General features: G+C 42.0%; 1 protein-coding gene across 1 annotated transcript; it reads right to left on the bottom strand.

Annotated features, from left to right (window-relative positions):
• Positions 1–13,172: 13,172 nt before the first annotated feature.
• On the bottom strand, positions 13,173–49,125 carry LOC126266762 (clavesin-1-like). The gene is made up of 7 exons (XM_049971282.1): positions 49,069–49,125; positions 34,299–34,451; positions 33,137–33,296; positions 29,755–30,004; positions 20,670–20,780; positions 17,149–17,254; positions 13,173–13,434 (listed from the first exon to the last, which is right to left on the bottom strand). Exons 2-7 carry the CDS (start codon positions 34,447–34,449, stop codon positions 13,292–13,294), a joined length of 921 nt encoding a protein of 306 aa, XP_049827239.1. The 5' UTR covers positions 34,450–34,451; positions 49,069–49,125; the 3' UTR covers positions 13,173–13,291.
• Between the last annotated feature and the right edge of the window lie 22,964 nt (positions 49,126–72,089).

Raw genomic sequence — 72,089 nt, 5'->3', positions numbered from 1 at the left:
AGAAACTACGCCCAGTGGGCATGGCTTCACATTGGTGATTCTCTACTTTATGGTCTAGTAATTATCTAACGCTACAGTGCACTTTCTGGATTGGATGGTGGATCTTTTGCTATATTTTACACTTCGACTCTCATACCCATCATCACGAAAATTTACTCCAGACCGAGCGGTACAAAAAGGAACATGCATAATCCACTGTCTCTGAACCTATCTTGCTACTCTCCCATGCAGATCACACATACTTAAATTACATGAAATACATCAAATTGACAACGTAGAATACATCACAAAGAATAGTCACAATGTTAGAATCACTTCACTTTCAGCTTTCCCACTTCAATTAGTATTCATCCATGTTTCACACGACTGCCCCAATTTGTAACTTTTCATTCCCACTATGAGCTCTGGAGGATGTATGCACGTCTTCCTGTGCAATGCAAGCCAAGTGGCGTTGCTGGATAGACGGCTGACTCACCTTGCTTCTCTCTCAGAGTATTAGAGTTCGAATCTAGTGTCACACGGAAACATAACACGCAAAGTAATATTAAGATCATATTCGTCATATACGCGATTCCTCAACTGATGCCTTGGACGAGTACTTCTCTTTATCCTTGGTCTCATACACAGATTGAGAATCACACAGTGCTCACCACATGGAAGTGCTCATCTCTAACTTCAAGTCTTGCACACGCCATTTCTTAAATATTTCCAAATTATAGTACACACGCCAGTAATTCAGCTTAACTTTAGCATTCGGAAGTATTTCAACTTAGTACTAGCACTCACAAGTATTTCAACTTAGTACTAGCACTCGCAGGTATTTCAACTTATTGCTACACATGGCTTGATTGTCACGGTTGGTCACATCCGAAGATTACTACGATCCCCTTAATATTACCTGCCTGTCATTTAATTCTCCCACCAGAAGTTCCTGAAATAGATAAATAATTATTCCAAACTACTCTTAAGTATTTCACATGCATACCATTCTCTCCACTCTTTTGTCTTTACGAAGCACACCTAAGGCAGTTCTTACCAACACAAGATCCAGCACCAGAGTCCTGAAACATGGCTGTTCTTCAGGTCATCTTGCACCTCTGCCAAGGTGGGCGAGCATGATGCTACTGTATTAGTCAGCTACATTTCAGGCATTCAAAGATCAGGTAAATTTCACCTCTTTGGTTCCACCAAAGGTGACCAAAGGACCGTCTCAAAGATGATCATGTATTGCACATTCACTGTCTAGCAGACTACCATACGTTCATTCATTTCACAGATCTCACCAAATTAGATGTAGGGATTTATTTTGTGGGAGTGCACATGTGATCAATTAAATAAACAAATTGTCCTTCTTTCCTACACTGGTATCCAGCTTCGATGTATTAAGTGAAATTGAGTTGTTATTACAAAAAATATGTTGTTCTGACAAGAATAACGAAGAATATTGTACCTATTTTCAATGTCAGGCGATACTGTACCCTTTCAACATAATTAACCTAAAAACTGTGGACACCATAACAGAGGAAGTGAAGGACTTCAACCATACCTGAAGCACAATTACATGTGGCACATAAAGCAAGGAGTATAAGAGAGACTACAAGAGGTGAGATCAATATTGTTAACCAACAGAGACTATCAAACATAGGCCATGATTTGTGTGGTGTCACCGCCAGACACCACACTTGCTAGGTGGTAGCCTTTAAATAGGCCGCGGTCGCCTGTCGCCTCTATCAGTGGTTGCAGACCGAGCGCCGCCACACGGCAGGTCTAGTCTAGAGAGACTTCCTAGCACTCGCCCAGTTGTACAGCCGACTTCGCTAGCGATGGTTCACTGCCTGCATACGCTCTGTTTTGCAGAGACGACAGTTTAGCATAGCCTTCAGTTACTTCATTTGCTACGACCTAGCAAGGCGCCATATTCAGTAATAAGAATAAATTCTGAACAGACAATATTGTGAATCATGTACCGTCAAGAGTGACGTTCATCGTTAATGGCTTAAAGTTAAGTATCAAACTAATTACTTCCGCTTTCTGAATTCTAATTCCTTGTCATGTTCCAGACCTCACGTCGGTAAAGTCCTTCCCCCCTCACGCCAGCCTGCGTGAGCTAAAACGCGTGCATTTCGGCCTCCACTAGTAACACTGCGTTGGCTCTTCTGCCAACACAACAATTTGAAAACTTGGTTTCGGAGAATCTGTGGCTAGACCAAAAAATGATGTGTAATTGGAAATCCCAAGCAGAGGAAAATTTAAGATTTGACGTGTTTTACAAAAGTAATGGATTGATAAAATAAATAGAGAGTTTCTTGAAAGAACAAGCAATGAAAAAAATACTTGAAAGACACTTATCTGCAGGAACTGGCAGTACTTTACTAGGTACTACATGGGTGCAAGATATAACTTATTTATTTGAAAAGACACAGATTCAGATTATGCAGAAATTGGATGCAAGTGATAATCTGAGATTAAGAGATCCACTGGATACTGGGTAGAGCAGGTCCAAATCGTATTCCGAAACAGACTGGTCTTTGTGTGAGCTCGGAGCAGCCGGCGCATTTGTCCTTAATGCTAAAAAGTGACCACCGAGACCTTAGTATAAACAGAATATCGAACTGCTGCTGTCTGGGCGTGCCGGCCAAAGATACGTCTATTTCATTTCTTAACTGACTGAAGCACTACAGTCAATAAGTGTGGTTAGGTCCGAAAAGAAAGTTATTACCCAATATTCAGTCAGGTGAGGAACTGAACTGTTTCAAGCCAGTATAAGAACGAGTGATATTTCTCCTTTTCATCTTAACACTCTGACCGCTGTAAGGCAACATTATATGATGCGTCCAGAAGATACGGGATGCAGCCTACATAGACGAGCACAGAGTAGCCAATAGCCGACTACTCAGGCGCTGCGTAGTTGGACACCAGCAAAGGCACACACGACACTGATTACGTTTCATGTCGGTCTTACTCACACAAATGGTTCTCATTTGGACATAAATACTATAAACTTAAATATAGTCTAATAAGCCAAAATATTATGATCACTGCCCATGGCAACGGTTGATGCACTGTGCCTCTAAAATCATATACCATGAGTGCACATATTGAAATCCTCTTACCAAAATGCTGTTGTTATCACTGCTCGCAAAAGCAGCTTTAACGGGGACAGCAGCTGTACTGACGGTGGCGCATGGAAACGGGAACTCGATGCTGAACGATTACGAAGAAAGCTAAGGTACTTGGTATCTATCGCTACCAATAGGTCCCCATTACAGACATAATAATCTCTACGCATATGTCATCTCTCCATGACAAAATTCGGACAGTCAGATGTATCGGAGTACCACAAAACCTATTAGTACGACAGTTAACCGATGATGATGACAAAAGAGGAAGGCATGGAGGGCTTGAATTTACAAACATATCCGACACGTAGTAAGAAAACTGAGAATCAAACATACAAGAATATCGCCGTAAAAAACTTCGTTATCCTTCTTGGTTCCATTCTCTTGCTTCACGTAATATGGAGAAGAAATATCACAAGAATGCAGCATTAGTATGAAATCTCTAACGAACACGATGTAAGGATTGACAACCAATGAGGAAACTACTGAGCTCATCCAAAAATTTAGTGACAGAATTAACATAAAAACGGTGGACACCATAATAGAGGAAGTGAAGAGCTTCAACCATACCTGAAGCACAATTACACTTGGCGGATAAAGCAAGGAGTATATGAGAAACACACCAGAAGAAGTGGAATCAATATTGTTAACCAACAGAGATTGTCATACATAGGCCATGATTTGAAGAAATGGCTTCTGAGAATGTTTGGCTAGACCTAAAAATGATGTGTAATTGGAAATCCCAAAGAGAAGAAAATTTGAGCTTTGCCGTGTTTTACAGCAGGAATGCATTGATAAAATAAGTGTAGAGTTTCTTGAAAGAACAAGCGATGCAAACAATACGTGAAAGATACTTACCTTCAGAGGATGGGCAGTACTCTACAAGGTAGTACAGGAAGGCAAGAGAGTAAGACAGTCATTGGAAAAGGTACAGATTCAGATAATGCAGAAGTTGGATGGAAATGTTAATCTGAGATGAAGAGATCCACTGGGTACTAGGTAGAGCTGGTGCAAATCATACTCCGAAACAGCCTGGTCTTTGTGGGAGCTCGGAGCAGCCAACACATTTGTCCTTGATGCTAAAAAGTGACACCCGTGACCTTAATATAAACAGACTGCTGAACTGCTGCTGTCTGTGCGTGCCGGCCCAAGATACTTGTACTTCATTTCTTACGTAACTTGAGCACTACAGTCAATAAGTGTGGTTAGGACCGAAAAGAAAGTTATTACCCAATATTCAATCACGCGAGGAACGGAAACGTTTCAAGCCAGTATAAGAACCAATGACATTTCTCCTTTTCATTTCAGAACTCTGTTCTGGACGCTGTAAGACAACATTATCTGCTGCGTTCTCGAGAGGATGCGGGATGCAGCCTACATAGACGAGCACAGAGTAGCCGATAGCCGACTACTCAGGAGCTGCGTAGTTGGACTCCAGGGAGGGCACACATGACAATAATTAAATTACATATCCTTCTTACTCACACAAATGGTTCTCAAGTAGACATAAATATGTTAAACGTAAATACAGACAAATAAGCCAAAATATTATGATCGCAGCCCGTGGCTGCGGTAGATGCCGCCTAGTGGCGTTGCAAGCAAGTTTGGCACTAACAAAGGTATGTAAGTGGGACAGACATGGATGGGAGTCACTCTAGCGAAGATATGGGCTGCAAGTGGGGAAAACAATTGGGATAAGCGACATAGATAATGGACAGATCACTTTTTACGCAGATGCTGGGAAGTAATGTCTCCAAAATGGCGAAACAGGTCGATTTTTCAATGGCTACTATAGTGTGCATCTACAGAAACAGGTAGAAGGACAATGAAATTAACACTAGGCGCGTAATGGTTGGACGTTCACTACTCTTCGGAGAACATGATATTCGGAGGCTTGTCTGCTCTGTTAAGTACGACAGGTGGTTTCTATGGCATCACTACTGAAAGAGCTCAATGCTTGTGAGCGCACAACTGTTTCTGAGATCATACATGGTTGAAAATGGAGCTCAGCAGCAGACCACTCCTACGTGTTCACTTGTTGACGCGACGACTCATCAGTTACGATTGCACTGGATACGGACCCATCTGGATTCGACCGTTGACCAGTGAGAAGCTGTCGGCTCTTCGGGTCCACATTTTAGCTACACTAGATCTGTGGTCATCTCCACAAACACCGCTATCGAGGTGAACAGCGGCCAGAAACATGAGGGACATTCTGCTGCACTGGCATATGACCTGCAATAGTAGTCGAAAACACTCTGCCAGCTGTGAAACACCTGCCTCCCTTCATACATAATGTCTTCGCCCACGGCGATGTCATCCTTCAGCAGTATAATTGTCCGTGTCTCGGAGCCAGAACCGTGCTACAACGGTTTCAGGAGCTGATGCCTTGCGGACGAAATTCGCCTCATGTGAATCCCAAAGAACTCATCTGGGTCTCTAACTGGTGCCACCACTAAGTACGTATTTCAATGGCCTTCTACATACGCGAATTACATGACCTGTGCGTAGGTATCTAATGCCACATTCCTTCACAAATCTACCAACAAACTGTCAGATCCCTGATACACAACCGTGACCCATTTCATTACAAGGATGGAAACAATGTATTACTCAGGTGATCATAATGTTTTGGCTCACCATTGTAACCAGATACATGGTTACATCTACCGATTACTGTATCTATACCGTCGTCAAAAAGTGTCAGAATAGGTCTCAGTGAGCGTCTCAACACTCTTTCTGCAGCCGCCATCAAAGAGGGCGAAACTAGGGATAATACAAGTGATGTGATTCGTCGTTCACCATACCAGTGCTTAATGACAAACCAATACAGCAAACATCACAGTTCTAAGATTGCAGTTAAGTATTACAAAACTTCTATCAATAAATCATCGTAAACTGTTGCAAATCTTTTCGTGCCTATTTTTTTTTCCTTAGGTAATGGTGCTTTAACTATCAGCATATTTGCTGCGTGCAACTAACAGTAATTCTAGTAGCAGTGCAAGGAAGTTCTCTTCGTTCCATATTTATACTTTTACGCCAAGCGCATTTCGTGAATAAACCATTACCCAAAACATTTAATTGTTTGGTATTCCAGTGCCATAAAGAATGCGGATTCGCCTTGAGTTAAGCTGATGTTGTTTGAACGAGATGCCACAACTGACAACGAAATGACACTTGAACGAAGGAATTACTCTTTTCTTTAAATTATCTGTGAGTTTGGCCAGCCATGAACCGAATACAAATTAAGGCTTATGGTGTTTCTTTTTCTTCCTTTCTTCCCAGCACTTCATTTTCCTTCCAACTGCTCGTCTCTGCTCATCTGCCCACACTCCCTTGGTTCGAGGTTTTGGCACATCCTCTTCATAGTTTCCGATTTCTATCAGTAGCCTCAAGCTATTCCTGTCACGTATTATTTCTCCTGTAGCACATATTTCGAAGGCACCTTTCTTTACTGCTACTATCCATCCCACAGTTTTCTTCAGTTTACTAACGTTACTAAAAATTTTCTTTGTAGTCCGTGTTTTTTTCATTCTTTGTAAATGTCCATAAAATTTGAACCGTCTTTTCCTCATTGTACCTCTGATGTTTTCTGTATTTTTGTATAAATCTTCATTTCTCCTTCAGTCCACCTATTTTTACTGTTTTTCTAAGAACCTAGAATTTTTTTTAGTATTTCTCTCTCTCTCTTTTTTCTAGTTATCTTAATTCGCCTTTCTTATCCAATGTTAGGCACTCTGATCCATATGTTGCTTGTGCCCTAATAACTGAATCACAATGTCTAATCTTCGCTTGTATTAATTTTGATTTCTTACTGCAGTAGTTTTGTGTTAATTTATATGTAATTTCTAACTCCTTTATTCTTTCTTTATTTGTTGTGTTATCCAGTCTATTGGCTGGTATCCACTCTCCAAGGTATTTGAATTTATAAACTATGCTTATAGCCTTTGTGCCTCTGTTTTAATGTGCTTTCCCATGTTTTTACTACTTTATTTAAAACCAAGTTAAAGAGAATTGGGGACAGTCCATCTCCTAGTCGAACTACTGTTTTGACTTTGAATGGTTCAGAAATTTCGACTTGAAACTTAATCCTTAATGCTGTATCTGTGAGCGTTTGTTCAGCAATGCTCCTGGTGTTTTCGTCTATCCCTGATTCATAAAGTATCTAAAGTAGTGTTTGTCTGTTAATTGAGTGGTAGGCCTTCTAGAAATCTACGAAAGTAACAACTGTAGTTTTGTTTTGTATTTTTAAATTAAGAATCTGTTCGGCACATGATGTACCTATTCTAAATAGTTCTTGATAATCTCCCATATTAGATCCTGCTTGTTCCTCTATTCTATTTGAAAGTGCTTTAGACAGTATTTTCTATGTTATGTGTAACAATAATATACCTCTGTAGTGGTTGTGGTCGGTCTTACCTCCTTTTTTATGGAAATTGGCAGTTTTCTTTATTGCTTAAAACCATTTTTGCTTTTTTATCTTTAAAATGTAAACTCAGCGACTGTAATCCTGTTAAAACGTCTTTGAAAGTCTTATAGAAGTATCTAGTGTTGGTCCTTTTAATGTGTGGATCCATTTCTTAAAATCTGTCATTGTCATATTTTCTTTTCACTGATCAGACGCATTTTCCTGTCTTTTCCCTTTCTTCTCAAACTATTCCCAGTATTCATGTTTCTTCCCACTGTTCCATTTTTTCCATTACTTTAGTCGATGGTCAATTGCTTCATCACACAGATCGTTCCACCATATGTGTCTTGGCATTCTCCATGGCTGTCCCATTTATTTAACTGACCCTAGCACTGTTTCTTTAATTTCTTCCCAATCATCCATTTTTCTTGTGTTTAATATATCTCAGAATTCGTCCTGATTTTGCGTGATAAATTTAATGTTTACTCTTGAAAATACTTTTGGTTTTAGTTTAGGTTTGTTCGGTTGAAACATGGTCTGTATTTCAGTCAGATAATGTTTTGAGTCTATGTTTAGAGTAATCCTCACTCTGGCATTCAAGATTTCCTTATAGTTACGACTCGGTATCGCCAGATGGTCTAAGTGATATTCACCTTGATATGAATAAGGTGGTACCCACGTTTTTTTTTCCCTTTCTTGCAAGTTTCATGAACAATGTCGACATTAGTTTTAGGTTAAATTGTTTACAAAAGTCTATGTGTCTTCCCCATTTTTGTTGGTTCTTTCATGTGCTGGATAATCTGCAACTACTGATTTAAATTTTATTTATTTGCCATTTTGTGCATTAAATTCGCCCACTAAAATTTTGATACGTTCTCTTGGTAAATTGGATGTTCCGTATTCTAGCAATTCCCAAAAATCCTCCACTTTTTCCATATCTTTTATGTTGGTTCATAGGTGCATGTGCATTTATTGTGGTGTCACCACCAGACAACATACTTGTAAGGTGGTAGCCTTTAAATCGGCCAGTATACGTCGGACCCGCGTGTCGCCACTATCAGTGATTGCAGACCGAACGCCGCCACTCAGCAGGTCTAGTCTAGAGAGACTCCCTAGCACTCGCCGAGTTGAACAGCCGACTTTGCTAGCAATGGTTCACTGTCCACATACGCTCTCATCTGCAGAGACGACAGTTTAGCACAGCCTTTAGCTACGTCACTTGCTACGACCTAGCAAGGCGCCATATTCAGTTACTAGAAGTACTATCTTCAAGAACGTATTCTGAACAGATAATATTGTGACTCATGTACCGTCAAGAGTGACGTTCATCATAAATGGGTTAAAGTTAAGTATCAAACCAATTACGTCCGCGTTCTGAATTCTCATTCCTTCTCATGTTCCACACTTTACGTCAGTAAAGTTCTTCCCTCCTCACGCTAGCCTGCTTGCGCTAAAACGTGTGCATTTCGGCCTCCACTTGTAACACGGTGTTGGCTCTTCTGCTAACACAAAATTTATAATGGTGTGTCATTTGTTGCCTTACTTCAATGTCAAGGCTCGGGATTAGCGGAGCTGTTTAAGGCGCTGCACTCTAGGACTGTGCGGCTGGTTCCGACTGAGGTTCGAGTCCTCCCTCTGGCATGGGTGTGTGTGTTTGTCCTTAGGATAATGTAGGTTAAGTAGTGTGTAGGCTTAGGGACTGTTGACCTTAGCAGTTAAGTTCCATGAGATTTCACATACATTTGAATACTTTTTGAACATCAGGAATGAAATTCGTTCTGAAGGGGAGCTAAAATTAGTTATTGATTACGTAAGTTGCTGCTTGACCATAAATTCTGTCCCTAATATATTCCTATTATGGGAGATTTTAATGGCTGGTTTTCCTATATCCACCTGACTCAAATGCATTTTCATCCAGATACCTTGTTTCTTGAAGTGCTAATATAAGTATCTTGCGTTGATTGAGTGTGTCAGTTAAGTGTTTTAGTTTTCCAACTTACATAAGTGTGTTGTTGTTCAGAGGCCCAATTAGGTGTTTTTTCTTGGGTCTTATCTTTGAAGAGGTGCTAGGAAGCTCCGACTATTCCTTGCATGATGTTCTAGGCTCTCCAGAATCCAAGGGCATAGTTCCTCCGCCATAAATAGTGATGGAAGATTGGTTACTTCCTGGAATAGCTTTCCTTTTGAAATTTGCCGTGACGCCATAGGTTAAAGTTTAGTTTGGGGAAAGGCAGTCGAACCTTTCCGTGATAAAAATTCAAGCATTTAGCGTTGAATTATAAGTGAGAGGCAGCCACTAACATGTGGGACAGATGCCTTTTATAGCCTTCCACAGAGGGAGCAGACGCTACCGTCTTGTGCTTTCATACAACACGTGAGTCAATACTGACCCTACGACTTATCTTAGAAGAAAGCTTAAGGAAAGGCAAACCTACTTTTTTTGCATTTGTAGACTTAGAGAAAGATTTGAGAATGTTGACTGGAATACCCTCTTTCAAATACAGAGACCGAAGGGCTGTTAACAATTTGTACAGAAAGCAGATGGCAGTTATAAGAGTCGAAGGACATGAAAGGGAAGGAGTTGTTGAGAAGGGAGTGAGACAGGCTTGTAGCCTATCCCCGATGCCATTCAATCTGTATATTGAGCAAGAAGTAAAGGAAACAAAAGAAAAGTTCGGAGTAGGTATTAAATTCCATGGAGAAGAAATAAAAACTTTGAGGTTCGCCGATGATATTGTAATTCTGTCAGAGACAGCAAAGGACTTGGGAGAGCAGCTCAACGGAATTGACAGTGTCTTGAAAGGAGGATATAAGATGAACATCAACAAAAGCAAAACGAGGATAATGGAATGTAGTCGAATTAAGTAGGATGATGCTGAGGGAATTAGATTAGGAAATGAGATACTTAAAGTAGTAAAGGAGTTTTAATATTCGGGTAGCAAAATAACTAATGATGGTCGAAGTAAAAAAGATATAAAATGTAGACTGGCAATGGCAAGGAAAGCGTTTCTGAAGGAGAGAAATTTGTTAACATCGAGTATTGATTTAAGTGTCAGGAAGACATTTCTGAAAGTATTGGAGCGTAGCCATCTCTGGAAGTGAAACATGGACGATAAATAATTTAGACATGAAGAGAATAGAAGCTTTCGATATGTCGTGCTACAGAAGAATGCTTAAGATTATATGGGTAGATCACATAACTAATGAGGAGGTATTGAATATAATTGGGGAGGAGTTTGTGGCACAACTTGACTAGAAGAAGGGATCGGTTGGTAGGACAGGTTCTGATGCATCAAGGGATCACGAATTTAGTATTGGAGGATAGCGTGGAGGGTAAAAATCGTAGAGGGAGACCAAGAGATTAATACACTAAGCAGACTGAGACGGATGTAGGTTGCAGTAGGTACTGGGAGATGACGAGGATTGCACAGGATAGAGAAGCATGGAGAGCTGCATCAAGCCAGTGTCAGGACTGAAGACCACAAAAGCAACAACAACTATGCTACTGACGTTCCTTTGCAGTTGGCGGACATGTGTTGGATTGTCTCTGAAAACTGTTGCCGTATCAACAGTTGCATTTTAATGCCAAAGTGTCTGCTATGTCGGGCTCCATTTAGTTCATTGGCCCGATCATTTAGTTTCACGATGCTTGCAGAGCTTTCTCAATAAGCATTCAGACTTTTTGTTGTGGTTCGGCAAGAGTAATTCTCTAAATAAATAAATTTAATGAACATCCCTATACAGAGAGATCGTGAGTATTAATGTCTATGATCATTCTCTTGATTTCAAACAGATATTACATTTCTCTTGGAGTTCTGGCTTCATCTGAGTGTGGTTTATCTGAAGGAGGGGGAGCAGAGTCCATGAAATCAAGCTTGTTTTCTTACAGCTTCTGAGTTAAAGTTCTTTTTAATTTTTTTAATAATTAAGATCCACGAGTGTTACCTTGTAAATAACCAAAGTTCAGTTGTACACTTTCAGTGCACAGATTTTCACTAGCGTTACAGTGGTGTTAATTTTTAATTATCAGCTAATATAATAGTGAACGGCCTGATGGCGTCGTAACGGCAGTCCGCATACCGTGTGTATGTTTTATGTGATTCTTCCACTATCTTATGATATGCCGCATGTCTAACATACACGTTAAGAGGAATTACTGTCATTTTGATGATCAAATGAATATCGTTATATCAACTGAAGTAGCGTTAACATCGCCTTCCAAAGAGCAGCGATCGATTAGCAGCTGTCAACAACTAACTACAAGACATCATGAATCTCTTTACCATGTCCCCTTGTAAGTTTGTTTATGTGTTTGTGTGTGTGTGTGTGTGTGTGTGTGTGTGTGTGTGTATGTATGTCTGTGTGTGTTTAAGGCCAGTTCCAAGTCTGTGTGTTTGGAAGCGCAACTTAGAACTTCGAATATGGTGCAATGGAAGAAAGTAATTTGTTGGGATGATTATTATTTCACATGTTTCCAAATTCTTACCAAGTTTACGTCCTAAGAATGAAACATAGTACAGGTTCTGTGATGATGTGGCTGGCCATATAGTGGTATTCCATGAGCCATATGGTTACTCAGAAAGGGTACACATTTGTCATTGATTATTTGGCCAGTTTTGGTGATCACTCCAATCCCATGGCACAATGTATGCTCATCAATGGCGATGCTGCATTCCAAGACGACAGTGCACCTGTGCATACAGCTTACAGTGTCCAGGACTGGGTTGGTGAATATGAGGATGAGTTATTGCGGTTCTAGGCGCTGCAGTCTGGAACCGAGCGTCCGCTCTGGTCGCAGGTTCGAATCCTACCTCGGGCATGGATGTGTGTGATGTCCTTAGGTTAGTTAGGTTTAATCAGTTCTACGTTCTAGGCTACTAATGACCTCAGAAGTTAAGTCGTATAGTGCTCAGAGTCATTTGAACCATTTGATGAGTTATTGCTTCATCCCGGGCTGCCATAGCCACCAGTTCTCGACATTACCATGCGTTTGTGTTCGGCTGTGAGGAGAAGTCTGCGTGGTCGCCCTCAACCTCTGTCATAGTTACCCGAAATTGTCAATACTTTCCAGGAAGAATGGTACAGGATTATCTTGAAAACCATAGAGGAACTGATTATATTCTTTCAAAGACGACTGCTTTGAAGACCAATGGGTTTCCCATATCGTACTAGCTGTGGTAATGCGGTGTTCGTTCTGTGTTTCCAAAGTTTTGTCCACCCCTACAGTAGTCCATACAGAACTGTGATACTGGAAAAGAGAGAAGCAGGAAATTCTTGACAATCTGAAAATAAAAGTGAAAATACTTTTGCTTCGCATTTGGTAAATCAGACACTTTCACACTGTTATAATGTACCGCTGTACATGAAAAATAATAATGATACAAGCAAATGTATACACAAGTCTGTACACATAGTTCTTGAGGTAATATCGGACTTTAGCAATACGCCAGAACGTAATGTAAAGGTCTACAGAAACTAAAACTGTATCCTTCCAACTGTTGGCAACTCCAGAAAGGCAGTTGTGCTGAACACCTGTAGAAAAGCTCGTTGTAGTCTCGAAGAAGATGATTAACTTAGTGATGAGTCTTTGTATTGATACAAACAATATGTTAAAAACAGTAAACTAAAAAATAATAAAATGAAACTAGTATTAAGAGATTTAGTAGATAACGGTGTATTTCAGAATTGGCTACATGTAATCCTGTACAATTTGTACACGTGTATAAAAATCTCGTCTCTCTATCTTGAAAAGAAGAGTTGTGTTTCAGTCAACGGACAATTTTTTAAACGAGCCTGCGATGCCGTAGATGTCACCATAGCTGTTCTCGGCGGGGCGTTTGCTTTCGTCTGACATGTACTTGTCCTTCTCCAGCAGCCACTCACGGTTGGTCGTCTTCGTAACAACGTCTGAAACACAGGGAACAGTTTAGCATTCAAAATTACGCTAGCACTCTGGTTTCCAGTAGCTTTCCTGTATGTAGGTAAGGAATAAATTGAGACATTGTTATTATCAAAGTCGTTGCGTAGTACTGTTCGTATTTGCTCGAGGAAACAAGCAATTTCTTCCGTAAATTGTGCAAAGAAGTTTTTGCTCTGGATCTTAGTACGAAATGAACAATGTGAATTTTGTAAGTCTAACTAACATCGTAATCTATTTGTCAGAAGTATCTTTCCTAACAATCAAGAACATACTGATTAACAAAAATCGTGGTGTTTAAAAGTGGCATAACGGCTGTATGTTCACGAGAATTACCCTGAAGATGAACTTTACACCTGTTAGAAGCAGTGCTTGCCAATTCTTATACAGTTATTAAGTCCTTGTTGCAGTAAATTGGATCAATAATTCTTCTTCTAGACCTTACCTGTGATGTCGGAAGAATGACAAATACTGAAGAACACAATTTTAGAAGAAAAGGCTCTCTAACACTGAGTCACAGTAATTGCATTTGAATAGTTAATTCATTTTGCATTTTGCAGTCTTCGAGTAAATGGTGAACTCAAGTGCAACAGATATGTGTTACATCGCTTTGGAGGAGTGTTCACAGATCTAGCACCATTCTAATGGCCTATCTAGGCAAAATTTTTATTATACATTAAAATATTCATTTCAAATTAAAAAATACTACTTTCAAATAAAAAATGGAATAATGACTATTAAAGAGTTGTGAGTGGGACAAATTCATTTTATTGAAAATTTTTAAAAAAATATTTTTTTCCTGAACCGCCAGTGATATGATGGCATTGGAGAAGCACTTCATGCATTTCCGCGGTTGTGAAACAAAGAAAAGGAAAAATGGACATACCAGTTAGTCCTTGAATTGTATTCATTCTGGATTGACTGATCCCTAATAGAGTCAGGGCGGTTGCAGTTATCATTAATAAGACTTAATGACAGTTAAGCAATTATGTCTAAGAGGTGCAGCGCCGGCAATATTAGTTTAACAAGATATTTGGCTTGTAATTCAGTGATGAAATAAGCTTGACAGTGTCAGTATTTAACTTTAATATCTCTGTGTAGGCTGTGATTATTAATTCACCATGTGAAGCTGAGTCATAATGTCTTTTAAAAAAAATACATTGCTACGATTTTTAGTGTCATTTAAAGGGGGTGCATTTAAAAAGAAAATCTCGGTGCTCAAAGGACAAAGTGAGAATAACGAGGTCCACTTCCCCAAGTTTACTAACTTGAGGATTGAAGAATTTATTACGGCCTTGTTATAATTACCAGTGCAGTTTCCCAAACGTTTTGAGGACACTGCCAACCTCAACTCTATTTTCGAGACCGTTTGCCAATTCAGTCGAAAGTGCCCCTGTGCATCTGCAGTGTAGTCCATTAATCTCCAAACAGATTCCCGATTTAAAGACAAATCCGTTTACGTAAAAACTGTCCAAGGCGCCTACATTCTTTTCCTCAGGCATGGTTCCACGTTTCCATAATGAGTTTGCAAAAGTGCTATAATATACACTTCAAAAAATGTCTTTCATCATCTCGTACAGAAAATTGGAATAGCGATCAACATAAACATCATTTCCGCCTTTTTTATTGCTCACGGAAGCCACACATTGCTTGTTGTACCATCATACAGCGAGACCTTCAGAGGTGGTGGTCCAGATTGCTATACACACCGGTACCTCTAACACCCAGTAGCACATCCTATAGCATTGATGCATGCCTGTATTGGTCTTGGCATGCTGTCCACAAGTTCATCAAGGCAGTGTTGATCCACATTGTCCCCTTCCTCAACGGCGATTTGGCGTAGATCCCTCAGAGTGGTTGGTGGGTCACGTCGTCCATACTGACAGCCCTATTCAATCTATCCCAGGCATGTTCGACAGGGTTCATGTTTGGAGAATATGCTGGTCACTCAAGTCGAGCGATGTCGTTATCCTGAAGGAAATCATTCACAAGATGTGCACGATGGGGGTGCGAGTTGTCGTCCTTGAAGACGAATGCGTCGCCAATATGCTGCCGATATGGTTGAACTATCGGTCGGAGGATGGCATTCACCTATCTTACAGCCCTTACCGCGCCATCCATGACCACCAGCGGCATACGTCGGACCCACACAATGCCACCACAAAATAGCAAGAACCTCCACCCTGTTGCACCCGCCGGACAGTGTCTATAAGGCGTTCAGCCTGACCGGGTTGCCTCCAAACACGTCTCCGACGATTGTCTGGTTGAAGTAATATGCAACACTCATCGGTGAAGATAAGGTGACGCCAAATCTGATCTGTCCATTCGGCATGTCGTTGGGCCCACCTGTACCGCGCTGCATGGTGAGGTGGTTGCAAAGATGAACCTCGCCGTGGTCGTCGGGAGTGGATTAGCGCATCACGCAGTCTATTACACACAGTTTGAGTCGTGACTATAAGTTCTGTGGCTGCACGAAAAGCATTATTCAACATGGTGACGTTGCTGTGAAAGTTCCTCCGAGCCATAATCCGTAGGTAGCGGTCACCCACTGTAGTAGTAGCCCTTGGGCGGCCAGAGCGAGACACGTCATCGTCAGTTCCTGTCTCTCTGTATCTCCTCAGTGTCCGAACAAGATCGCTTTGGTTCACCTCGAGACGCTTGGACACTTCCCTTGTTGAGAGCCCATCCTGGCTCAAAGTAACATGGGGACGCAATCGAACCGCGGTACTAACAGTCTAGGTATGGACGAACTACAGATAACACTAGCCGTTTACGTCCTTCCTGGTGGAATGACTGGAACTGATCGGCCTTCAGACCCCCGCCGTCTAACAGGTGCTGTTCATGCAAGGTTGTTTACATCTTTAGGCGTATTCAGTGGTGTCTGTGAACATTGAAAGGGACTGTATCTGTGAAACAATATCCAGAGTCAACGTCTATCTTCAGGAGTTCTGGGAACCGGGGTGATGAAAAGCTTCTTTTGATGTGTGTATTTCGATCAGCATATATGTGTGAAACACGTTTCTTCGATTACGATACTAAATAGTTGGCGATTACGTGGAGACCTGAGCTCGAAAATCAGTAAAATTGTTCTCATCAGTTTGTATCCCGCAGTTTGTACAAGAAAAATATTGTATCACTTCTTCATAGCGTCGAAATCCATTAGTTCTGGATATCTGTTTTCTTTTTAATCTTGGTTGTTGAGAACTATGTAATAGGAATCCAAACCATATGCAATGTGACTGCATTGCCATTTAAATATGGAACGTTCGTTGTTTACCCCTCTTCCCCTTCCCCACACTCAGACATGGTGTCGTGGATGTGTGAGAAGTGTGGATCCACGCTAACCTCTATGGCTTGCGAGCCAAGGCATGGCTTGCGAGGTGAATTCTTGGCTGCCCTGATGTAGACGTTCCATGAGATGAAGAAAGGTATAAAGATGTTTATACAATGCGAGGAAATAAAAGTGATGCTTTTTGTACATTTAAATACATTGCTTTGTGTATTGCGAAGTAATTCTTTTTCCTAAATATATGAAAGCAGTGGTGGCAAAGATTTTGTTGCATAAGGAATGAGAAAACTGTACGTCATCTCTTTCGCACTCTGAAACTGAAATAATTCAGGCAAGGAGCGGGATGGCCTTTAAATACGGGTGCTAGGCTGTCACTGATGAATTTGTTCGGTGAACTTTTAGAGGAGCTGCTTACAGGAAAAGTTATCAACAGGTCCGGCAGTGCCTCCCAGCTCGTCTGGTACGCAGTCACGCTCCACGTAGTCGAACAGAGTTGTCGATCCTGGAAGGTGCGCGAACACCTGCAACAGATAGGCGGTATGACACGAAACAGTCCGAACAGAGCAAAAAGTGCCTGACATTAACCTCGAAACATCTGGAGAACCTGATGTTATATGTCGAGATCAGTTAAAAAGTCCAGCTGTTCGTTAGAAAAACACTATTTTCCTATTCGCTGCACTCGTAACATGCCCAAATAATTCGACCTGAAAGTACCGTGTTATGTGAAAGGATGTCATTAGCACTCACGAATGCGCAGATTTATTCAAGTGCCAGTGTTATCGATAATGCAATAAGCTAACAATCCGGACAAAGAATTAGTCATCCCACTAAACATAACGCTAACACAGTCCACCACTGCCAGTGGTCTCTGTCAAGGTTGCAATTCGATGAGTAACAGAGTCCACAAGTTTCTTCACGTATGCTTACCCAGCTCCAGCTGGGCATTGATGATCACATCCCGCTGAGCAGCCAAATTGTGGGTGTGATGTTTGCTTCATTTCATCCAGTCTTCCAAATAATAATGAATTTGTTATGTGAATGAGGTCGCATGATATAGTTCCGCAGTCAGTGAGCGATACGGTGCCTGAGTGTTCGTCAAATGTACAACGTGTGCGTGCACTCAGCGAACAGGGCGATGGGGATGTAAAGAGCAATAATTACAGTGACACAAAATAAAGGGCCCTACTTGGTTAAGGAGAATGTTCAAGTGACCATCCTGGCCATATTGACGATACACTGAATGAGTGGGCCCAAGCACTGACAACACCCTGAAAACATCACAAAGCATCTTCAACCCTGTAATACAACCTCCAGAGACAGTGGGCTGAAGGTGCGCAATACGCAGTGCATCAACTGAAAAGAGAAAAACATCAGCTCGTTTGATCATAACATGAGCGTCTTGAGAACTACTGTCTAAAAATTAAATTACTACTCTGTAGCGGAGTGTGCGCTGGTATGAAATTTCCTGGCAGATTAGAACTGTGTGCTCTATGCGGGACCTTTGCACAGTTGTGAAAAATTGAATGTAAACTGAAGATGACTGCAGCTGACAGCAGTAATACCCTTCGATTTAGAGACTTAATTGACAGGTGTAGCAGTTGTCTCTGGTCCGTATCGGTTAGATTCTTTTTACAGCAACTGCTCTTGCGCTGCTTTACGTTGCGGCGAGTGAACAACATTATTTATGGACACACTGGCCTGCCTGGGTTTCTAGACCAAAATTTACTCGTAGTGTGGTCACGTGGACGCCCAAGCTCGATTGCGTCAGTCTGTCACACTTCCGATTTGATACAACCGCTGGCACACATAGCACTAAACTGCCATGTCATACAACGGCATCGGAGGTTCTGACGACCGCTACGTATCGGTTGTACGACATTTACAGTGCTACGAAGCGATCAGAGTGCTAATGGGGAGACTAATCGTAGGCCCCATGCCCTTACTATCTTTGAAGTGTGTTGTATGCCTTCTCACTACTGCACCTACCACCATCCTAGAATGTCACAGCATTCCGCAACGGCTCTCGCTCCTCTGCATACAAAAAAATATATATAGTTCGGCCAATCACAGCCACAACAAATCATGTTAAGAAATAAATCTGATTCAGACGTAAAATCAGTTTATTCTTAGGCACTACCAGTTCCGCAGCACTCACGGCTGCATCTTCAGGCGCAAATTGGTGTCAAGCCATGATATAAGAACAGAATAACATATTATTACAAGAGCCAAAGAACCACTGTTGACAGTCACTAATATGGAATAGATTATCCGCAAAAAAAGTCTGTGTCACAAAAGTAGTAATATATGACGGAGAATGGTTCCGTAAAACCGAAAGCCATCCATGTAAAGGTGAACGGCCACTAACACGCTATCGAGGTGACAGCCCACCTGGCAAATATGATCAAAAGTATTCGGACGCATGGCTGAAAATGACTTACAAGTTCGTGGCCCCCTTCATCGGTAATGCTGGAATTCAGTATGGTATTGGCCCACCAGTAACCTTGATGACAGCTTCCACTTTCGCAGGCATACGTTCGATGAGGAGCTGGAAGGTTTCTTGGGGAATGACAGACCATTCTTCAGGTGTGCTGTACTGAGGACAGGTATCCATATCGGTAGGTGAGGCCCGGCACGAAGTCAGTGTTTCAAAACCTCCCAAAGGGGTTCTATAGGATTCAGGTCAGGACTTTGTGCAGGCCAGTCCATTGCAGGGATGTTATTGTCGTGTAACCACTCCGCCACAGGGCGTGCGTTATGAACAGGAGCTCGATCGTGTAGAAAGATGTAATCGCCGTCCTCGAATTTCTCTTCAACAGCGGGAAGCAAGAAGGTCCTTAAAACATCAGTGTAGGCCTGTGCTGTGATAGTGCCAAGCCAAACAACAAAGGGTGCAAGCTCTTCCATGAAAAACGCGAATACGCCATACATCACCGCCTCCGAATTTTACTGTTGGCATTACACATGCTGAAGATGACGTTGACCGGGCATTCGACATACCCTGACATCGCATCACCACATTGTGTACCGTGATTCGTCACTCCACACCACGATTTTCCAGTGGTCAGTCGTCCAATGTTTACGCTCCTTACACCATGGGGGCCGTCATTTGACGTTTACGGTGTGATGTGTGGCTTATGTGCAGCCACTCCACAATGAAATCCAAGTTTTCTCACCTCCCGCCCAACTTAGTACTTGCAGTCGATACTGGTGCAATTTGGAATTCCTTTGTGATGGTCTCAATAGATGTCTGACTGTTACACATTACGACCCTCTTCAACCGTTGGTGCTCTCGGTCAGTCAACAGATGAGGTCGGCCTGTACGCTTTCCTGCTCTACGTTCTCTTCACGTTTCCACTTCACTATCACATCGGAAACAATGGACCTAACACATAAGAGTATCGTAATGAAGGCAGACACTTACAGGAGTGTACCCGACAATAGTGATGTGTAGAACAAATCTCATGTACACTCGGGAAGCATGTCTGATACACAGCACATACAAATAAGACAGTGTCCTGGCTGGTCAGGTGAAGACGTCCAGAGGGCCGAACGGCTGTAAAACGATGTCAAAGTTCTTTTATGGCGACGTTTATATTAGAAATGTTGTTCGATAAGGAAAACATTTTACAGTCCCAAACCGTGTGCCAAATCCAAACTCGTATCTGACATAATTTGGAAAGTATAAGTAAACACAAGTAAATCGTGACAGGTGATAATGTGAAGAAGCTTTTACGCAGTCATAATGCGTAGCTATTTATACTGTTTACGTGGAGTTTGTACTGTGCCGTGCAGCATGTGAGTGAGGAGGCTAAACATAGCGAGAGGCTGTACATTGTCCGATGTGTAAAACGTATAGCGCGTATGGGTTTACATTCAAGCAGATTTCATTTGATAGATAAGAAGGAGAAAAAACAGTGAATGATATGCATAACTTACCCTCTTTTGCAACTTTTCAGATAGCGCCAGCTTCACTATTTTCATAGCTGAATGTAGAATCTTCGATGCATTCACCAAGTGAAGTCCTTTCAACCTCCGGCGGTAAGCAGTCTATAAATATAAAATTAATTAATTAGATGAGCGCTAAGTCCTTTTAAAGCCTGAACACTTAAGTGCAATATGATATGAAAGAATTTTATTCAATTATAAACAACTAAACTGGGTTTAAACGTTAACATAAGTGGAACAAAAATCGAAATTTCTCATTCCTTTAATGTTTTAATAAGTAAACCATCATAATTATCATCATCAACATTTAAGACTGATTATGCCTTTCAGCGTTCAGTCTGGAGCATAGTCCCCCTTATAAAATTCCTCCATGATCCCCTATTCAGTGCTAAAATTTGTGCCTCTTCTGATGTTAAACCCATTACTTCAAAATCACTCTTAACCATATCCAGGTACCTTCTCCATGGTCTGCCCCGACTCCTCCTACCCTCAACTGCTGAACCCATGAGTCTCAGGTAACCTTGCTTCTCCCATTTGTGTAACATGACCCCACCATCTAAGCCTGTTCGCCCTGACTGCTACATCTATAGAGATGATTCCCAGTTTTTCTTTGATTTCCTCATTGTGGACACACTCCTGCCATTGTTCCCATATACTAGTGCGTGCAATCATCCTAGTTACTTTCATATCCGTAACCTCAACCTTATTGATAAGGTAACCTGAATCCACCCAGCTTTCGCTTCCATACAACAAAGTTGGTCGAAAGATTGAACGGTACACAGATAACTTAGTCTTGGTACTGACTTCCTTCTTGAAGAAGAGAGTAGATCGTAGCTGAGCGCTCACTGCATAGGCTTTGCTACACCTCGCTTCCAGATGTGCCATCCTATGAAAATATGCATCCTAAGTACTTGAAACCATCCACCTGTTCCAACTTTGTTCCTCCTATTTGGCACTCAATCCGTTTATATTTCTTTCCCACTGAGATTACTTTCGTTTTGGAGATGCTAATCTTCATACCATAGTCCTTACATTTCTGATCTGGCTCTGAAATATTACTTTGCAAACTTTCAATCGAATCTGCCATCACAACTCAGTCATCTGCATATGCGTTTTATGGATCATATGTTTTCAACATATGATCCATAAATAATATGAACAACAGTGGAGACAGGTTGCAGCCTAGTCTTACCCCTGAAACTACTCTGAACCATGAACTCAATTTACTATCAACTTTAACTGCTGCCTGACTATCCATGTAAGGACCTTTAATTGCAAACGTTTGCCTCCTATTCCATAATCTCGTATTACAGACAATAACTTCCTCCTAGGAACCCGGTGATATGCCTTTTCTAGATCTATAAAGCATAGATACAAATCCCTCTTCCGCTCATAACACTTCTCCATCATTTGCCATAAGCTAAAGTTCTGGCCCTGACAACCTCTAAGAGGCCTAAACCCACACCGATTTTCATCCAATTGGTCCTCAACTATTTCTCTCACTTTCCTTTCAACAATATCTGAGACGATTTTTCCCACGACGCTAATTAAAAAGATACCTCTGTAGTTGTTACAACCTTTTCTGTTTTCATGTTTAAAGATAGGTGTGATTACTGCTTTTGTCCAGTCTGATGGAACCTGCCCCGACTCCCAGGCCATTTCAATTATCCTATGAAGCCATTTAAGACCTGACATTCCACTGTATTTGATGAGTTCCCACTTAATTTCATCCACTCCAGCTGCTTTATTGCACTTCAATCTATTGACCATTTTCTCCACTTCCTCAAATGTGATCCTATTTCCATCATCATTCCTATCCCATTCTACCTCGAAATCTGAAACATTGCTGATCGTGTTTTCACCTATATTGAGCAACTCTTCAAAATATTGCCTCCATCTGCCCAAGGCATCTACAGGTAAAGTAAAGTAACGTAAGTAAACTACTAACGAAAATCCAAATACCGTGATGGAGACTTCTTCAGAATTCATTACAGCTATCAACGACAAACTATATGCACTATACTGCATGAAACGAAGGTAGCAGCAAATCTATGAGTAGTAATATCACATTCATTAAAGGTAAAACGAGAACAAGGCAACTTGTATTTTATTGTATTGTATTGATGTCTTCAGTCCTGAGACTGGTTTGATGCAGCTCTCCATGCTGCTCTATCCTGTGGAGGCTTCTTCATCTCCCAGTACTTACTGCAACCTACATCCTTCTGAATCTGCTTAGTGTATTCATCTCTTGATCTCCCTCTACGATTTTTACCCTCCACGCTGCACTCCAATGCTAAATTTGTGATCCCTTGATGCCTCAGAACATGTCCTGCCAATTGGTCCCTTCTTCTAGTCAAGGTGTGCCACAAAAACCTCTTCTCCAAAATTCTTTGCAATATCTCCTCATTAGTTACGTGATCTACCATTCTAATCTTCATCATTCTTCTGTAACACCACATTTCGAAAGCTTCTGTTCTCTTCTTGTCCAAACTATTTATCGTCCATGTTTCACTTCCATACATGGCTGTACTCCATATAAACACTTTCAGAAACGACTTCCTGACACTTAAAGCTATACTCGATGTTAAGAAGTTTCTCTTCTTCAGAAACGCTTTCCTTGCCATTTCCAGTCTACATTTTACATCCTCTCTACTTCGACCATCATCAGTTATTTTGCTCCCCAAATAGCAAAACTACTTTATTACTTAAAGTGTCTCATTTCCTAATCTAATTCCCTCAGCATCACCCGAATTAATTCGACTACATTCCATTATTCTTGGTTTTGCTTTTGTTGATGTTCATCTTATATCCTCCTTTCAAGACACTGTCCATTCCGTTCAACTGCTCTTCCAAGTTCTTTCCTGTCTCTGACAGAATTACAATGTCACCGGCGAACCTCACTCTTTCTATTTCTTCTGCATGGATATTAATACCTACTCCGAATTTTTCTTTTCTTTCCTTTACTGCTTGCTATGTATACAGATTGAATAACATCGGGGACAGACTACAATCCTGTCTCACTCGCTTCCCAACCGCTGCTACCCTTTCATGCCCCTCGACTGTTATAATTGCCATCTGGTTTCTGTACAAATTGTACATAGCCTTTCGCTCTCTGTATTTTACCCGTGTCACCTTCAGAATTTGAAAGAGAGTATTCCAGTCAATATTGTCGAAAGCTTTCTCTAAGTCTACAAATGCTAGAAATGTAGGTTTGCCTTTCCTTAATGTATTTTCTAAGAGAAGTCGTAGGGTCTGTATTGCCTCACGTATTCCAATATTTCTGCGGAATCCAAACTGATCTTCCCCGAGGTCGGCTACTACCAGCTTTTCCCATCGTCTGTAAAGAATTCGCGTTAGTATTTTGCAGCTGTGACTTATTAAACTGATAGTTCGGTAATTTTCACATCTGTCAACACTTGCTTTCTTTGGGATTGGTATTATTATATTCTTCTTGATGTCTGAGGGTATTTCGCCTGTCTCATACATCTTGCTCACCAGGAGCAACAGTGTCCCTAATTTGCTGGGAAGTGGCGGTGTGGTCCCCTACGGCACTGCGTAGGATCCTACGGTCTTGGCGTGCATCCGTGCGTCGCTGCGGTCCGGTGCCAGGTCGACGGGCACGTGCACCTTCCACCGACCACTGGCGACAACATCGATGTACTGTGGAGACCTCACGCCCCACGTGTTGAGCAATTCGGCGGTACGTCCACCCGGCCTCCCGCATGCCCACTATACGCCCTCGCTCAAAGTCCGTCAACTGCACATACGGTTCACGTCCACGCTGTCGCGGCATGCTACCAGTGTTAAAGACTGCGATGGAGCTCCGTATGCCACGGCAAACTGGCTGACACTGACGGCGGCGGTGCACAAATGCTGCGCAGCTAGCTCCATTCGACGGCCAACACCGCGGTTCCTGGTGTGTCCTCTGTGCCATGCGTGTGATCATTGCTTGTACAGCCCTCTCGCAGTGTCCGGAGCAAGTATGGTGGGTCTGACACACCGGTGTCAATGTGTTCTTTTTTCCATTTCCAGGAGTGTATTTCACGTAAGAACTTCGGTATTTAAAAAAAATATTCTTTGGAGTTTTAAGTCTTCGGCCTCCAGCCAATTTGAATTTAACGTTTTTGCTTCAGCCTAACTAAAGAACTGTTTTAAGATAAGACTTGCCTTTTAAATTTCTGATTAAGCATGAGTTTTTAAGTTATTGGCCTTCAGCCGTTTTGAAAGTTAAGTGGCTTCAGCCGGTAATTATGTGCTAAAGATTAAAGCTGTGTGTTTCAATTTTTTTTGGGCTCTTGCATGTTTCATCAAATAATAAAGTTGTATGTTCGAGTGTAACTGACAGCCTCTTATTTTGCCCCCTTTCCACAATTTATTCTATCTGTCCTGCCCTGCGGTGTACCAGGAGCCCTATGACATGTGATGTTTATTGCCTTCGTGTAGAACCGCCATTCAGAAATCACACAGCCTGTGGAATGTCGTGCCCTGCATCGTGTCCTTGCCACGGAGGCGCCGTGTGACCTGGTACCTGGTTGTCCATGAGAGACACATGATGCGGCTCCAGTTATTTGCCATTGATATGGTATATTTTCTGCTTTTCCCTCAGTGTGAAACTCTTGACATGGATGAACATTTACGGATTTGTGGAACTTCTGCAGAGGTGTGGTTGTTAATAAGGAAAACAATTGCTTCTTCATGTTTCTTCACGCCCTGTTATGCCACTGCCGATTCTGTTCCTGGACGAGACTTTTCTCCCAAGGACGAACAGAAACGCATTTAATTGTATCTGTTCAAGTTGGCAGCAAGAGCGTCCTTGATTTTTTGGGCATTTTTCGAAGATCGTCATACCTCTTCAATTCACCATTCGAGGTATCCTCAATATTATGCCGATTTTTTGGGGAGACTTTTCCTGGATCCTCCTCATAGCTGCAGTGTGCTGGGTATGAGAAGGAGAATATTTACACTACTGGCCATTAAAATTCTACACCAAGAAGATGACGTGCTACAGACGCGAACTTTAACCGACCGAAAGAAGATGCTGTGATATGCCAATGATTAGCTTTTCAGAGCATTCACCCAATGTTGGCGCCGGTGGCGACACCTACAACGTGCTGACATGAGGCAAGTTTCCAACCTATTTCTCCTACACAAACAGCAGTTGACCGGCGTTGCCTGGTGAAACGTTGTTGTGATGCCTTGTGTAACGAGGAGAAATGCGTACTATCACCTTTCCAACTTTTATAAAGGTCGGATTGTAGCCTATAGCAGTTGCGGTTTATCGTATCTTGACATTGCTGCTCGCGTTGGTCGAGATCCAATGACTGTTAGCAGAATATGGAATCGGTGGGTTCAGGAGGGTAATACGGACCGCCTTGCTGGATGCCAACGGCCTCGTATCACTAGCAGTCAAGATGACAGGCATCTTATCCGCATGGCTGTATCGGATCGTGCAGCCACGTCTCGATTCCTCAGTCAACAGATGGGGACGTGTGCAAGACAACAACGATCTGCACGAACAGTTTGACGACGTTTGCAGCAGCATGGACTATCAGCTCGGAGAGCATGGCTGTGGTTACCCTTGACGCTGCTTCACAGACAGGAGCGCCTGCGATGAGATACCCACCGACTAACCTGACTGCACGAATGGCAAAACGGCATTTCTTCGGATGAATCCAGGTTCTGTTTACACTATCATGATGGTTGCATCCGTGTTTAGCGACATCGCGGTGAACGCACATTGGAAGCGTGTATTCGTCATCACCATACTAGCGTATCACCAGGCATGATTTTATGGGGTGCCATTGGTTACACGTGTCGGTCACCTCTTGTTCTCATTGACGGCACTTTGAACAGTGGACGCCACACTTCACATGTGTTACGACCCGTTGCTCTACCCTTTATTCGATCCCTGCGAAACCCTACATATCAGCAGGATAATGCACGACTGCTTGTTGCAGGTCCTGTATGGGCGTTTCCGGATACTGTTTTACTGCTGCAATGGCCAGAAAATTCTGCAGATCTCGCACTAATTGAAAACGTCTGGTCAATGGTGGCCGAGCAACTGGCTCGTCACAATACGCCAGTCACTGTTCTTGATGAACTGTGTGGTATCGTGTTGATGCTCCATGGGCAGCTGTACCTGCACACGCCTTCCAAGCTCTGTTTCACTCAATGCCCAGTCGTATCAAGGCCGTTACTATGGCCGGAGGTGGTTGTTCTTTGTACTGATTTCTCAGGATCTATGCACCCAAATTGCGTGAAAATGTAGTCACATGTCAGTTCTAGTATAATATATTTGACCAATGAATGCCCGTTTACCATCCGCATTTCTTCTTGGTGTAGCAGTTTTATTGGCCAGTAGTGTATGTAAGTTCAAAAACTGGCCCTGAGCACTATGGGACTTAACAGCTGAGGTCACGAGTCATCTAGACTTTAGATGTACTTAAACCACACACATCCATACCCGAGGCAGGATTCGAAGCTTCAACCGTAGCGGTCGCGCGGTTCCAAGAACCGCTCAACCACTCCGGCCGATTTGTTTGGCGTTTGTTCCGGAACTTGACCTGTTTGAGTTATATGATGAGACTTTGGAACGTTTTTCGAGAAGAAACGCCCGTGTCACCCGTGCTGTGGCTTGGGGATCAATGTGAATCTACTACCTCTCGCTGGCGTGTGGTTGCTGTTTTGTTTCGTTCCGCCAGGAAGTCGTCCTATATTAACTTTTGTTGTTGTTATGTTGATCATGTGCCCAGATCTTAAATGAAGCTCCTGCGTTTTCGTACCCTGATTAAGGCACTGCTAGCGATAAGCGGGAAATCCGGTTTCGAGTCCCGCAAAGATTTTGTATGTCGCCAGTGAATTGCAGAATGGACATCACACTGAATAGCTTCCAATGGCTTAAACTGTTGCTGTAAGGTACAAGTATATCATAAAAAAGTCATATACAGTTCTGACTATTAATTCCTTATATCAAAGTACTCAGTTCAGGTATCTTTATCACTATCACCTGCTCGATTTTTAGTTTATAATTTTTGGGAATGTAATGAAAGTAATGAGATTTATTATGAACCAATGAAATTAATTTCTATTACAAAATAAGTAGATAGCACGTGGCAAACACGTAAGTGCGTAATATTTTTTCCCTATATTTGTGAAAGTGAACCTAGGAAACTAATGCAGCAATTTTGGAACTAGCATTTGCCGTTGGGCAGTTAAGCTGCTATGACACTCAGCAAATCGGGAGTCGAACTGGGCCTTGTACACCATCGTTGAATACCGTACACAGCAATGCACACAGAGGGCGTCACACGGCAGTGGGTCTCTAGCATGGGATCACATCGGATCACTGATCAAGGAAATGGTGTACAGAACAGAAACCACATTATGTTTCCATCACGTGGTATTAAAATAGTCAGACTCATCTATCAAAAGCTGTGTATGCCGCTATAGAATGCAGTGAAAGCAGGCCATTCGTCCTGCTTTCGAATGATGTCATACAAATGGTTCTCTTATCCGCAGTTATAACTGGCCGCACGGCTTCACTCGGGCAGCTATTTTTCCGGTTGCCAACAATTCTAGTTCCTGGTATCAGCAAGCTACCACAAGTCGCTGACGTCATCCCTGAGTGTCGTAAAATTTTTGCAGTAATTGGGTGTGCTGCCCAAGCAGTAAACGGGATTGAACTACAATTATACTAGCTAGTCTTTGTTAACTGAGTTAGATATAGTCTACATTTCAGAACTTTGATTTCATCCCAATTCTCTACAGGTGAATATTTGTGTTCATATTACCAACAGTGGTATTCCACCGCCCACTGAAGCTACACAATATCCTCATCCATCGCCACACAACTCCTGCTTCCAACCTCTTGCCATGTTGTTCACATCACTGTAACAGACCTATGTGCAAGACTTGTCTCATACTGGCTGCCCTCACCATCTACTCCCGTCTGGTCACAAGCACCATTTATCCCACCAAAGGCAGGGGTACCTTTGAAACCAGTCATGTGATCTGGAAGCTAAGCTGCAGCTACGGTGCTGCATTCTACGTGAGCATGATAAACAACAAACCGTCTGTCCACATGAATCGCCTCTGAAAAACTGTGGCCAAGAAGCAGCTTGACGACCCCATTGCTGAGCACGCTGCCCAAGACGATGATCTCCATTTCAATGACTGCTTCACAGACTGTGTGATCTGGATCATTCCCCCAACACCAGCTTTCCTGAATTGCACAGACAACAACTCTCTATGCATTGTACCCTACGTTCCCGTATCCCTCCTGGCATCAATCTTCGTTGGTCATTGTTGTTATCCGTCTAGCTCTTTTCCTGTCCCCATTCCAGCACTACACAGTCCTCTATTCCTACAATACACTGTCTTGTTACCTCTCTCCTTTTCCCTAACCCCTCCCCCTCCCACACACAAACTTCATCTAACCACTAAACTTCACCTAGCTTCCTTACCCTCTCTCTATCTCGTCCCTTTATGCTCAAACAAACAGCACTTTACCGCCCCCCATCCCTGCACTATTATGCCTCCACCTCCGTGCCCCAGCCTTCTTTCCCCCATCATCCAGCTGCCACTCTCATGATGGGCTGTTGCTCGCAGTGTTGCTTCAGCTGCCAGAGACCTTGGTGATGTGTGCGAAAGTTGCATTTGTGTGAGTGTGTGTCGGTATGTTGGCCGAAATCTCATTTTCTAACAGTGTTTTTTGTTGTGCCTATCAGCGACTCAGTATCTACCCTATATGACGAGTTGCTACTATGTTTTTCATAATACTGTTAATGATTGTAATTTGTTGTTCTTCATGTTGTCCACATTCTTTTTTATTTAGTAATATGCTGCCTTGTGATCAGACAGTTAGAGTCTCCAAGCACGCCACCTCAATACAGCAACTGATATCTGTGGCAGGGGGTTGCTTCCTGTCACTTTTATGTTGGGCGCGAGAACTATTTGGAGAAAACATCAGGTCACTTTCTACCCATGTTTGATTCCCACTCTGGTAAATAGTTTTCATGGCCATACATGTTATAATTTTAATCGACTAGACCAGAATGGAGTAGTTTTGCTAAATTACCTTATAGCAGAGTTCAAGATTGCGGATGAGGTTGATATCTGCACGCACGATGTGTCCGGCATTCACGTTGGCCAAGTCGAAGATGATGACATCTCCAAGAGAGTAGTCTTCGGCCAACATAACTTCCAGTGCACCGGTCACTATCTTACCATACAGGGGCCAAATTACATTGGTCGAGTCTTCGTCCACTGCGGTCCAGACGTGCACGCGATATGCGTCCTTTGTGAGTCGTGGCATAATCATCATTTTGCTGTAGGAGACATTATACTCTTGTCAATACATGCTTATGAGACAGAGGATAATATATGCGGTCTGTCAACGTGAAGTTACAATTTACGAAATACAAGAGCAAAAAATAATATATGCATCCAGAATGAACCCTTCAACCTAATGCGGTGTGTGCACTCTTTGAAAAAATCCTGGTAGGTTAAATCTTTGACTGGTATCGTGATACAAACTCCGAACTTTGCTGGCGGCTCTCTCCTAAGGTATCTAGGTATCAATCATTACCCGCCCTCACATCTTCTACTTCCTCTGTACGCGAGTCTAGGAATTACATCTGTAGTAGCAGACCTGAAAACTACGCAGGAGAGCTTCTATGTAATCAACAACTGTAAAATACCCGTGAGTAGAAGTCAATGTTGTACCATGTAACAATTTAACCAGCCATGGAACAGAAGTTAACTAAATTTTCTGATTTCACTTTCAAATGATGGCATACACTTTATGTGGTTTGCACTCGGTAGTGGTTTTCTGAAATTGCAAATATTACTCCGCAGCAGTAGGGTTCATTCCAAATGTGAAGAACTGTTACAGGGAATTTACATTCTAGTGTCATTAAAAGAATCTTCGAATTCGAGAGAAACTTGCCAATACTTTATTTAATGGTCCAAGTGTTACAGTATTACTCTACTACACGAATACCAGCTGGAGGTTACAAAACTTAATATCAGAATTGGTGATCTAGAAGTAGAGGAACTTAAGGAAATCTGCTACGTCGGCAGCAAAATAACACATGACGAACGGAGCATCGAGGGCATATTAAACAGTCTAGCACTGGCAAAAATGGCGTTCCTGACCAAGAATAGTATATAGTGTCAAAAATTGGCCTTACGGTCAGGAAAAATTTATGAGGATGTACGTTTGGACCAACAAATCGTGTGTTAGTGAAACACGGACTGTGAGAAAATCAGAACAGAAGAGAATCGAAGCATTTGAAGAGTGGTGCTACAGAAGAATGTTGAAAATTAGGTGGACTGATAAAGTAATGAATGTGGAGATTCTCTGCACAATCAGCGAGGAAATGAATACATCGAAAATACTGATACGAAGAATGGACAGTAAGGTAGCACGTACTAGAGGGCGTTGTAAGGGAAAAACTGAGGAAGAAGGCAGAAATTGGGATACATCCAGAAAATAGTTGAGGATATCGGTAGCAAGTGCCATTCTGATGTGAGTTGTGCATAGGAGAGAAATTTGTGGTGGGACGCCTCTGCGTGGTGGTAAATTTTGTATACGTTACATTGTTTCAAATACACCTTAGCCTTATTATTATAATGTATTACCACATAAGGCTTAACGTTAAACGTATAGAGGGCAACATGGGCTACTGCAGTGTTTCAAGTAAGCGAAGATCCACCTTGAGAGATATGAAGAAGCTGATGATGTAGGATATCTATGAATTCTCGGAAAAAGATGAGAATGTGCCGAGTCAAACAGCACACTATTGCAACGAGTTTGTTTTGTAGGAGACATTTTGAAGATGATCGATTAAAACTATGAGAACTGCGCCCTACATCACTTTGAAGCTTGATTTTAGAGTTCCAAGAAATTGACTCAGAACGCATTGGATTACATTTTCTGCCACTCTTTCGTCTCACTAGATTAGTAGGTATTTTGCAGGGCATATTACATTCGATTTTTTGAGTCATAGGTTTGTTCATGATGTATGGAAGAGAAACTGGAAACTTCGAAAAAGAGATCGTATTGCGCTCCTCCAACCGCGTGGCTTAAAGCAACAATAACGTCTACAACAGGAAAGTTTGTTTGTCTAGTTAAGTGCTTACCTGCAATGAGCTAAGAAGAGGGCACTGTGTCACTTTGCGTGTTGTCGCCATTGCTGAAGAATAAATATACAAACAAAAGAGGTGCTGGACATGATGTTCAGTTATTTATTGCCGGCACAGCTGTTGAAAATCTAGAGCACAGGAATAAAGCCTTCTGCGTTGAAATAATAACACGACTGTACGTTTATAAAGGTGCATTGCTGTCAACGAGTTTTTAAAGAGGCATACCATTTCAAGCAGCCTAACGAAACAGACCAACGCCGTGATATCGAAACTCTCATTACAACAACTGTAGAATTATAGGGCAAAACGACTGACAAAACACCAAAACACATAACTGATTTTTCCAGGACACAATAAATTTGCATAACCAGTTACGCTGCTATGACTAGTATTTCTTTTGTTATAACTACAGCTCTATTCCTGGTATACAGACGTCATAATATCTTAAATATTACATTTTGGTAAATTTTGTTGAATAACATGTGAGTTACGAAAAATAAGGTTTTAGATGCGTTTTCAAGTCCTGACTTCCATGCAACCTCGTTTTTGTTGTTGTCTATTTGTTTCTGATTATATTTTATGTTAGTGTACCAGTAATAATCATTTTCGTGGTTTGTCTGACTCTGCGTTTATTAGTGGTCAGAAATAAATCTAAGTCTGTAGTTGACGTTTTGTAACAGAATTCAACAATAAACTGCTATTTATTTCTGAGCACTACTAAACGAAAAGTCAGAACAAACAGCAAAACTAATTATTGTTGTTATGTTAACCCAGAATATAATCAGTAACAAATAGATAGCGACAGTAACACCGATACTGCACGGAAGTCAGGACTTCAAACGTATGTAAAATCATATCATTCATAATTCTCATGTAAAAGAAGAAATGTACCAAAATTTATCAAATGTTAAATTACAGCTAACCTGATGATGACTATGTAGCTGAAATAGGCCCCTAGTTCAAATAGAAAGTAATACTCAAAGCAGCGTAACTGGTTATACAAAATCATTATGTCCTTGAAAGGCATTTACTATGCTCCAATCCTACAGGATTCAAAAATGATTTTTCATTTGCTCATAAATGCATCGTAAACGCAGTTACTTAAATTCTGTTTTAGTAACACAAAAGACTCCACTGTTTTCCCGAAAAATGTAATATTATGATTTCACGAAGAAGTGACAAGTTAACATACGCCAATACTTGGCACCTGTGCTCTGCAGAGTTACACATCCATTACAATAGAGCATGAAGAGCTATTTGAAAAATAAGAATTCTTTATAAATTTAAAAAGCTTAAGACAGGTCGGAACTCACAAGTGCTTCATTGCAAACTGGAAGTCGCTTCCTTCTGTATCTCTGTTCGTAAGTAACTCGGGAAATTTGTGTTTGAGTGAGAAGTATGCGTCTAATCCCAGTTTCACTTTCTCCATGCTGCGCTTGCAGTTGATGTACATTCGCTCAATGACGGAGTCGTCTGGAACACAGATTTCGAGTAGTGATTATGAAGGTAGATTTTTATAAGGACACACAAAATAGAAAGGGTTCTCATATGGATAGCAGTTTTCCTGTATAAAATCTCTTACGATAGAATTGTTGTAAAATGAACCTTTTCAGTTTATATATATATATATATATATATATATATATATATATATATATATATATATATATATATATATATATATATGCCTTTAAAACGGTCGTATGATCTCACAATCGCATTACACTGCACATACGCATCTGCGTTCACATTACTGCTAAATGTAATATTAAAGAGTGTAGCAGCATATCAATATTGACTGATGTGGCCTTGTAACACTAACCAAAATGGCCTTGCTGTTCTGGTACTGCGAACGGCTGAAAGCAAGGGGAAACTACAGCCGTAATTTTTCCCGAGGACATGCAGCTTTACTGTAGCATAGAGAGCTGCATCAAACCAGTCTCAGGACTGAAGACCACAATAACAACAACAACAGTAGCATATCGAAGCATTCCAAATCACTGAGCAGATAACCAAGGTAAGCAGCTGGAAGAGATAGATAAAATTCAAGAATAAGATGTAGAGCTGATCATAGTAGTTCAGTGTTTTCCGTAAGCTAAAATAGAGGCAGAGAAGTTGTAATAAGGAGGTAGATTTAAAACGAAAATTAGTAGTTATTAATTCCTCCTTAAATTGCAATCACAATTTAGTATACAAAACTATAAGTTTTTGTTTCACAGTGATCAGTTAAAAAAACCTGATCATCAGTAACGAGATATAGTTGAGTTATTTCGGACTTGTTAAATGTGTAATAAACTGGAGTGAGTTTCAGATACAACAATGATAAGACAATGCTGCTCTAAATCTGCTTATGAAGGAGATAAACAATATTTAGATGTACAAGGCACTACCTCTAAGTAGTTACACTAGTCATCAATATTGTATGTGCATTACGTAGGTGTAATATATGGCGTCTAGTATGACAAATGTACTGACCTACGGCGTCGGGCAAGTGTGGCTGCATCCTGAGCCACTCTCGGAGTGACGTCACAGACGTCTTGATGTCCTCCTCGTTTGTGCCCACCTGCTCTCTGACATACTCCACCTCCTCAGCCGTGATCACCAAGTATTTGCCGGTGTCTGTCATTGCTGTAAAGCAGAAAGTAGACACAATTGCTTGAGACAGAACACCAGTTCACTAATGGTAAAGCATGAAGGGATTTTTGACATACAACCACTGTTTAAAGAAATCGAAGAAGGAAGAGTATAGTTTATAAAGTCACTACAACAAGGTTGGATTGTTTGAAGGATCTGATAGGATATTGGTCGATCCCTTTCAACGGCATTTAAGCGGACTGGTTTAGGAAAATCACAGAAAATCTAAATATGAACGGCCGGACCGCTTTACTTATCTTTTGAATCAATCTACATTAGTTATATTATCCATATGTCACATTGTGGACTATGCATCTTGAGAAGCAGGCGCTGCATTCCTAGTGAACTTTTCACCTGAAGATGGTTTTAGTTCCGCTAGACCTATTCTTGGACTAAGATTGCATTCAGGAAATGTAACAGGTTGAAAATAACCAAGCACTTGTGACGTCGGTGCCATGTGTTACGATATATATATATATATATATATATATATATATATATATATATATATATATATCACCATGAATTTTTCTTTTCTTTGGCATGATTCTTTCTCTCCGGGATATTTTTTTTTCTTATCACTTTTACTTATGTGAATAAGCAAATACGAAACGGGTTCTTGAAGGGCCGCTGTTATTCGTCTACCAACTTTAGATTTTGAACGCGATGACAAAAATATGTTTGCCGTTAACTGAATTGAATGTAATTTTGTTAATTTCTTTTTATTGATTGAAAAGCAAGGCTCAAGAAAATTTCGATTGTTGCCGTGGAGCGGCCAAGATAAAACTTACTGAACTCATGGAATCTGCATAATTTTAAAAAAATGAACTTCAACTTAAATTAATTATCTGTTGCAGTTGAAAGGTTCTTACAACGAAATCTCTGGCATTTTCAGCTACAGTAAACACTGAAAAAATAATACTTTGGTGCGTAATAGCCGACCAGAGGCTGCATCGGAAGATGAGCTTCTCGCAGGGCAAATTACTGAAAAAGAGCTTATTAAAAATAACTAGCCGCTGAGACTATTTGAGGAGACAACTATTACAAGGAAATTCATTTTTTATAACAATAATAACTTTATTATTGAATAAACCAGAATAACTTACATAAAATATGTGCAACCGCTCAATGGCTGCCTTCCGTATAGCGAAACAAAACAGTGTCTGTACCATAAAATACGTCGTTCCTCCTCGGCAGTACAATCGCGTCTCTTTCGATCCTTTTTTATTTTCATATACATTAAATAAAGATGCTACTCTTAAATTATCGCTGCATGTCAATTGTTTCAAGAACTTTAACTATATCTTTTACACTAATTATATTCATAACATACTTTAACTGTGGTTTACAACCGATAAAAATGTCAACATTTATGTGACGTACTGTCACACACTCGTACTTCTCTGTCAGAGACGATTTACAGTATTTTGGACGAGACGAGAGCAGCCATCAGTTTCTGCATATTGTCTTGAATATGGAAATTGAAAGAAATATAGCCTAAGAATGTTAGGTAATATCCACAGCAGCAGAAAATAGTGTAACAGGAGTAACTTGGTTGGCTAATTTCGGGGGAAGAGACCAAACAGCGACGTCATCGGTCCCATCGGATTAGAGAATGACGGTGAAGGAAGTCGGCAGTGCTCTTTCAAAAGAACCATCAAGTAATTAACCCGAAGCGAATTAGGAAAATCTCAGAAAACCAAAATCAGGATGGCCGGATGCGGGCTTCAACCGTCGTCCCATAGAATACGAGTCCAGTGAGCTAACCACTCCGCTACCCTGCTCGGTGCGGGAGTAGGACTCCTCATGAACAGGACGGTAGCGCAGAGAGTAAGTTGCCCTGAATAATTAGGACTTTCCTTGTCAGAATCCACATGAAACTAACGCCAATAATGGACTCAAATTGAAGATAATTATCCAAAAAAAATCAATGAGGAAAGAAGCAGCCTATTGAGCTACTGAGGAATGATGTAATAATTTTTCTAAGTGTGTAACATTACGATAATGAATACCACAGTAGGTTGTTTAGTTGAAGAGGGATTTACATATCTCAAAAATACATTCACAGTAACCGATCAGCAAATGTAAGTAATCGGAACGTAACTGTTCCGTGGGTAACAACAAATGTATTTTAGGTTATCGACCAAGGGACGAGGTACAGAAATCTCAGATTATGACAGAAGTACAGCAGTCAAGGTCGCTAAGGCGTAGGATAAGTAAAAAGTGCAGTAAAGTGAAGATGAAATGGTTACAGGGAAAATGCGAATAAACCAAGAGAGAAATGGTCGTGGTAAGGACAGATTCAGCGTGCAGAAAAGGTAAGCAACCACCGGGGAAATTGAAAGCAAGTACCTCAACTTTCAGAATGCAACGTGACTTTAATTGTTAAGCACAAGGAAGAGAGCGGGTAGACGGAATGAGTGTATTGAAGGCATCTGCGAGGGTGGTGTATGGAGTCATGATAGAAGAAGAAATGGGAGACCACATGGGAGACAGGGGAGTCAATATCAAAGTTAAACAGAACTTTGGATGAAGAGTCTGGAGACATACCATCAGATATTGAGAGTAAACAGAAAAAAGAAGAGTTGAACATTAAACTTAACTTCAGAACTTAGGGGAGCAAGAAGTACACAAAGCGAATGGATTCTGCTGGCAAAGAAGAAAAATAATACATGACGATGAAAACAGGAATACCTAAAAAAGCACTGTAGCAGAGGGAAGGAGGACATCCTGCTTGAAGAAGTCCACTTGTATCAAATGTCGGACTTAATTTAAGGAACAAATTCTGAGAACATAGATTTGCAGCATAGAACTGTACAGAAGTAAATCATAGATTGTTTCAAAGTCAGAAAAGAAGAAGATCGAAACGTTTGAGTTGTGGTGCTATAGAATCATGTAGGAAATTGAGTGGACTGATAGGGAATGAGAAGTTTTCACACAGAATGGATAAGGAGAGAAATATGTGGAAAATATTAACAAGAAGACGGGAGAGAGTGATAGGACATCAAGAAATAACTCCCATGGTAGCTGAGGGAGATGTGGAGAGTATAAACAACAATAGAATGTATCGACTATAATACACTCAAACACGAAAAAAGGAATCGGATATGTGGTGTACATATACAGGCAAGCAAATGATTATAGTTTTAAGAAAATTGATTATTAATTCAAGAGAAAGAACTTCACAAATTCGGTAAACCAAAGACGGTTTATTCCACCTCATTGCTTGCCTGTACATGTACATTACATCTACCGATTTCTGTCCCACTCGGATGATACCTTCATCGTGCGAGGCACTTTTCTTTTTGTCTTAGAATGTATTTCGAAGAAATATTTGCGGATGTTGATTCTGTTACTCTGTACTGAAGAGTTTGACGCAGGAGACGAGCTGCGGGGGTAACTGAGCCGTGTGAAATGTCTACTCGAAGCCGAGGCCTAGGTGTACACCATGGAGATGTACATGAATGGACCTCAAGTATAGGTGCTAAAGGGAAGGACTCCAGTTCGGAAAGAAGGGATCGGACACGAACTGCCATTAGAAGCCCTGACCTGTGCCACCGATGTGGGGATGAACTGGCTAATGGCTCTTGAGCACCATGGGACTTAACTTCTGAGGCCATCAGTCCCCTAGAACTTAGAACTACTTAAACCTAACTAAACTAAGGATATCGTAGACATCCATGCCAGAGGCAGGATTCGAACCTGCGACAGTACTGGTCGCGCAGTTCCTGGCTGTAACGCCTAGAACCGCTCGGCCACTCTGGCCGGTGGGGATGAAATGCCATGGGTTGCGAAAGGAGACAGTGATTCGGATGCACAGGAGAACTAAAAATGTGTGCACAATAACTTGCCAGCAGTTTTGCACGCCTAACCTGCAATGGAGGGATTCCGGCCTCCAAAAGGGCGCTGGTCACCAGACTCGTCCTAAAGGCTCCTGTCGTTAGGCGAACGCCACAGTGGTGCACTGGGTGAAGTAACCCCAACGCTGAGGGTGCCGCCAAACCAAAAAATCAGACTCCCGTAGTCAAGGCAAGATTGAACAAGGGCTCTGTAGAGCTGCAGCAGCGTAGAGCGTTCTGCACCCCACTTTGTGCTGCTCAGGCAGCGGAGGTCATTGACGAAGGTGTGGCAGCCAAGTCAATGAGGTGTCGAAAACCAGTCCTAAGTATCGATATATATCCACTACAGTGAGTGGATTGCCATTAAGGTAAAGTTCTGGTTCTAGATGAACGGTATGATACCGACAGAAGTGCATAACACACAACTCTGCGGCCGCAAGCTGTAAAGCGTGGGCTAGATCCCATGACTGCCCCTTGTGGATGGCTCCCTGTAGGCGCCGCTCAGCAACAGCAGTAATTATGGAGCAGTACGAAATGCAGAAGTCGTCTGCATACAGAGAAAGTGAGACAGACAGCCCTACAGCCGCTGCCAGACAATTAAGGCAGACTCGTGGGACACAAGATTATCAGTGGTAGAGCTACCCTGGTGAAAGCTGCTTTGACATGGAGCCTGTAGGCTAGGCCACATGACTGCAGGACCCAACCCATCCGCCAACACACCATTTATTCCAGTAGCTTACAAAGAATGTTGGTGAGGCTGAAAGTTATCCACATCAAGGTTTTTTTTCCGGGTTTGAGCTTCGGAATGATGGTGCTCTCCCACCATTGCTATGGATAGACGCCATCGCACCCGATCTGATTGAAGATGAGGAGATGTCACCTGTAGTCAGATGAGAGGTGTTTAATCATCTGACTATGGATCCGATCTGGCGCAGGAGTTGTAGAGGGGCAGAGTGCAAGGGCACAGAATATCTCACACTCTGTGTAATGGGGCGCAAAAGAATTCACTGTGGCCTATAGTGAACGAGTGGACGTCCTCTCAAGCCACCATTTGGGTGCGCGAGAGGATGGGGGGTAATTCTCTGACACAGAGGCTCGATCATAGTTCTCAGCAAAGTGCTCGACAATCGCGTTTGCGTCGGTAGATAACATGCCTTTTATGTTAATACCAGGAACACCTGTTGGAGTCTGATACCCGAATACACGTTTGATCTTTGTCCAGAGTCGGGAAGGTGACACATTGCACCCAAAAGTCGAGACATATCTCTCCCAACACTGCTGCTTCCGTTGTTTGATAATTTGACGAACAGGGACACAGAGCCGTTTGAAGACTATGAGGTGATCCAGTTAAGAGTGACATACAGCTGTAGAGCTCGCCAACGCTCTTTAATTGCTTCAAGGACTTCCATCAACTACTAAGGGACTGCATTTATCTGGGGGCACAGTAAAGAGTGAGGGATAGTGTTTCCTGACACAGAAACAATTGTTGTAGTCACCTGCTCAACCTTCACATCAATGTTGCCGTGTGGGGGAGATTCAGTTGTGACAGCACAGGTGAAAGTTTCCCAGTTTGTCTTGTTTAATGCCTATCTGGGTAGGCGTCATTGGGCCTGACGCCATGTCAGTGACAGGAAGATGTGGAAGTGGTCACTACCACACAGGACATCATCTGCTCTCCAGTGGATAGATGGGAGAAGTCCTGTGCTGCAGATTGATAAATCAGTGGCCAAGTAACTTCCATGAGCCACACTTAAACGTGTGGTGGCCCCAGTATTTAAGAAGCAGAGGTCGAGCTGAGACAGTAAGGTTTCGACATATCTGCCTTGGCCAGTAAGCATGCTGCCACCCCACAAGGGGTTATCGATGTTAAAATCTCCCAAAAGTAGGGAAGGTTTAGGTGGTTGATCAATCAGTGCAGTCAATACATTCAGGGATACTGCGCCATCTGAAGGAAGATATACATTGCAGACAGTTATTTCTTGTGTAATCTTTATTCTGACAGCTACAGCCTTGAGAGGAGTTTGAAGGGGCACCGCTTCACTACAGAGTTTAGAGCATAAAAGCATACCCACCTGGCGCTCGATTATAGTCGCTACGGTCCCTCAGCATACCTTACAGTCACAGAGGGCAGGGGGTCTGCATTGCCGGAACCAGCTTTCCTCGAGGGCAATGCAGAAAGCAGGTATAAAGTTAAAAAGTCGCTGTAGCTCAACAAGGCAGGGGAAGAAACCGTCACAATTCCACTGGATGATGACGTCATGATGACACTGGGAAGGCATGGAACATTCAATGAGGCAGTTATACCTCAGGGTCACCTGCTGCCATCGACATTTTGCCACAGCAGTCTATATCCATTGTGTCTGAGGGTCCAATGAGATCTAGTCCTCAGCAGAGGCCAGAATCTTCACCTCATCCACAGATGCAGAGCTCATAGGTTGTGGTGCTGTGGGTTCCACCGCAGATCCCTTGGTCTTGTGGATCTCCTTTTTAGATTTCTCACACTACTCCTTGAGTTTCCCTGGCTGGGAAACTGATTCAGTCTCTGAGACAGAGGCTGAGCGTGAAGCCCTATAACCAGCTGCTTTTGGGCTCTTCAGCCAATGGTGGGTGTCATCTTTCCCACTAGCAGAAACGTGGAAAGGGAGTGACCCAAGGGATTCCTTCCGAGCGAGAAGACCCGAAGAAGACTTACACTTCTCTGGCTCAGAATTGAAGCCTTATATTTCCAGTGGTTGCTCCATAAGTGGGTGGTGTTGAAGCAACAGGAAGGGAAGTGACCCCTACCATCAAGGGGGCAGGTGTAGTCTTCTGGTTCCAAGAGGAGACAGGAATGCAAGGAACTGATGGGGCGACAACTGTTGTCGTAGCGGCAGCGTAAGACGACGTCATAGCAACAGGACGTAGGCGCTCAAAGTTCTTCTTAGCCTCAGTGTAGGTCAGTTGGTCGGGGGTCTTATATTCAATGTGTTTCCTCTCTTTCTGTGAAATCCTGCTGTCTGGTGAGCAAGGTGAATGATGCTCTCTGCAGTTGACACAGATGGGAGGCGGGGCACATGGAGTATTGGGATGTGATGGACGTCCACAATCTCGACATATGATGCTGGAAGTACAGCAGGAAGACATATAGCTCAACTTCCATCACCTTGACCTTCTCGGGCAATGTGTCTTCCTCAAAGGCCAACATGAAGGCACCAGTCGTCGATGAGATGAACAGAAGTGGATTTCTTTTGTTATGAGCAATCCGTGACATTTACTGATGCGGGATCCTGTACCACTCATCAATCCTCTATAGGTCATTCAGCAAATCGATACTCTCAATTCGGGCGATACTACGTTCTTGTTGGCAAACCCGTCATCTGGGAACGGCATTAAAGAGCTTCCGAGACTTTCTACTTGATCATTTATACACATTGTAAACAGTAGCGGACCTATCACAATTTCCTTTTGATAATCCGTATATTACGTTTAAATAAGTCGATTTTTTTCCGTTAAGAACGATGCGTCCAGTTCTATCTACAACGAAGTCTTGAATCCAATCGCAAATGTGGTTCCGTATTCGATCTATTTGTTTCTTTCTCTAAACGGCAGTGTGGGACCGTATAAAATGTCTTTCTGTAGTGAAGGTAACCGTACCAACTTTGCAGCTTTGTGGGTCTCACGAATGAAGAGACTGGGCTGAGTTTCGCAAGATATTTGTTTGCTGAATTCATGTTAATTTCTACAGAGGGGATTATCGTTCTCCAAAAAGGCCATAATTCTTCAGCATAAGACATGTTCCCTAATTCTACAACAGATTGACGTCAACGATTTAGGCCTATAGTAATGTGCATTTGTAAGTAGTCTGTTTAGGATTTTATGTTGGTAACGCCACGTAGCGCTCTGTATGAAAATCACTGCGTGTGCTGTGTGCAGTCTGTGGCTGGTTGGCATTGTTGGAATATTCGCTATCGTAGTGTTGGGCAGCTGGATGTGAACAGCGCGGAGCGTTGTGCAGTTGGGAGTGAGCCGCCAGCAGTAGTGTATGTGGAAAGAGAGATGCCAGAGTTTTGAGAGATTAAAATGTGAGCATGATTTGTGTCCGCCACAAAAAGGAAATTTCTTAAGATGGATGTCATGATAATGACTATTGAACGTTAATAAGGTAAATAAATTGTTTGTTCCCTATCAAAATCTTTCATTTGCTAGTTATGCCTATCAGTAGTTAGTGCCTTCAGTAGTTATAGTCTTTTATTTAGCTGGCAGTATTTGCGCTCTCTGTATGGCAGTAGTTCGAGTAAGGAAGATTTTTGTGAGGTAAGTGATTCATGAAAGGTATAGGTTATTGTTAGTCAGGGCCATTCTCTTGTGGGGATTATTGAAAATAAGATTGCGGTGCGCTAAAAAAATGTTGTGTGTCAGTTTAGTGTTGATGAGAATAAGAAAAGAGAGAAATGTCTGAGCACGTTCAGTTTTTCTCAGCTGTTTGAAAATCAAATAACGTAAGAGTTTTTCCACCACTGTCATTCATAATTTTCCAAAGGGGCGTTACACATTCATCTCACAGTCATGATTGGAATCGGGAGTGACATGCGCTTTTTGCCAGTCGCTAGGCAACCTCCGTTGTTCCAGCGATCTACGATAAACTGCTACTAGAAGGGGAACAAGTTCGTTCGCCCAATTTTTGTAGATCTTACAGGAATCTCATCTGATCCTGATGCCCTTTCACTGATAAGCGACTGTCATTTCATATCTCAATATGTGCCACTTACAGGTTCGTACGATCCTCGAAAGGAGAGACATATAACGAATTTCCGCGGTGAAACAATTTCGGAAGACCGAATTCAGCATTTCGGCCGTCTCCTCGTTATCTTCCGTTTTCATCCCAGTATGACACTGTGTGACTGAATAGATGATTTCGAATCACATACGGATTTTACGTAAAACAAAAGCCCTTGAGTGTTCGTAATCACCTCGGTTGACAAAATTTTACTGTGGAAGTCTATTCTCGTTTCTCTCCTGACGCTCATTTTCGTTTCGTTCGGCGTTTGTTTGTCAGCTACGTCCTGACTTCTCTTGAAGCTGTGATGAAGCTATCTTTGTTTATGTGACATTTTTCTAACATTGCTATTAAGCCACTATGGAGTTCTCCAAACAATTAAGACCTTTCTCTGAAATTAATTCTCTGAAGCAATGAATAAAAACTGCTAGCTAATCTGTCCACCTTTTAAATTAAAAGAAAAGTTTCAGATCAAACAGATTTCAACGACGTTATTAAGAACGTCAGTAAAATAAAGACACAAAATATGAACTATGCCTATGAGCCGTTGTTGATAAAAATTTGTAATTAATAAGTTTCACGAGCTAGAGACCACAGCCGGCCGTAGTGACCGAGCGGTTCTAGGCGCTACAGTCTGGAACCGCGTGACCGCTGCGATTGGAGGTTAGAATCCTGCCTCGGGTATGTATGTGTGTGATGTCCATAGGTTAGTTATGTTTAAGTAGTAAGTTCTAGGGGACTGATGACCTCAGAAGTTAAGTCCCATAGTGCACATAGCCATTTGAACTTACAGACCACAATAGAACCAACAGCACCTAAATGCCATCTCCAAAGTCGTCTCAGCAAGATTTATTTAATTTAACTGATATTGGCTCTGAGGTTTGCACACATTGCCCGTCGCTCTCATTATTGATTATTCTATTTTACTTATTTTAAGGTAGCATCAATTTAGATAACTCGTTACATAGTAGATGTACTGGAAAGTGTATCTAGGAAGAGGCTCAAGATATAACTTACTAGTAAAGTGTTTCACTTACACTAAAAATTTTTCTGTGCAAGTCAGGATGTCTTGTTTTTTTATTATATTGATTTTTTGTTTATGTAATTATTTAATATTAATAATTTTGTTATTTTTTGTCTTAGTATACTTTATACAATTGATTTTTAAATTATAGTATACTGGTAATGTAAGTTTTTATGAAATTTTATCTTAAATGTTTTAAAGTTGATTTTATTTATTGTACCTTTTGTATCACGATTTATCAATATTTTAGTAATTACATTACTTGTCTCGATTTGGGTTGATTTATAAATAATTTATAGTTAATGTATCATAATTATTATTAAATTATTTATAAAAATGAGATGTTAATTGTTTTCTAAGATATCCAATTTCTTAAGAAAAAATTTAATTTTTTAAAATTAGTTGTGTTTATTTCATTTTTAAGTATAAATATTAACTTATTTATTCTTTAAGGGATAAACTTTAAAGTTATTAACCTATAATTTGACTTTTAAAATACAGTAGTAAGCTTTAAACCGGCTATCTTTAAGACTATTGAAGGCTTTGTTGTTGAGAGTCAGCCAACGGAGTGTCCCGTTTCCCACTCAGGGGGCGTGTCGTATCCAGCGCCAGTCATTACTCCAGCTTTGATATAAATAATTTATTGTTGTTATTCGAGTTCCCTTGGGAAACGTGTGCTGTAAACAGAATGAACAATATACAATGTACTTCCGTCGGAAGCCGACGGCCTTGAAGCTGTGATAACACCGGTTCCCGTCAGATCACCGAAGTTAAGCGCTGTAGGGCTTGGCTAAAACTTGGATGGGTGACCTTTCGGTCTGCCAAGCGCTGTCGACACGCTGGGCGCACTCAGCCCTTGTGAGGCAAACTGGGGAGCTACTTGGTTGAGACGTAGCGGCTCCTCTCACGAAAGTGACAACGGCTGGCAGAGAGGTGTGCTAACCTCACGCCCCACCGATGCCCATCCAGTGACGTTCACAGGCTAAGGATGACACGGCAATCGGTCAGTGTCGTTGGGTCTTCCGAGACCTAATCGGCAGAGTCTGGCTTCAGTTCACTTTCATTTCACACCTAGGTGGGTCCTCTAATTCGGGATTCAATTAAGAGAGCCATATATCACACAAGCTGAATGAAAGCAGCCACATTTTATTAATAACTATCTGCTTATAAATGCATGTACCGCAAGAGGGTTCGAATGAAGTACACTTTAGATTACGTAACGTCAAATCGCGTTGGTTCGTAACATCAGCAGGCAGCAATTTTAGAAGTTGTAACCAAATGCAAGTTCTGGTTTCTCAGGTATGAGGCGCCTATCTCTTGTGATTCCCTACATGTCCCAAGATTTTTACAAGTGTTTCCTCTAACAGCTTGGCACCCGCAAAAGGAATGCTTTTGACTAGTGCCACTTATTTTGGACGTTAAGTAACTTTTGCACTACCGAACCGCAAATAACTGAGCTTTCATATTTAACCATGAACCATGGACCTTGCCGTTGGTGGGGAGGCTTGAGTGCCTCAGCGATACAGATGGCCGTACCGTAGGTGCAACCACAACGGAGGGGTATCTGTTGAGAGGCCAGACAAACGTGTGGTTCCTGAAGAGGGGCAGCAGCCTTTTCAGTAGTTGCAGGGGCAACAGTCTGGATGATTGACTGATCTGGCCTTGCAACATTAACCAAAACGGCCTTGCTGTGCTGGTACTGCGAACGGCTGAAAGCAAGGGGAAACTACAGCCGTAATTTTTCCCGAGGACATGCAGCTTTACTGTATGATTAAATGATGATGGCATCCTCTTGGGTAAAATATTCCGGAGGTAAAATAGTCCCCCATTCGGATCTCCGGGCGGGGACTACTCAGGAGGATGTCGTTATCAGGAGAAAGAAAACTGGCGTTCTACGGATCGGAGCGTGGAATGTCAGATCCCTTAATCGGGCAGGTAGGTTAGAAAATTTAAAAAGGGAAATGGATAGGTTAAAGTTAGATATAGTGGGAATTAGTGAAGTTCGGTGGCAGGAGGAACAAGACTTCTGGTCAGGTGACTACAGGGTTATAAACACAAAATCTAATAGGGGTAATGCAGGAGTAGGTTTAATAATGAATAGGAAAATAGGAATTCGGGTAAGCTACTACAAGCAGCATAGTGAACGCATTATTGTGGCCAAGATAGGTACGAAGCCCACACCTACTACAGTAGTAGAAGTTTATATGCCAACTAGCTCTGCAGATGATGAAGAAATTGAAGAAATGTACGATGAAATAAAAGAAATTATTCAGATAGTGAAGGGAGACGAAAATTTAATAGTAATGGATGACTGGAATTCGAGTGTAGGAAAAGGGAGAGAAGGAAACATAGTAGGTGAATATGGATTGGGGCTAAGAAATGAAAGAGGAAGCCGCCTAGTAGAATTTTGCACAGAGCACAACTTAATCATAGCTAACACTTGGTTTAAGAATCATGAAAGAAGGTTGTATACGTGGAAGAACCCTGGAGATACTAAAAGGTATCAGATAGATTATATAATGGTAAGACAGAGGTTTAGGAACCAGGTTTTAAGTTGTAAGACATCTCCAGGGGCAGATGTGGAGTCTGACCACAATCTATTGGTTATGACCTGTAGATTAAAACTGAAGAAACTGCAAAAAGGTGGGAAATTAAGGAGATGGGACATGGATAAACTGAAAGAACCGGAGGTTGTACAGAGTTTCAGGGAGAGCATAAGGGAACAATTGACAGGAATGGGGGAAAGAAATACAGTAGAAGAAGAATGGGTAGCTCTGAGGGATGTAGTAGTGAAGGCAGCAGAGGATAAAGTAGGTACAAAGACGAGGGCTGCTAGAAATCCTTGGGTAACAGAAGAAATATTGAATTTAATTGATGAAAGGAGAAAATATAAAAATGCAGTAAATGAAGCAGGCAAAAAGGAATACAAACGTCTCAAAAATGAGTTCGACAGGAAGTGCAAAATGGCTAAACAGGGATGGCTAGAGGACAAATGTAAGGATGTAGAAGCTTATCTCACTAGGGGTAAGATAGATACTGCCTACAGGAAAATTAAAGAGACCTTTGGAGAGAAGAGAACCACGTGTATGAATATCAAGAGCTCAGATGGCAGCCCAGTTCTAAGCAAAGAAGGGAAGGCAGAAAGGTGGAAGGAGTATATAGAAGGTTTATACAAGGGCGATGTACTTGAGGACAATATTATGGAAATGGAAGAGGATGTAGATGAAGACGAAAGGGGAGATACGATACTGCGTGAAGAGTTTGACAGAGCACTGAAAGACCTGAGTCGAAACAAGGCCCCCGGAGTAGACAACATTCCCTTAGAACTACTGACGGCCTTGGGACAACCAGTCCTGACAAAACACTACAAGCTGGTGAGCAAGATGTATGAGACAGGCGAAATACCCTCAGACTTCAAGAAGAGTATAATAATTCCAATCCCAAAGAAAGCAGGTGCTGACAGATGTGAAAATTACCGAACTATCAGTTTAATAAGCCACGGCTGCAAAATACTAACGCGAATTCTTTACAGACGAATGGAAAAACTGGTAGAAGCAGACCTCGGGGAGGATCAGTTTGGATTCCGTCGAAATGTTGGAACACGTGAGGCAATACTGACCTTACGACTTATCTTAGAAGAAAGATTAAGAAAAGGCAAACCTACGTTTCTAGCATTTGTAGACTTAGAGAGAGCTTTTGACAATGTTGACTGGAATACTCTTTTTCAAATTCTAAAGGTGGCAGTGGTAAAATACAGGGAGCTAAAGGCTATTTATAATTTGTACAGAAACCAGATGGCAGTTATAAGAGTCGAGGGGTATGAAAGGGAAGCAGTGGTTGGGAAAGGAGTGAGACAGCGTTGTAGCCTCTCCCCGATGTTATTCAATCTGTATATTGAGCAAGCAGTAAAGGAAACAAAAGAAAAATTTGGAGTAGGTACTAAAATTCATGGAGACGAAGTAAAAACTTTGAGGTTCGCCGATGACATTGTAATTCTGTCAGAGACGGCAAAGGACTTGGAAGAGCAGTTGAACGGAATGGACAGTGTCTTGAAAGGAGGATATAAGATGAACATTAACAAAAGCAAAACGAGGATAATGGAATGTAGTCCAATTAAATCGGGTGATGCTGAGGGTATTAGATTAGGAAATGAGACACTTAAAGTAGTAAAGGAGTTTTGCTATTTAGGAAGTAAAATAACTGATGATGGTCGAAGTAGAGAGGATATAAAATGTAGACTGGCAATGGCAAGGAAAGCGTATCTGAAGAAGAGAAATTTGTTAACATCGAATATAGATTTATGTATCAGGAAGTCGTTTCTGAAAGTATTTGTTTGGAGTGTAGCCATGTATGGAAGTGAAACATGGACGATAACTAGTTTGGACAAGAAGAGAATAGAAGCTTTCGAAATGTGGTGCTACAGAAGAATACTGAAGATAAGGTGGATAGATCACGTAACTAATGAGGAGGTATTGAATAGGATTGGGGAGAAGAGAAGTTTGTGGCACAACTTGACTAGAAGAAGGGATCGGTTGGTAGGACATGTTTTGAGGCATCAAGGGATCACAAATTTAGCATTGGAGGGCAGCGTGGAGGGTAAAAATCGTAGAGGGAGACCAAGAGATGAGTACACTAAGCAGATTCAGAAGGATGTAGGTTGCATTAGGTACTGGGAGATGAAGCAGCTTGCACAGGATAGAGTAGCATGGAGAGCTGTATCAAACCAGTCTCAGGACTGAAGACAACAACAACAACATGACATCATAGGATTCACTGTCGCTTGGAGGACTCAATTTACTTAGTGACTACTTTGAATACAGCCTCGCTAAGCGCAGAATCATAATAAATGGACTGTAACTGTGCGATTCAGTCGCGTTAAGCCTAAAGAACATATAATACCAAGTTATGCGAGCTTATTATTATTGCATTTATAACTGCTGTCGTAACACGTCGAGGTTGAAAGCAAAACACTGCTAAAGGCGTTAGGCTCACCGCACAAAGCGTATTCAGCAGCAGACCCGGATGTTCTCTCTCCAGGACCGACGGGAAGAGACTGCCGGCTCTGTCCCAGCAAAAACTAGTACGCTAGATGACGCCTAAGATCGTTAGTAATAGGACCGGTTGAACACGTTTCACTGACGCAACACGCGGCTGTGTCCATTACAGTGTGAGTGGCAAGCCAAAATTCGCAGCACCCGACTTTCCCGATTTTCTTGCTGTAAAAAATTCGGTAAGGGAAGCAAAGCTCTATCGACTCGTGTGTTTAGTTATGCGGTGGAGATTCTCTCGCCCCTTAATGAAATTTTAAAGAAGCACCTTTCCGATCCATGCGTTTCTTTTTCACGTAATACTTTTAGTTCAATTTTTACGACACTAAATGGCACATGAAATTAATTTTCCTGCGGCTTACAATTTCATATAAATGCTTGATGTTGAAGTTAATACTGCAGGGGTTAAGAGGATGTGTTATTTCAGTTATTACGATACCGAGTGAAATTTGCAAAGAAGTTGGCAGCATTACATTGTACCTGCTCTGGTCTGGATGCATGCAATGATTGAGTTAGGCCTCACAAAGTGTTTGTATTCTCTCCTGAGGCAAACTGGCACCGAAGGGCTGTGACGGATGCTCGCATCCTGGATAATGGAGGAGTTCACGTCCGAGATAGTTGCACACACGTTCTGTTGCCGACAGGCAGGGGATCTTCCTGTCCCTGGGAGGACCTCGGCATTACATGATCGTCCACAGAGACACAGGCCTCTTGTGGGCGAGCGTTGTCCAACTGAAAAACTGTTCCATGCCACTGTCGCGTCAGAGTTAACACAGGAGGGCATAGCATGTCCGTGACATTGTGTTGTGACGTCACAGTTCCCTCAACCACTACCAGTCGTGAACTGAAACCATACCAGATGGCTCCCCATACCATAACGCGAAGAGTAACATCGCTGTGCCTCTGCAAGTCTTTCAATGAATGAGACCTATCCCCAGGTCGCATACACAATCGCCGACGTTAGTCACCCGGAGCAGAGGAATTCGCGACACATCGCTGAACAGTACTTCAAGCAATCCGTCAGGAGACCGTCTCTCCCAGTCACGACACCGCTCCAAAAGGCACCATTTGCAGACTGTGCTGTTAAAGTCATTCTACTCGTGGGTCGCGGATTGTCTAGTGCTGCTGCCGTCAGCCTCCCTCCTATACGACAGGACACCAAATTTTTCTGGTGGTTCGTTACTCGTCCTCGGACTGCAGACGCAAATGTGAAGGAGTTACTGTGTGTGAGCAATACGGCGATTCTTACTTAAGGAACAGGCGCGGTTTACCGAAACCATGACGAGATATGTGCCTGCCCTCACGTTCGCACGCAGTCCAACGCCAGCCCACTGTCCCAGTCAAATGATCCACAGATCTTGCATGATTCAACCAGCGGACAAAATGGAGACCCACGAGACGACCCTTTGAAACACCGTCCGATGCTCATAATGCTGTCTCAGTCGATCACGTGGCGCATCCTTGACAGCGATCACTCATTATGTGGCGCCGTTCACGTCTATTATTACTAGTCTGGTAACTACATGAAATAACTACATGGCTGTTCTATCTGCCACAGAGAACTGCGAATATGACCTTTAGATGAACATTTGTTTGAGTGACGGCATTTTATTGTTGTGCCAATAAGAAGACACCCTACTCCTACAATTGCATAATGGAAATTACCAGTCGTTATTTACTGAAACAAGGCAAAAATTCCGTGTCTGATTCAGGTTAAATATCTCCATTTTAACTACATTGTAGATTTGGTGAAAAAGAATCTCAAGAATGGTTGGTTTAAGAGTTATATGTACCTAGCAACACCTGAAAATGTGAGATCTTAACTTTTGCAGGAGAACTGAATGTTTAAATAACTTACGGGTTTGCTGGCGTGTGACGACGTCGACCACCGCCTATATTTCGGCAAGAGAACACGCTGCCATTCTCAAGGCACAACTGCAAGGAGTAAGCAATGTGCAAGGTAATTTAATAGTTCGATTCACAGAGGAGAAACAAGGAACATACCACACACAGAACAAGTAGCCGCAGAGTCAACACACAACCAAAGATAACCAGCATCAGAAATATCTATACAAGCTTTTAGTTAGCAGGTGAGCTAGCACTAATTTTGTCCCTCTGTTTTTTTTTTGGGGGGGGGGGGGACAGAGCCGGATTCCAAGCAGCATTTACACAAAATCCACCATCTCTGTTTATAAGGTTGCAACGAAGTGGCACCTACGTCTACCGCCTTTTTGCCTTACGCAGGAAGCATTTCCATCAGGATTGGCCTTATTTTGCCCTCTTGGCAATTCTCTACTTGTCTAAATTATTTATGGTCCACGTTTCACTTCCATAAATGGCTACATTCCATAAAAATACTTCAGAAAATACTTCCTGACGAAGACATTCTGCATTGCTATTCTCACTTAAGATCTCTCAAAACCAAAGCATAGTTTTCGTTTATTGACTTTTGTTTTAGCTGGCTGAGAGCTAAAACCGATTTTTGGTAAAACTCGTAGTTTCCAACACCCTGTAACAGCGAATATCGTCTCCAAAGGTCAGGTGTGGCAACAATCTAAAACTGAAACAACTGCACATCTATCGATTTTTGAAAAAAAAGAAAGAAACTCTCGAATTACCTGTTCAATGAGCTCGATCTTCAACTGGCATACGTTGTCTTTAATCTGAGTGGTGTAATGATACCTCAGCGCACCCATCAGACAGTATTAATTTGTTGTGACCTTCCTTCAGATGTGTTGCTCTTTCTGCCTCGTGGTCTCACTCAGCCGTCTTGTCACGGTCGTGTGGCACCCCCCACCCCACGGAGGTTCGAGTTCTCCCTCGGGCGTGGGTGTGAGTGTTGTCCATAGCATAGTTTAAGTTCGATTAAGCAGTGTGTAAGCTTAGAGATCGATGACCTAAGCAGTTTGGTCCCATACGATCTGATCACAATTTTTTTAGCTCTTTCCTTATCCTAAACACGTGTTACTTGATAGTTTAGTGAAAGTAGTGTTGAGACGACTTTTCAATATAGCACTATAGCCCAACAACACTGTGATCAGAATTGGTTTCTGGACGCACCTCTAATAGAGCACTGGCTCTCATTGAAGTGAATTGAGGATTTCGCTGTGCAGCGACGGTCGTGGATGACTGAGTTACCTGCATTATTTTCGTACATAAGACCCTAAAAAAACTGAGTAAAATGTTCTTATGACATAAATTGCTTTGCGTGTGTAGTCTTTTTTATCATATGTTCATAAATCCTAATACATACAGCAACTTTTAGAAGGGAATACCTTATTCACAAGGGGGTTAAATATAGGCGATCGTATAATCACTTAACATGTACCAACGCTAGTGTACAACTCATCACTGAAGTGGTATCTGCAGGAGGTGCAGTGATTACTTGTCTGTACTCAGGTACGTATGTGATTAAAGAGTAATTCAACTGAAAATCCATCATATTGTTACGGGCGCTGGAATTACCACGGCTTCTGCTAATACCTAACAGCTTTTTTGCTGACTTGAACGAGCAACGTTCACTGCAGTGATGCCAAGTGTTCGCTACGTGGTAGACAGTATACGCGTCTGCTACGTGACTTAGAGTTTTTGTCCGATCTGAACGTAATTACTCAAACTTATCTACAATGTGCTGCAAGCTGAGGATACGAGAAACTAATGACGTGTCTCACATATTGAGGTGCTAAATGTATCTACACATACAGGATCAAAAATGACGCTATCCTTGCTTTAGGCCAGAGTATTTCACGAGGTGTTCTTTTAAGCGCACAGGGTGACGAAATGGTTAACAGTTAGGGAGAGGTGATCTAGGAAGGCAACATCTCACAATACTAAATAGAGAAAATCCAAACTTAAGTCATAGTATCTGAAACTGCCACTGTTATTAGGTGCCTGCAGATTCTGTAATACACTGACAGAAAAAAATATTTCTCATTTTAGATTTCTCCAATTAACTCAAGAATTATTGCCGCAACAGTGCATAAGAAGTATATGAAATGATTACAATTAACAAATTAGCAGCAGAAGCGGTTCTGAGGTACCAGGTATCGACCCGTACTAAAAACACCGATATTAGTATCAGGTGTAGCCTCCATGGGCAGTCGCTGACTGTGACACCCAGTCGATCGTACAGATGGCGAATACAGTCCTGTGATCCTGTGATACATTATGCCACGCCTACTTAACTTGTTTACGTAATTGTGTAGGAGTTGCTCGATGACGAGTCTTGCAGAGCACGTTGACTTTCATGGAGAGTTTGTGGGCAAGTGTTATCCTGTTGGAACAACATACCACCTTCCCGTTGAAATAACGGCAAAAGAATGGATCTAACATCGTTCTGCACGTACCGAGCCCTGGTTAGTCCTACCATAAACATCTAAGAAGATCGAGGGTTGTAACATACCACACCTCATGCCGTAATGTTTGGGCGGGGCCAGAGTGTCTTGGACGAATAAACTCTACGAGACAGCACTGACCAGTTGTACGTCGTCCACACAAACGACCGTGACTTGCGTGCGAGCATTATCTGGTTTCATAGCTAAAGACCACGGCGTGCCATTCCATGGTCAAAGAGATCCTCTTATGGCTTAAGTGAGGCCGAGCACGTCGACGCTGTGGCTTGAGTTGATGATGGGCTGGAGGTGTGCGTACCCGTAGACGCACTGCTAATGACTGGTGTACAGCAGTTCGTGTTGACACCACTAGCCTCACAAGCCCCGTATCTGTGCTGTGGTAACTTTACGATCTGCTACTGCTGCACTTAGAATACTACGATGCTGGGGGGCGTCTCTGCTCCATGGACTTACAGAAACTCGTCTATGGGTGTGAGATTGCTGACATGGCTACTGATAACGGCATCGTTGCACACCTGACGCAACACGTGAAACCTGTGTGACAGTTCCACGAAAAGACCATTCCGCCATTAGAAAGGCCACAATTTGGCTCGTTCCAGACTCGCTCGTTTTGTGTGTCTACGTGGCATGGTTGCCTCTTGCTTCTCACCGAGCCTTCTGATTCTGAGGATGCCTAATAAAGGGCAGACGCAGCTGACCCGCGGCTAACTATGCCACTATGGTATCTGTCTCCAGCTGACAATGAAACCATTATCAGTACTTCTATGTTGCTCCAGGTGGCATATGCCATAATCAGATCAAAATCGCCTCCGTGCTTCCAGGTGTACTAGTTTCTTCCGGTAATCTAGTGTATTAGAGGAAAAGTAGTTCTTCAAGTGACATCACTCTTAAATATTTAACACAATAACTCGCGTAGTAATGATTACAGGCAGCTGAATGCAGAATTTGGTGTTCCCTTCGAATCATTTCGAGCACCAGATGCAAGCAGTATGGGTATGGTAGTCTGTACCTTATCACCCACAATGGCACTCTGCACATCTGCAGATGGTGGACGGTCATGACCGCAACTGCCCGATGAGCAGAAAATATAGGGGACTGGAAATGGTACGTTGTCGAGAGGTAATCTGTTGAGTTTTTTCTTTCACTACTTTTAAGTAATGAAGAAAATACGGTCTTTACGTGACAGAGAAAGAGGGCAGGGAATAGTGTTCACATGGCAATACTCCAGTATCGAAGTGGTAGGTAACAGTTTTCTCTAGAACATGTTTCAACGTGCAAGTTTTATAAGTTTGGGGCACAGTGTTATAACATTGGTCGTGCATGCGGTAGGGCGCACGGTAACACGACTGTCGTGATGAGGCGCTAGGTAGCCGACCCCTGTGGCAGAGTGGTTCTAGGAGCTTCAGTCAGGAACCGCGCTGCTGCTACGGCCTCAGGTTCGAATTTGCCTCGGGCATGGAGCGTGTGTAATGTCCTTAGGTTAGTTAGCTTTAGGTAGTTCTAAATCTAGGGGACTGATGACCAACGATGTTCAGTCCCATAGTGCGTAGAGCCGTTTGAAACATTTGAGGCGCTAGGTAAGCGTTGCAGGAAAAGATATGCGGCGCCGAAGACTGTCTGTCAGTGTCCAGCTGCGGCAAGGTCTCGGCCTGAACTCAAAGTATAGCTCATTTCCAGAGAGTGAGAAATTCGTGATTGGTTATCAGTACATGCACAATCAGCATGACTTCATAGAAGTCGCACTATCACTTACTTGTGGTATATTAAAGAAACCACAGGCCAAATTGAGTAAGAAATGTTTGTTGTGGTCTTCATTTAAGACTGGTTCAATGCATATCTACCCAGCAGAACCTCTTCATCTTGAAAGAACTACTGAAACATATATCCTTCTGAATCTGGTTAGTATATTCTTCTGTTGGTCTTTCTCTACAATTTCTGCCCTTCCCTCTTCTTCCCATCAATATTAAACTCGTGATCCTGTGATGTCTCAGAATGTATCGTGTAAACCGATCCCATTTTCTTTACTCACCAAATCTGGTCAGTACCTTCTCATTTGTTACATCTTCTACCCACCTAACCTTCAGCATTCAAGTACAGCAACATATTTCAAGTTTCTATTCTCTTCCTGTTTTAATTGTTTATTGTCCATGCTTGATTTCCATACATGGCTACACACTTTCAGAAAAGACTTCGTGCCGCTTAGATCCATATTCTATGTTAAAATTTCTTCAGAAACATTTTCCTTAACGTTGCCAGTCTATATTTTGTATCCTCTCTACTTTGGTAGTAATCACTTATTTTCTGCCCAAATAACAAAACTCAACTGCTACTTAAAGTACATCATTTCCTAATCTAAATCCCTCAGTAGCGACTGACTTAGCTCTACTAGAGTTCTTTTTTTCGTTTTGCTTTTGTTCATATTCATCTTGTATTCTACTTTCCTAATCTAAATCCCTCAGTAACGACTGACTTAACTCTACTAGAGTTCTTTTTTTCGTTTTGCTTTTGTTCATATTCATCTTGTATTCTACTTTCCTAATCTAAATCCCTCAGTAACGACTGACTTAGCTCTACTAGAGTTCTTTTTTTTCGTTTTGCTTTTGTTCATATTCATCTTGTATTCTACTTTCAAGACACTGACCATTCCGGTCAGCTGCTCTTACAAGCCCTTTGCTGTCTCTGACAGAATTACAATGTCATCAGCAAACCTCTAAGTTTTTATTTCTTCTCCCTGAATTTTAATTCCCACTCCAAATTTTTCTTTTGTTTCCTTTTCTGCTCGCTCACTGTGCAGACTGAATAACATCGGCAATATGATACAAAGTTGGCTCGCTCCTTCATTTGCCGAAATAGTAAGAAACCAGATGTACGAAAGAAATTTAATTTCCTTACCGATTCCGGGCACTTAGTGCCTATCTCCACAAGGTTTCATTATTTTCAAGTGTCAATAATAAGATGCGAAATGCTCTTCTAATCCAATGCTTCCCTTTCTTGCCCATCGGCTCTTATTACTTTTAGACGTAGAATCCTTAAGCATGCCATCTGAAGTGTCAGCTATTCTTGGGAATGGAAATGTGGCACTGAAGTATATACTTTAGAATTCTGGGTACATCTGGTGAGTATGTGTGTAAGTGAGAATTGACTTGCACTTACTTTTACATTATAGATGCGTTACTGAAATTTTGAGACATTATATTACTTGATGGGTCTTACACTGTCCTTTCACGCATTTAACCTCAACTAGGCTCGGGATAATCGGTGTAATAAACATACTTTTTTGCTGTCTCTGTATCTTGCGTACATTTTTCAATTTTTCAACAAGTTAGGTGTTGAAAACAAAAGATTTACTACACTACTGCTTTTTGTAACATTATAACCATCTATTGATAACAGGGAGAACTACTCATAGTTCAAAGAACGAGCTGCCCAAGTTTCTACAGAGTTGACGGTAATAATAGCCTCACACAAATAGTGGTATAAAGATCGAACTGTGCTCATTTCCTACAATGCAATAATTTACTGGTGCCACGCGCACCCGTTTTCTACAGCGCAGGCATCTACTGGTTACAGGAGCAACTAGGATGTGAAACAGGTTTAGATTTTATTTTGCATCATCAGATTTTGTGGGACAGTATTTAAGGTAGAACTCATTTTCAATAGATATGAATTCCTAGTTCATTATTTAAGTTTTATGAACAAATGTTGGTTTTTAAGTAGTTACAGAGAAGTGTGCTATCTTCTATTCGTTCCACTTTTCCATGGCAAATGGTTTTTACATCATCACATGAAGTTTACCACTGTGGCTGGTGAGTCAGTCCTTAAACGTACTTGTGGAAGTCAGTAATGTCAACAAAGTTGACGTAATTCTCGACCGTTCAGATACTGGCCTGGCTGCCGACCAGGGACACGTGTGGGGAGAGGGGCATGTGGTATGCTTTGTAGCATTATGTTATTCGGAGACCTTTAGTGACATGAGACCGGCTTTACCTCAAATGAATCGTAAAGCAGTAAGCAACCATGGCTTCAAATTTATACAGTGAAACAGGTTCAACTGCAGACAACTGTAGAAACTGACAAACCATCACCTTCAAGTTGTGACAAACTGGTGGTTCGAGCATAACGTGTAATCAGTATCGAGGTCACTGCTGAGATATCACCAACTATGTAGAACCAAGAAGGTGGATGGAGTCAGCTGTGACAGGAGAAACATACCACACATAACTAACCCACAAGGCCTAACAAAGTCACTGTTTACTCATTGTCTGTAGGTACCTTTGTCCTAAATGTAGCGTCATCATATCCGGTATCAGCACTGTGAAACAAAAATTAGCAATTAAAAAGTAAGTCTTGACTGCTTAACGTAGTAATACCTGTACCCATAACACAATGTGCTCAGGTAGTTCTCTACAGATCTATTTGTTCGTTGTTTTTACCTCGCGGACACATTAGTCTTTCACCTAAAAGAGAGCTGTGGATTATGCAGAACTGGTGTCAGGCATTTACGTGATCCTCAATCTCTAAAGGGATCCGTGGCAGTGAACTGTGTGTATGTGCCATGTAGATCAGTGCAGTAAGTTGGTTTGGACACTACGTGGCAAAATCGCAGAAAGGAGCTGCCATGTTTCCTCATAACCATAATGTGAACTAACCTGCTCTATATGTTGGCGTATAAATGCAGACTGCCCAACGTGCATATAAGGAATGCTGGACCACTCGCAGCCTAACCGACAAGTACCAGCGACGACCGTCTCTCTTCGTTAACGACAATCACCTAAAAACAAGACAGGAATTACAAAGTGAACTACATGCACTTGACATCTGGACTCATCTACCTCGCAAAGGACCGCTGCTCACAAAGTAATATGAATCTGTGGCTTCAAGAGACCAAGATATACAAAAACTGAACATGTATACAGAAGATGGAAAGGAAAATGGAGTATGTGTTAGATGACGATCCTTTTGGCTTCAGGAAAGTTAAAGGCACCAGAGAGGCAATTCTTACGTTGCGGTTGATATTGGAAGCAAGACTAAAGAAAAACCAAGTCACATTCTTAGGATCTGTCGACCGACAAAAAGCGTTTGACAGCGTGAAATGGTCCAAGATGGTGATCGAAATTCTGAGAAAATTAGTCGTAAGCTATAGGGAGATACGGGTATACACAGAATGTACTACATCCAAGAGGAAATAATATGACTGAAAGATGAAGAGCGAAGTGTTAGGATTAAAAAAGGTGTAAGACAAGTTTGTAGTCTTTCGTCCCTACTGTTCAATCTGCACATCGAAGAAGCAATGATAGAAATAAAAGAAAGGTTCAGGAGGGTGATTAAGATTCAAGGTGTAAGGATATCAATGATACGATTCGCTGATGACATTGCTATCATGAGTGTAAGTGAAGAAGAATTACAGGTTCTGCTGAATGGAATGAATATTCTAATGGTTACAGAATATGTATTGAGCTTAAATCGAAGAAAAACGCTAGTAATGAGAAGTGCCATAAATGAGAACAACGGAAACTTATCGGCATTAATGGTCACTAATTACATGAAGTTAAGGAATTCTGCTGGCTAAGCAGCAAAATAACCAATGACGGACGGAGCATGGACGATATCAAAAATAGGTCAGCACTGGGAAGAACGGCATTTCTCTCCAAGAGAAGTTTACTGGTATCAAACATTAGTCTGAATTTCAGGAAGAAATTTCTGAAAAAGTACGTCGGAGTAAAGCAGTGTATGGAATTTGGAAAAACGTGGCAGAAGAGAGTCGAAGCATTTTCGATCTGGTGCTACAAGCGAATGTTGAAAATTTGGTAGACTGATTAGGTGGGAAATCAGGAAGTTCCCCGCAGAATCGTAGAGGAACCGAAAATATGGAAAACACTGACAAAGAGAAGGGACAGGATGATAAAACATTTATTAAGACACTAGGGAGTGAAATCCATGTTACTAGATGGATTTTTGGAGGAAGACAGAGATTGAAATTCACCCAGCAAATAATCGAGGATGCAGGTTGCAAGTGCTACTCTGCGACGAAGAGGTTGGCACAGGAGAGGAATTCGTGGCGGGCCACATCCAACCAGTCAGAAGACTGATGACTAAAAATAAATTACATTACGATTCGTGGCCATAGGTATCACCGTGACAAAGTGTTTGGTGAGAAGATGAAATCTACAGGGAGAGGCAAGATATTTTTTCACCGACTAAATACTGAAAAAGCGCTGGAACAACAAAGCACTGTGAATATAGTAGCTAAAGATTTGGATGCAACGGATCTCAAGCCGAATCCTCTAAAACGCTACGATCTAAGATAACTTTCAAAATAACTGCTCAGTGAATGGCTAATGAAAAGATTCAGAATGAATTGTTGTCAGTTTCGGGCACTTGTAGTCCAAGTCCTGTGGAGGATGACGTGTGGAAATCCAAGAAACAGAGCCAGAAAGTGAGGAAAACAGTCACATTGGAAAAAAAGGGACATGATTAACAAGGAGAAAAAAAGTGTCTTTTAACTTACGAAATGCTGTGAACGAAATGCTGTGATCTACCAGAAAAAGCGGAGAAATTTTATAAGAACATCGTTGAAAGTGCTCTGTGGATTTCCAGTATAGTATTGTCGTAGCCAGTATTTTACATTTTGGTAACATTTGTTGCTATTTTAAAAAAATTAGTCAAAATCATCACCTAATATGAGCTGAAAATTGAGAAAAAATTATTAACAAGAAATCAGGAGAAAAAGTTTCCGGGTAACAATTTGTTTTTATTTTTTGCGTATAAGGAAGAACATGGAACAAAACGCGACTTCGCGTGACTGGCTACCAGAAATTGGGAGGAATCAAAGAAGACTGGGGAACTTAACTAATATCTTGTCGCTTAAAAACAACAAAAAGCATATTTGCAAAAATCGCTTGATGACGTGGGAACTGCAGCCACTTGCAGTTCTAGTAATGAGGAATGAACAAAAATGTTGTCTATAGTTGTTCTACTGTTCCCACTCTAGTTGCAAAGAATACGGTTTGCATAAGATTATATGAATTAAGGAGGTCTACCAGCATCCTTTTCCTTGCACAAGCACTTATACAATTAATGTTGAAGTCCCCACATATAACTAACTTCTTGTATTTCCTATAAAGTGAACCAAGAACCTCCTCTAGCTTTAGCACAAATGTTGTGAAATCGGAGTCCGGGGATCTATAAATAACAACAGTTAGAAGTTTAACTAAACTAAATTTAACCACACCTGCACATCATTCAAACACCTTTTCAGTGCAGTAGTTTGAAGCATCAATTGACTCAAATGGGAGACCGTTTTTCACATATATGACTTCGGCTTTGCAACCAAAGTATTTCTGGATGTATGTGGATGTTACCTTTTTCATATGGTCACATGGACGTCATGCTTTCAACAGATTTTTGTACCACTTCAGATGTCTTCATCTCAGCATTAAATTTACCATGGAGGTTGAACGTGATGCTAAGCTACCATTCTTGGTCGTTATGGTTTACAGAAACTCTGGGACATAGTATTCAACGAAAGAAGACGCAGACAGATCGATAACTGCATTTGAAGAGTTGTCCTCCATCATAGGAGTGGAGTAGCGTTCTTAGGACTCTGATACACAGTGCATATATATTTTCCGGCACGAACAGCATAACCCAAGAACTAGCGCATTTGATGGTTATTTTTTAAGGAAGTTGGATACTCTGAGAAGCAGATTCTCGGACTATAGAGTGTGGACCATAAGCGGAGATGGATGAAGAGGAGCATAGGTTCGTGGCCTTTCTTACTTATGCTGGTGGCAAGTAGTTTGAGAGTGGAACATTCTTAAGCTGTTTAAACATTAAGAGTGTGTTCCGTCTAGCTTACATTGTTAGGGCACTACTCAGCTGTGTGAAAGATGACTTGGGGATTAGGAAGCATAGTGTATACAAAATTCCGTGTCATTATGGGAAGGCTTACATCAGCCGTTCGATTCGCACAGTTCATGACCGATGCCCCCAACATTGCGTTCATACGAGGCTAAAATAGCCGGAAGGATTCGGCGGTAGAAGAACATTGCTTAAACGACAGACACGGTATAATATTTCTCGATACTGTCATAGCTACCAACACTTCCGGATTTTGGTACAGTGTCTATGAAGAAGAAATTGAAATTAGGTTGGTGGATAACTTAATTAATAAATACAATGGTTTTCTTCATGGCAGCGTGTGGAATCCTATACTATCCCGCATCAAAGCTAAACGTTCTTCGCTGCTGCACGTCGGAGTGATGGAAAATCTCCCAGAGTGCCATACATCGTTGCCGCCGGTGTTCTACTAAGGGCGGCGACATCTGTTCAGTTTTGGAGGGTATCAGCTGTGACGGGCGGCGCTTGTGCTGCGTACAATACGGAGGCCTATAGAGGAAGTCGTTCTGCAGCCTGGATCAGTTCTCAGCGGGACTCATCAGCAGAAGCAGCGTCCTCCTGAGGATGGCGAATAGTTAAATCGGCGTAATATTGAATCCAGTCGATTTCACGATCCGGCAGCGAACCCGAAGAGATTTTCAAGACTTATTACGCAGGGAAAGTGTACGACGTATCAACGTCTCAACAAGTATTAAACTGAGAGATAGTAATAAGTAACCTGAGAAGAAGTAATAAGAGTGCCAGGTTTAAAAAGACAGAGAGGCGTGATGAGGAATAACCTCAGGCTTGGCAAACAGGACTTAACCACGTGAGGTAACTCAGATCACCAAACATATCTAACAAATGGTTACCGCTTAAGCGGCGACACTCCGCCGTGGCATGCATTAAGCGATCAGCTTAACTTGAACCAACATGATGCGACTGGTAGGGGAGGCACACTGGCTGTCAAACCGACGCCGTGCGACGACGGAAGTGTACCACGACAACAAACACGTCTCTCTCCAGACCTAGAGAACACGAACGCGTCGTCTGCCACCAAAGCTACCCTGCCAACACACACAGAAAGGGAACAGCAATCTGCACAAATAAAGCTTCACAGTAGAACGGTCAGGACCTATATACAGGGTGGTCCATTTATAGTGACCGGGCCAAATATCTCACGAAATAAGCATCAAACGAAAAAACTACAAAGAACGAACCTCGTGTAGCTTGAAGGGGGAAACTAGATGGCACTATGGTTCGCCCGCTACAAGGTGCTGCCATAGGTCAAACTATTTAAAATAGGACCGCCCATTTTTATTACTTATTCGTGTAGTACGTAAAGAAATATGAATGTTTTACTTCGACCACTTTTTTCGCTTTGTGATAAATAATGCTGTAATAGTCACAGATTTTCAACTACGTGGTATCACGTGATATTCCGCCAGTGCGGACACATTACCTGTGTTGAAATGGACCGTTTACCAATTGTGGAAAAGGTGGATATAGTGTTAATTTATGGCTATTGTGATCAAAATGCCCAACGGGTGTGTAGTATCTATGCTGCTCGGTATCCTGGACATCATCCAAGTGTCCCGACCGCTCGCCGGATAGTTACTTTATTTAAGGAAACAGGAAGTGTTCAGCCACATGTGAAACGTCAACCACGACCTGCAACAAATGATGATGCCCAAGTAGGTGTTTTAGCTGCTTTCGCGGCTAATCCGCACATCAGTAGCAGACAAACTGCGCGAGAATCGGGAATCTGAAAAACGTCTGTGTTGAGAATGCTACATCAACATCGATTGCACCCGTACCGTATTTCTATGCACCAGGAGTTGCATGGTGGCGACATTGAACGTTATGTACAGTTCTGTCACTGGGCACAAGAGAAATTTACCGGACGATGACAGATTTTTTGCACGTGTTCTATTTAGCGACGAAGCGCCATTTTCCAACAGCGGTAATGTAAACCGGTATAATATGCACTATTGGGCAACGGAAACTCCACGATGGCTGAAACAAGTGGAACATCAGCGACCTTGGCGGGTTAATGTATGGTGCGGCATTATAAGAGGAAGGATAACTGGCTCCCATTTTATCGATGGCTATCTAAATAGTGCAATCTACGGTGATTTCCTGTGTATTTTTCTACCGATGTTACTACAGAGTGTTTCACTGCATGACAGAATGACGATGTACTTCCGATATGATGGATGTCCTTCACATAGCTCGCTTGCGGTTGAAGCAGCATTGAATATCATATTTCATGACAGGTGGATTGGTCGACGAAGTACAATACCATGGCCCGCACGTTCACCGGATCTGAGTGCCCCGGATTTCCTTCTGTGGGATAAGTTGAAGGATATTTGTTTTCGTGATACACCGACAACGCCTGACAACACGTGTCAGCGCATTGTCAATGCATATGCAAACATTACGGAAGTCGAACTGCTAGCTTTTGAGAGGAATGTCGCTAAAAGTATTGCCATATGCATTGAGGTTGACGAACATTATTTTGAGCATTTATTGCATTAATGTGGGATTTACAGGTAATCAAGCTTTAATAGCATGCGTTCTCAGAAATGATAAGTTCACAAAGATACATGTATCACATTGGAACATCCGAAATAAAATGTTGAAACGTACTTGCGTCCTGTATTTTAATTTAAAAAACCTACCTGTTACCAATTGTTCGTCTAAAATTGCGACCCATATGCTTGTGACTATTACAGCGCTATCTATCACAAAGCGAAAAAAGTGGACCAACTAAAACATTCATATTTCTTTACGTACTACGGGAATATGTAATTAAATATGCGGGTTCCTATTTTTAAAAAAACGCAGTTGATATCCGTTTGACCTACGAAAGCGCCATCTAGCTGGCCAACTATACCGCCATCTGGTTTCCCCCTTCAAGCTAGACTAGTTTCGTTCTTTGGAGTTTTTCGTTTGACGCTATTTCGTGAGATATTTGGTCCGGCCACGATCAATGGACCACACTGTATAGTTGGGAATCGAAGTATGCAATATGCACTTGATCTCGTATTTCCAAACAGGCAGTTGATCTGTATATGGAACGGACTAGGGAAGCATGTTGGATTTGACAGCGCATTACAACGCCACGTCAGGAAGAGCTGCACATATGCCAGACCGTAGCCGTCAATCGGCGATAGAGTGCACACGAGGACTCACACAACACTGGTCGGAAATAAGGAAGACACGCGGCAGTGCGGTGGGAGGCCGAACTAGGACAATCTACTACCCTGACGCGCGAAGTGGGAATGGTGACTGAGTTACCGAAGCGCGACTCACGTCCCATCCTCACAACCTTACTCCCGCCAGTACCTCATCTCGTATCTCTCAAACTTCACAGAAGCTCTCCTGCGAAACCTGGAGTACTAGCTCTCCTGGATGCAAGGACATTGCGTAGTTCGTGTCTCGGTCTGGCACACAGTTTTAATCTGCCACCAAGTGTCACATAAGGTTAGACTACGCTGTTGAATGAAAATGTCATTCTTCACACAGTTTTTGTTGTATACCTGTGCTCGAAGAGAAGAGTAGGGAACGACCAAGGGTGAGTGATGAACGTGTTGAACGAGTGAGAATCTCCCACTTGTAGCACCAAGGCATCAGTTCGAAGGCTAGTCCTGAACTAATAATTACAGCGACATCTGCGTGGAGATTTTTAAGGAGACGCTTACCACTTCGTTCTTATCGTTTGCAGTTACAAGCTCTAAAGCCTAGAGTCTATGGTTCACGCGGAAACATTGCAAACGAAACGTGTAGTCTTCAGTGATGAATCGACTTTTGACCTAAGTGTGAAACAAGGGCGTACACACAATTTTTCGCACCTGGAAATCACCAAAAGCTAATGAGATGGTACACTGACAATGATACTATTCTAAATGGAATATTTTGCTGTCGTACCCCGGAGAAAAGTTTATAGGCCTTTTTGTACATTTAAGAAACTGGTGTGTTTTATGCGCTAAGACTGTGGTTCCTTTCTGAATAGGAAGAAGCTCAAGCACAGAACTTTATTTGGCAGCAAGAGGGTGCTTCTCTGCACTGGCATAACTCAGTACACGATTGGATAAACTTTACTGTGCCCTGCTGCTAGATTTGTCACAAGTGGCCAGAAGACAGAGCTTGTTTTCCATCACCTCCACACACCATCCGGCGCCATACGATTTATACAGTAGATGGCTCGTAAAGAATCATGTGTATGTGCCTCTGCCACCAGCTCCTCTACCTGACTTAAGAAAAAACGCTGTTGCAAGAATTACTCCAGGCACCCTGATCAAGGTTTGGGAGGAACTCGCCTATAGATGCATAAAAAATGGTCTTAACATTGAGTAATTCTGAGAAAAACTGTTTGAGCTTCTCTTTCATTTCATATACTATTTACAAATTTATGTTGAAGTTAATAAACGTTACGAAGCCTTAAAATCTGCATATTCATTTTGAAAAACTCTGTATTTGCAATTAATGTTAAACATAAAAAAGAAAGAAAACCATCTGAACGTGCATAAAAAGAAAACGCTTAGTTTCCATCTTTGCATTTATAGTTTCGGCAAAAACTTCGAAACTATGTCCCACTTTTCTGAAATACACAATGGAAATGTTAGAAAAGTCAAATACACAAATGGAAGTGTGCCTACAAAAGTGGTGTAAATGTTAAGCTATTTTGTTTATGTAATTTGTATTTTTGTCTGACATTTCAAAATCGTGTCCCCTCAAAAAAAAAAATTTCTGCAGCTATCGAGTTTTGAAAAAAAGTCTTGTATTGGAGTAATAACGCTAATTACGCAATGGAGTGTATATATCGCTTTGCTATGCCAGTTTTTTGTGATGTATTCAAGCTACATTTGTCTTGTTATCTTGATAGTATTTTTGCTGCGGTTACCTTATTTTCTGTCTGTTATTTTATGTTATTGCGCTGATTGTATACAACATGTGTGCTACTGTGTAAGGTCATGACAGTCCATCGCTTGAAGTCAGATGCAATTAAGTTATGCAAGTTGAGTGATGTAGAGGTAGAAGGCTACCATTTCTTAATACGTTTTCTTGTACGTTTTATCTGTGATATTGTGGAACTATATTTAGAAGTACTATTGCATCAGGAGAATATAACGTCATTGAACAGACTACCACATTTTTTCCCCTGTTTGTAGCCAATTCAGCAACGGCATTGACAATCCACTAGGGATCAGTTTCGTTGTGGATACCGCACTAGAAAATGTTAATATTTTAATAGGCCTGCAAATCTTAAATGGACACGTCGCAGAACCCTCATGTTGTGCCTACCGCAGTGAAATACATCGACGAAGTCTCCTTGACTGTCGTTGCACTATCCATACACCCCTTAAGTTCAGTTGTGTAGACAAAGATTTATTTTGTTCCCACAAGATGTGGCAGAGGTTACCTCGGTCACAAACTGTTGTGCTTTAAGTGGCTACAACTTTAAAGGTATTTAGCCAGTTTCGTTTAGGAAATAACATCCTACTGATATGCCATTAGTCGATCTATTGTAATGATTCCAAACAATAGAAACTACGCAGGCCTCCGAAACCTGGCAATCTATTGGCAAGTTGTTATACAAACACTTAACATTACCCACAGAAAGAATGAGGAATAGGGAGAATCATCCGCAGTCGTTCGTTTTGCCGGTCGGCTGCCGCTTTGTGTACTTTAGTTATTCTTTATACCCACGCTTGTTATCTGTTATTATACCGACGTGTCATTTAATCTCTGCTGTTGTTAATATTTGGTTGAGGACATCCTCGTGTACCAGAGGATGGACTACGTCCCTCTGGCAGTACCGGTTCTATGTCACTTTGCAGTCATTATTACTCAACTATCACCCCTCGCTTGCAGCAGTTTCCATTTTATCTATTCTCTGAATGTTTGCCATTGCGTGCGAACTGTATCTCAAGTAGCTTTCCAAGCAAGAAGTCGGTGTCACTTTCTACTGGTTCGCTCCAGAATATCAACGGCCAATCAGTAAACTTTTGAACAACAACTGTTACCTCCATGCAGTTTGTACCATGTGGGCATATGTCATATGGCAAAGCTTACATATTTCTGTTCGGGGTTAGTTTAATCTCTGCGTGAATGGGAAGACTACACAGGAACACGATTTTGCCGTTACCGTTTATCCCATCTTGCAATAGTAGATGTTTTTGTTCGCGTATGAAAAGCTCTTTATCAAGCAATCTAGGAAGTCACTTTGAATTCGTGGAAGCGCGGAAGTTTATGTTTCTGTCTTAACTACAATTTCTCACAGTAATTTCAATACATGTGCCATCGTTTCTACTTGCACATCTATCTCTTTTCTGGATTAATATTTGTATGCTTGGCAATAAGTACTTTTCACGCGATTTAGTTAGTGCGAAGTGGAATAATTAGGTCCGTGGTTTAGTAACAAGACCAGATTCATTTTCTGAGAGAACAATGACTGTTCCACCTGTTTTAAATAACACCTGTCCGAGGTTCGACGCGCACTGAGCTACCCGGTGCGGTGCGCAACACGCTGGTTTACCAAGGACATTACAGACTAAGACTATTTCATAAATGTAACTCCAGATGCTCATAATTGCAATTTCCCTACATGTACCGAAATTATCAATTTGCTCTTCCTATTTACAAGTTCACATCGTTATTTTCGGAAGCTACCATGCTCTCTCTAGTAACTGTAGGAGAATCTTTCCTTTTCAAACTTCGCGAACCTTAGTTACACACAAACTTTGTAAACCAAGGTGGTCATATTCCTTAGATGTGGAATTTCCGCATACTTCCGGAATATAATAAATTCTGTTGACACATTATTCAGGCCCCAGAACCGGTCGGATCCCGGGTATGTTATTCAGCTACTGTACTGCCCATTGTAAGTGACATGACAATGCTCCGCCCGTTACGGTGGCTTATTTCCTTCAAGGACCTGTGCGATCGATGATGATTCAGTCAAGTGTTCAATTAGGAAGGAACGCTTTATTGTTAGGGAAGATCGTCAAAGTCATTCACTTCTGCAACAGAATAGAATTCAGTTTTGTGTATACACATTATGAGTACACACACACACCACAGTTGTAGTGGTGCATGATCCTCTGTTAGACCCTCCTATAATAGCCTATTATTATGCATATATGCATTCGGTTCACGTGTTTAAACCAAGTATTACGCACCTTTATGCGATCGGGAATACTCAGTAGCACCCGGGCTGCATGTACATTTAACAATTAAGCGTTAGCAAGAGCATTAGTGATGAAATCGTAGGAGGCAATGTTGTGAAACCTTAGTAGGGACAGGATCCGACTATTCGGGAATAGAATCTTACAATATGAGACAGTGATCCGAGACAAACTTCCGTCACAATGTCCGCAAACGTGACGTTAGATCCGCCTAGCGACAGGGATCATATATATATAGGGTGTTTCAAAAATGACCGGTATATTTGAAACGGCAATACAAACTAAACGAGCAGCGATAGAAATACACCGTTTGTTGCAATATGCTTGGGACAACAGTACATTTTCAGGCAGACAAACTTTCGAAATTACAGTAGTTACAATTGTCAACAACAGATGGCGCTGCAGTCTGGCAAACTCAGTAGTACGATATTTGCCACATGTCTATCATGCGTAGCAATAATATGGCGTAGTCTCTGAATGAAATTACTCGAAACCTTTGACAACGTGTCTGGCGGAATGGCTTCACATGCAGATGAGATGTACTGCTTCAGCTGTTCAATTGTTTCTGGATTCTGGCGGTACACCTGGTCTTTCAAGTGTCCCCACAGAAAGAAGTCACAGGTGTTCATGTCTGGCAAATAGGGAGTCCAATCCACGCCGCCTCCTGTATGTTTCGGATAGCCCAAAGCAGTCACACGATCATCGAAATATTCATTCAGGAAATTAAAGACGTCGGCCGTGCGATGTGGCCGGGCACCATCTTGCATATACTACGAGGTGTTCGCAGTGTCCTCTAAGGCAGTTTGTACCGCCACAAAATCACGAAGAATGTCCAGATAGCGTGATGCAGTAATCGTTTCGGATCTGAATAATGGGCCAATGATTCCTTTGGAAGAAATGGCGGCCCAGACCAGTACTTTTTGAGGATGCAGGGACGATGGGACTGCAACATGGGGCTTTTCGGTTCCCCATATGCGCCAGTTCTGTTTATTGACGAAGCCGTCCAGGTAAAAATAAGCTTCGTCAGTAAACCAAATGCTGCCCACATGCATATTGCCGTCATCAATCCTGTGCGCTATATCGTTAGCGAATGTCTCTCGTGCAGCAATGGTAGCGGCGCTGAGGGGTTGCCGCGTTTGAATTTTGTATGGATAGAGGTGTAAACTCAGGCGCATGAGACGATACGTGGACGTTGGCGTCATTTGGACCGCAGCTGCAACACGGCGAACGGAAACCCGAGGCCGCTGTTGGATCATCTGCTGCACTAGCTGCGTGTTGCCCTCTGTGGTTGCCGTACGCGGTCGCCCTACCTTTCCAGCACGTTCATCCGTCACGTTCCCAGTCCGTTGAAATTTTTCAAACAGATCCTTTATTGCATCGCTTTTCGGTCCTTTGGTTACATTAAACCTCCGTTGAAAACTTCGTCTTGTTGCAACAACACTGTGTTCTAGGCGGTGGAATTCCAACAGCAGAAAAATCCTCTGTTATAAGGAATAAACCATGTTGTCCACAGCACACTTGCACGTTGTGAACAGCACACGCTTACAGCAGAAAGACGAAGTACAAAATGGCGCACCCACAGAGTGCGTTGTCTTCTATATCTTTCACATCACTTGCAGCGCCATCTGTTGTTGAAAATTGTAACTACTGTAATTTCGAAAGTTTGTCCGCCTGAAAATGTACTGTTGTCCCAAGCATGTTGCAATAAACGGTGTATTTCTGTCGCTGCTCGTTTAGTTTTTATTGCTGTTTCAAATATAGCGGTCATTTTTGAAACACCCTGTATTTATGTGTGTATGTGTGTGTGTGTGTGTGTGTGTGTGTGTGTGTGTGTGTGTGTGTAGGACACGAGAGAAGTGTCTTCATTGGCTGAGACAGAAAGGTGGGGTGGTCTCTCTTGTCCTTCGGGAAGACAGGGCGAGTTAGTTGCTAGGAGCCACTCATAACGCACGGTCGAGTAACCGGGGCGGCTCAAAAAGAGCGGTCACGAGTGCATATTTCAGGTGTTATGTAAGATATAAAGTGAAGTTATTAGTTATTAGAACGCCACGTGTAATGGGCAGTGTCTATCATTATGTAAAGTCAGAAAACTGTGTTAATGCGTGAAAAGGGTCGAATACAGTGGCGTAGTCCAGAGTCGCCATGTTGCAATACTGATTCTGTGACGTGTGTGACAAAACAATTTCTGTATTAAAACAGGTATAGATCAAAGATTAGATGGGTAGATCACATAACTAATGAGGAGGTATTGAATAGAATTGGGGAGAAGAGGAGCTTATGGCACAACTTGACTAGAAGAAGGGATCGGTTGGTAGGACATGTTCTGAGACATCGAGGGATCACCAATTTAGTATTGGAGGGCAGCGTGGAGGGTAAAAATCGTAGAGGAAGACCAAGAGATCAATACACTGAGCAGATTCAGAAGGTACTGGGAGATGAAGAAGCTTGCACAGGATAGAGTAGCATGGAGAACTGCATCAAACCAGTCTCAGGACTGAAAAACACAACAACAACAAGATCAAACGTTGTTGACAATTAACAGCTGGCACACCTAAACACTGCAATTCAGCAGCATCACGACCTACCTGTAACATGGCGACTGAGCGCTACTTCTGTGCTGCGAGGGACTTCCCGAAGCAGCAAGACACCAGGTTTGTGATACCACCCAGAGAAGCACTTCAAGGAGCCTTTTTCCTTCTAGGACCTGTCCAATATGTGATCATTCAGTCATGTGTTCGATTAGGAGGGAACGCTTGATTGTTAGCAAAGATCGTCGAAGTCATTCACATATCCAACACAATGGAATTCAGTTTTGTGTACACACAGATTATGAGTACACGATCACCACGGTTGTAGTGGTGCATGATCCTCTGTTAGTACCCCCCTATTATAGCCTATTGTACACTGTACCACGGAAAATTGTAGTAGCACTCGTCTGTTCCGAGAATGTCTTTATATCGCACACCAACCGGGTCATTGTAACATTGTAACATTGGAATCTTGCATAACAGCTCTTCCGTTAGATCATCGGCTCATTTAACGTATATGCAAAATTCAAGTGCATGGTAATTACCCCCGCCAACTGTTTTACTGTCAGAACCCGGTGCCCGGACTCTGCTACTTAATCGTTCAAACGACTGTCTGCTTCAGTCAATGGATAAACTTATAGCCAATAAGCAAGTTACTTTGGACCGTGCCACTACACACAATGCTGAGTGGCACACGAAAGAATATATACACCGAATACTTGCGTGTGTCCCTCTCATTCTGGTCGTTTTAGGAGTAGATGCGATATTGCAAGCAACTAAAATGCCCCCCCCCCTCCAAACATCAACCGTCTAATGACTATCACTATTAAAATGAGGAGCACTAAATAGAAAGGGTACACTTTTACTCCCTTAGTTTAAAGCTTAGGGTTATTTCCAATTTGTCAAATAACGTTTTGGAAGTTCAGACCTAAGTGTGTAAAAATGGCACCTTCATACAATCGTTTTCTTGCCCATCTGTCTGTTTGTCCGATTATTAAGACCCTTTTTCTCAGTAAC

The sequence above is a fragment of the Schistocerca gregaria genome, chromosome 4 (assembly GCF_023897955.1).
Source record: "Schistocerca gregaria isolate iqSchGreg1 chromosome 4, iqSchGreg1.2, whole genome shotgun sequence".
Taxonomy (NCBI): Eukaryota; Metazoa; Arthropoda; class Insecta; order Orthoptera; family Acrididae; genus Schistocerca; species Schistocerca gregaria.
The sequence above is the reverse complement of the archived record's forward strand: the minus strand, read 5'-3'. Positions and strand labels throughout refer to the sequence as shown.

Coding starts and splice junctions, on each gene's coding strand:
- LOC126266762 (XM_049971282.1), bottom strand. CDS start 34,449: ATGACAGACACCGGCAAATACTTGGTGATCACGGCTGAGGAGGTGGAG. Junction 20,781..29,754: donor ATCTTGAACTCTGCTATAAG/GTAATTTAGCAA, acceptor TTATATTTATAG/ACTGCTTACCGCCGGAGGTT. Junction 13,435..17,148: donor ACCTGTTGATAACTTTTCCT/GTAAGCAGCTCC, acceptor CCTGTGTTTCAG/ACGTTGTTACGAAGACGACC.